General features: G+C 44.4%; 2 protein-coding genes across 10 annotated transcripts; one reads left to right on the top strand and one right to left on the bottom strand.

Moving 5' to 3' along the window:
- Positions 1-47,477: 47,477 nt before the first annotated feature.
- On the bottom strand, positions 47,478-55,300 carry Tmem176b (transmembrane protein 176B). Of its 9 annotated transcripts, none has more exons than XM_032906563.1 (8): positions 55,212-55,229; positions 54,242-54,307; positions 51,491-51,684; positions 49,841-49,951; positions 49,494-49,550; positions 49,057-49,287; positions 48,165-48,284; positions 47,478-47,808 (listed from the first exon to the last, which is right to left on the bottom strand). In XM_032906563.1, exons 3-8 carry the CDS (start codon positions 51,674-51,676, stop codon positions 47,722-47,724), a joined length of 792 nt encoding a protein of 263 aa, XP_032762454.1. In that variant the 5' UTR covers positions 51,677-51,684; positions 54,242-54,307; positions 55,212-55,229; the 3' UTR covers positions 47,478-47,721. The 9 variants fall into 9 exon arrangements, with proteins under 9 accessions (XP_032762454.1, XP_032762456.1, XP_032762453.1 ...); XM_032906565.1 differs by lacking the exon at positions 55,212-55,229 and adding an exon at positions 54,846-54,906 and having other exon boundaries at positions 51,491-51,681; XM_032906562.1 differs by lacking the exon at positions 55,212-55,229 and adding an exon at positions 54,846-54,885.
- Positions 55,301-55,341: 41 nt separating this feature from the next.
- Positions 55,342-59,110, top strand: Tmem176a (transmembrane protein 176A). Its single transcript, XM_032906570.1, has 7 exons — positions 55,342-55,442; positions 56,042-56,239; positions 56,450-56,560; positions 57,582-57,638; positions 57,749-57,967; positions 58,415-58,525; positions 58,852-59,110. The coding sequence occupies exons 2-7, from the start codon at positions 56,045-56,047 to the stop codon at positions 58,888-58,890; spliced, it is 732 nt and encodes a 243-aa protein (XP_032762461.1). The 5' UTR covers positions 55,342-55,442; positions 56,042-56,044; the 3' UTR covers positions 58,891-59,110.
- The last annotated feature ends 12,755 nt before the right edge of the window (positions 59,111-71,865 follow it).

Genomic DNA, 71,865 nt, shown 5'->3' with positions numbered 1-71,865 from the left:
GGCTGGAAACTACAAGGAGCAGTCTTTTTTTTCCCTGTACATTTAAAAATGTTTATATTACATGCTTTAGAAATTAAATCCTTTGTAAATGGTCTTGGTGAAAAAGTTAGACTTAAAAATTACTTTAGTGGATAAGCCAAAGCTGTGGAGAGCAGTGCTTTGGAGAAACACACATCCACATCAGGGTGTTTTCAGGAGACCTGTGACAGGAGGATGCAGGAAAACAGCCCGAATATTCACCAACAGTGGAGGGAATACACAAGCCGTTAGCCAGTCTGTCCAGTGCAGGGACACACAACCATAAACACAAGCAAGCTGCTCAGATAAGGGTAAAGCCCATGCACATCGAGTAAGCCAGAGAACAGACATACTCTTCCCAAAAGAGGACAGAGGCCCATCTCATTTTCTCCAAGGCTAATCATGGGAAAAGTTTAAATTTTTCTATTGTAGAAAGGAACAGCTATGGCGCTAAAACTATAGAAAAATAAGACGTAGTGACTACAAAGGACAGACAGTGATTCCAGTCTGGGGGGCTGGGAGGAGGGCGTGGCAAGCAAGCAGGACATTGTGGCAAACATGTATCCCTGTTGAAAACATGAAACAAAATGTGTTTAAACTGGAAACATAGCCTTGTTTTTGGTAGACGCTCTCTCTATGATAACAATGCTCATTATTTCAAAACCGATGTATCACATACACTTCAACAGCGGTTTGTGGTTTCTGTGTATGAAATCTCATAGACTGGGTTTGTTCATTGTCTTAGTTAGGGTTCCTAATGCTGTGGTAAAATACCATGACCCAAGCAACTTAGGGAGGAAAGGGTTTATTCTGATAATGCTTCTACATCAACATCAACAGCTCATCATCAAAGGAAATCAGGGTAGGAACTCAAGCTGGGCAGGAACCTGAAGGCAGGAGCTGATGCAGAGTCCATGGAGGGGTGTTGTTTACATATTAGCTCCCCATGACTTGCCCATCTTGCTTTCTTATAGAACCCAGGACCACCATCCCAGGGATGGCACCACCCACAATATGCTTATCTCTCCATCTCAACCATTAATTAAGAAATGCCCTACAGGAGTGTTATTCGTGTTGGGGTTCAGCTGTGGTTCCCTGCCCTCTGTTTCCTCCCTCGGGGTGTCTAGACACTGCTGCTACACAGCAGGCTGGAAGGATGGAGTGAAGGGGATTGAGGCAGGCTGGTCCCAAGGTTCTGAGTTCTCTCAAGTAATTGTTCACAGTCAGTTACAGATTGAACTCCTGCTCTATACTCCCCCACCCCATGTTTCACAAATGTACCTGACTAGAGATAAAGACAAAGCCCACCTGTCCCAGAAGTCCCTTGATGTGCTTTTAATTGGGCCTGTGAGCTTACTTAAGGGTCTATCTTGGTAATGGGAGACCCCAGCATGCTGGACTTCTGCAGAATAAAACACTCTGCGTTTACATACTTTTTGAGTCCAGATATCATTCTTTGGTGAGTCATGAACCTTTACAGAGGCAGAGTCAGAATAGATGGGTCTGCAGAATCCCTGTTTGGCTAGGAGTGAGTGCCGGGGGGAGGGGGAATTGTGTGTGTTGCGGGGAAGGAGCAGAGAAGGCCTTCTCCAATAATTTTAATGAAACAGCTCTCTTAGAGGATCTTAGCTTGTGTGTATAACTCTGTTCTGGGTGGACTTGTACACGTATATTTTATTGGGTGGGAAAGGACTGTATATGAACTTTGGCAAGTGGGAAGGAGTGATTGTAAAATCACTGGCTAGAATTTTTTAAAGTACTGTGAATGTCTCATTTGTATGGAGAGGCATTCCAGAAACCCCAGGTATTTGCTGGGTAGATTTTTATCAGGAAAGAGATCTTTGATCTTTTGCCAAGGACTATGTGACATTCCTCAGGTGGAAGATTGGGGGTCAGGCTTCCCAGATCAGGCAGAGAAAAGGAAGCCCTGCTAAGAAAAGGGAGTCCTCTATTTTGCCCCGAGCTCAGAGGAGCTATCTGGACATGGTAAAATTTGACCTTAAGTATGGAGGTGCAACATATAGGCTTGCCTACAGCCTGGTTTCATGAAAGCATTTTCTCAGTTGAGGCTCCATGTTCTCTGATGGCTCTGACTTGACTTGTGTCATGCTAACACAAAACTAGCCGACACACTGACCTTTCTTTTTTACGATGTTAGGGAATCATACCCAGATCCTTGCACATGACAGACAGGTGCTCTGATGCTGAGCTATGTTTCCTGAACTGGGTAACACTGCAATAACTTTAGATAACTAGATAGTGTTAGTTCTACTTTAATAAGCATTAAATTCATTCCAGAGGAACACACACACACACACTTTCGGTATAAAAGTGGAAGATATTCCAGATGAAGAGAATTCTGCAAGATTCAAAACAACACCTAAGTAAAAGTTGAAACAATTATTGCACACAGAAGATAAGCTTCAATAATTTTAAAGCTCTTTAGGGATATATTTATTAACCAAAAAAAGAGTTCAAACAAAAGATATTGTTGATAAAATGGGCAGAAAGATATGTAATGTCAAGTGTTTTAGAAAACAAATGGTATGAAAAAAATTCTAAACCATGGTAGGTGAGAGGGAAAAGAGACTTGGCTTTTCCCAAGGAAGATTTGAGTGATAACCTTTGTTAGCATTCTGTCTAAGTTCCACCCCGCAGTTACCTGGCAATAGCCAGGTGTGCCTGACTCACTATGAAAGGGGCTGCCTGCCCCCTCCTCACTCTCTTGTTCTCTCTTGCTCTTGTTCTTGCCTTCCCTTCCCCCCTTTCTCCCCATTCCCTTACCCCCCCTCTCTCCATGTGCTTATGACAGGCCTCTACTTCTCTACTCCTCTCTCTCCTCTCCTCTCTCTCTCTCTCTCTCTCTCTCTCTCTCTCTCTCTCTCTCTCTCTCTCTACTACCCTCTTGAATCCCCTCCCCATGCCCTGAATAAACTCTATTCTATCCTGTACCATCATGTGGCTGACCCCTGCGGGGGGGTAGTGGAGTGGGGGCTCAGCATGGGTCCCCTGAGGTACTCCCTTCTCCATACCTCACCACACCTCCATCAAACATATCCCCTCCTCTCTTTATCTTTTTATAAACACATCAACCTTGGTTAATGATAGTAGTTGCTTTGTGATGAATACATCTGTCATAGTTGAAAATGATTTGTGGCTCTCCTTTTCTCCTTGGAGGGTGTTGGCCATCAGCCTAAGAGGACAAAGGGGAGCAGAGGTGGGGAGCAAGATTCCAATGGCTGTGAGTATGGTGGAATGCCCTCTGGAGACCACTGCAGTTAGATAAGTTATTGTTTCAGGAACAGGGTATATAAAGGACTTTTTAAGGGGAACGTGTGGAAAGGATTAATTGGTCAGCATCAAAAGACTGGGAAGAGCTGATTGGTTATAATACAGTACCTAATTATCCTGTGGGTAGGAAGCCAGAGCGGGATGTGTGTGCTGAGTCATGCAGCCTTGCAGATAGCTCTGTACAAGGTCCCTTTTCAGACAAGGCAGCCAAGGCCAGCCATCTGTGTTCAGGGACACTTTCCAGACAAAGACAAGCAGGGACAGAGAAGCTCCATTGACAAAGGGTGAGATGCAGGCAGACACAGTGCTTAAGAAAGTGCTGAAAGTTCTATATCTAGATCAGCAGACATTAGTTAGGGAGAGTAACACTGGACCTGGTTTCAGCATCTGAAACATCAAAGCTCACCCAGATTCACACTTCCTCCCAAAGGCCACACCTACTCCAACAAGGTCACACCACCAATAATGCCAGTCCCTATGAGTCTACAGGGCATGACTTCATGAAACAAGGAGGGCTGTGTGTGGCCCTAGGAGAAGCCTGTTGTTTGTATCCCAACCAATCAGTCATAACTAAGGAAACCCTAGCTATGGTAAGAAATAATCTTAAAACCAAATATTTAGACCAGCAAAAAAAGAAATAATTGTTATCAATCCTATTCAACAGGAGCCCCTGGCTTGTCTACTCTTGTTTCAGATGCTCCAGTCCCCTAATACTCCTCCTGATATCACTTACAATTGGGCCATAAATCTGATGTGCTACATATTTTGTCTCTTAGCAAATAGAGCTAAGATACTTGTCCTCCACCAGCATGACCATCACATAGACAGACAGAAATGACTGTTCCCAACAAGGATCTGAAAAGGCCACATTAGACAATGGATAAAGGATGGACCAGCATGACTCCACTTTTAAGAACAGAAGCCATCTTGTTACAAGGTCAAATAAGTTCCTTTCTGTTTACTGTGAATTTTAAGTTTCTGTTTCCAGGAATTTGACTTGTTCCACATCCTGACCATGCTTTGACCTCCACCATCTACAAAACAAAGAGATGTTCTGTCAAGTAATCTTAAACTGCGTCTGTATTTCGCTTGCCAAGTTCTTTTGGATATCTCCCAAGCCTTGGAGATCCCCAGCATTGTGGTTTTGAATTATAAACCCTTACTTCCCCTGTGGGCTTGTTCTCTGGAATCCCACCTTAGGGAGAGACAGCAGCAGTACCGGCTTTGCTGTGCACAGAAGTAAAACTTGCATTAATTCAATAATAAGGGTCACTGGTCTTTGCTTTCATTTGGTGGGATCAACAGTTGCCCTGTCATGTTGGTCATTTCGTGATTGACAAGCATGACAGTTGGTCATTTTGTGATTGATAGGCATGACAGTTGGTCATTTTGTGATTGATAGGCACGACAGTTGATTGTTTCCTTCACTTGGTAGCTTGTATAAACCTGCCAGGATTTAGTGTCACAAATTCTCTGAGTCTCAAGTCCAAAGTACTTGGTATTTTTAGCAATAGAACATTATTCTAGATGTTAGGAATGGTGCCAGGCATGGTAGTCCTTGATCTCATCAACTGAGACAAGAGACAAGAGAAGTTATTCGAGTTCAATGTTAGTCCAGCAGTGCCTATGTAGCAAAACCTGGCCTGTGAAATCCAAACAAACTAAATATTAGAAATGGACAAAATAATTATTGTTTGGATAGTGAAAACCACATTTTTAAGAAGTCTCCTTTAATTTGGGCTCAGAATAAGGTCTGTGGTTTTCACAATGTGAAATAAAAGACATTCTTTGAGTGTCTCATTCCACTGGTTTTCCACAGTGAATCAAATCTCAAAAGGCTTGTGCTTAACGTGGATCAACTAACATGTCCTAATCACCATTACCAGTGCTGTGATGAAACTCTATGACCAAAGCAAATCTCGGCAGAAATTTGGCTTTTACTATTCCACTGTTCATCATGGAGGGATAATAGACTCAAGTAGGGAAGGAACTTAGAGCCTATTCACAGATCATGGAAGAATGATGCAAACTGGCTTGCTCCTCATGGTTTGCTCATCCTTCTTTCTTATAGAACCCAGGACCACCAGCCCAGATGCAGCACCACCCACAATGGGCTGGATCCTTCCCCATCAATCATCAATCAAGAAAATTCCCTACAGGCTTGTCTATAGCCCAGCCTTATAGAAGCATTTTCTCAACTGAGGATTCTTCCTCTTTGATGACTTTAGTTGTGTCAAGATGACATAGAACTATCTAGCACTTCATATGCTTTGCATAAAGGGGAAATTAGTTTAATATATATATGGATAGCCCCAAAGCATTTGAAGTTCATTTGCAGGGTGTAAAAACAGTGGAATGCCATATCTGAATCAACTCTCCTTGGGTCATTGAAATAGGAAAATTAAAAAATGTTTTTAGGGTAATTCTTGGCTTTTTGGAGTCTGGCAGTATCAATCTGTTTTAGTATCAATCTGAAACAAAAGACAGACAAGGGTTCTGTTGATCCAGTAAGAAGTTGAGCATGCTGCAGTCTTTTCTCCTGTGCTGCCTTCCTTGCAGATGAAGGCAGCATCACAGGGATGGATTTTAATATAGAGATGGAGCTTGGAGAAATGTATGGGTGGTACCAAGGACCAGCCTTGGCTTGGAGAGGTGGTTCTGAGGAAGGGGTGTTCAGGAGCAGTTAACGACTCAAAGCCAAATTGTGGGGTACAAGCTGACAGCCTGTGTTCTGCTTGAGACATTTCTCTCTGGAGATCTCCAGATACTTCATCCAGATAGCTCAGCTCTTGAAGACCAAAGCCCAGTCTTTTATCTATATATCAGTTCAATAATTCCCATTTGAGTATCAGTATTTTATGAACCTAGCCCCTTGACTCCTAGAAAAAGACTTCAAGAACATTTTTTTAACGTTGCAAAGGAATTCACATATCTACCTGCCTTTGTAAGCACAGACACTAAGTTTAGCTGGGTGGAATCCCATCCTGAAATTACCATTTCTACCATGTCTGGACCTGGACCTAAACTCACTCTGTCCCAGGCTGACCTTGAACTCAGGAATCTGCCTACCTTTGTAAGCACAAACAATAAGCCTAGGTGGGTGGGATCTTGCCCTCTGATCACCACTTCCTAAATCTCTTAATCTCCTTCTGTGGTATTTTTCTGACAAGCTCACTCATAGTGCAGCTGCCTTTGTTCTTTTAGGTCCATGAAGCTCCTTATTCATATCACATCGCATCTTTATGTATTTTGCATAGTTGAGAAATTATATAATTCTGAATTCGTGTTTTCAGAGTTCTTTCCCACAACCTTTTTTTTTTTTTTTTTTTTTTTTTTTTTTGGAGCTGAGGACCTAACCAAGAGCTTGGTGCTTGCTAGGCAAGTGCTCTACTACTGAGCTAAATCCCCAACCCCCTTTCCCACAACCTTAAGGGCTGTTCTGAAGGTCTCAGCATTTAGCATTTTTTTTTTTTTTGCTAAGAACATAGACACATTCTTGTCTCCCTGACTCATGGTATCTCTGATTATCATGGAGTCATTAACCTAGGCAGAGAGGATATTCCTGGATAACTTTGACAGGGAAAATATTTCCTGAAGGAGGAACATGAACATATATATATATATATATATATATATATATATATATGTGTGTGTGTCGTGGATATATATATATGTATATATATATATATATATTAAAATAAAGTATCATACCCAGCAACCTCGTGGAGGCCACGCCCTGTGGAGGCCACGCCCTGCTGACTCTGCTCAGGGGCGGGAAACCACTGCACGCAGTTCCTTCTGCATGTCCACACAAGACTCAGCAGGGTGGCATGGGCTGTAGGAGAGGATAGAGCAGTATACTCTGGGATGTCAGTTGGTTCAAAGGTTCAAAGTAGCTCTCCCTGTCACCACAGAACCTGTGTGATGCCCCACTGTCCTAGAATGCCTTGAGCCTGTACCAGCAGCCTGCTATCTGCCACACCCTGGCCTTGAGGACTAATCCTCAATTTACCAATCCCTTCTTTATTATCCCCTGAACATCTCTCTACGCATGGGTTTATGCTTCAAAAGGAGGCTGCTCACACCTTTTCAGGGTCCTGTCATCAGCTCTGAGCCTGACTGCAACCCTCACTGGTTAGAAGCATTTTCCTATGGTGAATGGAGTTGCTTTTGGTTTATTTCTAACCTCAGTGGTTCTTTCCTCGTTATTTGCTCATCCTGTGACCCCAACAGTTGCTTATAGCTCTTCGTCTCAGGGTGAGCCCCCATGATGCTTTGCCTACTCACACTGCAATGTCCAATGGCATTGTCTTTGCTTAGGTCTCCTGTAGGTAGTCATATTGCTGCGGCTATGTGAGTGCAGCCGCCATGTCATTTCTCAAAGACACCCACCCTGCGGTTATTAGGATAAATATGGAGAATGTAGTAGTCAGGAATCACAGTGGTTTGGTAAAGTGTCAGTAGTAGTTCTGCCATAAAAAATCCATGTCCTCAGTAGCCATGAGTAATTTGTAGGGTCCCAGTAACAGGTAGAATTTCCTTCCTGTTGTGCAAGCCACTATTTAAGTCCAATTTGAGAGAACAGTTGTACTTCCTGATAGAAGTGTCACTATTAAACCCTTCTGGACACACACCCTACCATGTTGGTCACTTGGTGGTTAGCAGGCATTACGATTGATTGCTTCCCTCTGTTGGCACCTGCCAGGATTATGAAAGCTAGTCTTCATGGAGGTTGTCGTACGTCACACAGCCCAAATTTTCTAAGTCTCATGTGCCAGTGGGCGCCCAGCCTCGACACAGGATCGGAGTTCTCAACTGGAAGCAAGGATATCTGGAAGGCGCATAATAAATATACACAGACTACTCTTTGGGTACAAACTGACAGGCAATTTCAAGGCTTAAAGTTTCTCTCTCTCTCTCTCTCTCTCTCTCTCTCTCTCTCTCTCTCTCAGCTTGGGGCTGCACACACTCTGCATTCTCTTGTGCGCTCTGCTTTTTTTTTTTTTTGTGTTTTTCTTTTCTCAAACTCCCACACTCACGTACACCTCTGTTCATTACCCTTTCATTCTCACACACACTCTTCATACACACCTCACACATATCTCACACACACCACATGCACTCTCCTTTCACACACACACACCTCACAATCTTCATACACACCTCACATTCTCTCTTCACATGCTCTTTACATTCTTTTCTCATGCTCTCACTCGCTCTCACATTTTCTCCCTCATGCGCTCTCTCATTCACTCCCTCATGCGCTCTCTCATTCACTCTTCACATTCTCTCTAGCCATTCTCTTGCCCCAGTCTTTTATTGATAATCCAAAAGCAGGTAGAAAAAAAGACATTGCATAATCATTGCCAAATCAAATTCAAAAGAATAACCACATCCCACAAAGAACTAAGAATTACAATTGTTCCCCAAAGTTTCAAACTTCCTCTATTCCCAGGCCTGTGGCCAAAATAATTGTAAACTTATCATTATATAAACTTTAACTTTTGACTTTTTATACTTCAGAGCTCAAAGCTCCAAGGTCAGCTACTTGCAATTTCCTGTGAACTCTAATGATGAATGACATAGGCAAAGCTGCCAGGCAGTGGCCAGAAAGAATCAAGTTAACCCTTAACTCAGTGGTTCCGCTAGTCTTCTGTTCCTTGTACACAATGACTCACATAAGAGTCCCAGTATTTAGACTTAGTTTACTAGTATATAATTTTTTACATTCTATACTTCCTTATCCAAGAACCACTCTCAAATGTTACATAAAACTTAATTCCTAATTTCAATAGCTTTTTCCTTTCTTAGGGTCCCAATGTTGGCTCTAATTCATTTTCTAATTTCTTTAAAGTTGTTTTGCAAGTCAAACATTAATCTGAAACTACTATTGTGCAGTTATTACATTGTTTCCAAGATGAGAACACACAGCCTGCACCTGGGCCATTAGGGCTGTGCTGTGCTGTGCCCCTATGCCTCAGTTTCCAAGTGTTTAAGAATTATAACATCAACGAACATCTAGTTTCACAGAATTCACCAGAGCAGAAGGAGAAAGAAGAGGAAAGTCAGATATAATAGAATAATTATGCACACCAAGGCCAACTGAAAGGCAGTCACGCGCAAATGAAATCTGTACAGCCGTTGTCCAGAGTAAGGTTAGGAGAAATGGGAACAACCAGTTTTTACAAAGAGCTGCTGCAGGCTACTGAGACGTCTCCATCCCGGCCTACTGCAGGCAGCCTCTTATGTCAGATGGCGGGTCTCCTGGAGGGATGTGTCTCCTGCTTCTCAGGGTCCCAGATGCCACCCTACTTTACAAGGAGCTGCTGAGGGCTTCTGAGATGTCTCCATCCCGGCCTACTGCTGGCAGTCCCTGTCATCGTATGTTGTCCCCAGCACTCATGTCCCAAGTACTTGGTATTTTCAGCAATAGGACCTTGCCTTTGATTCCTGGGAAGTGACCAAGGGAAGCAACATTAGTCTATACTGTTTGGGAGTCTCTTGGATCCCCATAGCCAGAACCTCAGAAGGAGGGTTCTCATGCTAGGGTTATTGTGTATAGGGTTTGGCTTGGGAACCTTTGGTTTCAGGTTATGTCCTGTCTTCTTTGGGAACTTGGTTTGTTCCAGGTTATGAAAGGACAGGGTTTATTCCCTGACTCCTGAGGCTTGGGGTGTGTCCGTGTCTGCTCTGGTTCATGTTCTGACTGGGCTACTTTCTTATCAGGCTTTATCCTAGTGTTCCATCATTTGGTTTCACCAGGATTCTTTGATTTCAGGGTTTGGCTAAAGCTACTTTTGTCTTAGGTTTGAGCCCACGCTCAAAAATCCACATATTTATTGGTAGGACCTCTATGTTTATTCACCAAGGCTCACTTGTGGGTTTCTCACTGGTTTTGAATCCCCAAATCAATCTCTCAACAGGCAAATGAACAAGGAATGCAATAAAAGCTTTGGTTAAGATGATCCAGTTATCATTAGAAATCCTGTCCCATCCCTGGAAAGTCTGCCTTATCTAAGTCGCTGATGTCTGTGAACGGCAAACACCCTTTCCTCTGATGCTGGCTCATGTGCATTCTGTTCAGAGTCTGCAAGCTCCTGTCCAAGAGTAGGAGCAGAGTAAATAAAATCTAGATGGAAAGGAGGAGCCATGTGACCATGCATGTCTAAATGTAAGGACGTCTAAATGATTCATAAGACCATGTTTTTCTTCAGAGGCCCATGTCACTGGGAGGATTGTCCATTAGCAAAGACTAGGGTAATGGGAGGCAGAGATGTGTGTAGCTGGATAATGAACATAAGTCTGTCACCTACATGTCCAGGATAATCAGGACAGGGACATCAGCCTTTATTTCCTCTATTTCAAGGAACACAGCACATTTTACTCCTTTGCTATGACCCTGTACCTGACTATGTTGTGGAACCATGCATGGAATATCACTGGGAGTGCATTTTCCTCCTGGGGAGTCTCACTGGAGAATGCTTTCCAGATGCCTGGTGTCCTGTGGCCCACACTGAATCTACTACCTTCTCTGCCCTCCAGCCCTTCCTCAGAAATTCTCTAAAAATTGGTGCCTGTCTCATTCTGGCACTGGAAGGGGCTGGTTACTGTCCCTACCATTTAGAAGTTTTATCCCCATGATTTTGGGACTAGATAAAGGCTCCTGCCTCCTTGGCCCTTTTTTCTTGGAAGACTCCAACTAGAGGCAAATATATAAACCATGGACAGAGGTGCACTCATCCTCAGGATGAGGTGAGAGCCTAAGATGTGTGCCCTGCACATGGAGATAGCAGGTGAGAGAGAGATGAGCTAGTGCTAGACCCCACACTTGCTGTCTGTAACCATCACGACCTGTTTTAAGAAATTCAATTGAGGTTTGAAAACCATTATTCAGAAATACAAGAGCCAAAGTATACAATTCAGGAAAAGACATAATAGCAGATGAACATTATATTTATTAAAATCTATATGCACAATGCTAGGGCATAAAATGCCCAACCAATAATAATGTAAGACTACAAGGCCTCCGCACTGTATTGTGTGTAGAAATGAAGGTAGAGGTCTACAGAAATCCGGGACTAAGTCTGGCTTCTTCTTGGGAGGCTCTGCTGAGACTTCGTTGTAGGCAGCTATGTCTCCACGGTTACCACAGAGGGCGACCCTAGGGTTTCCATTGCACAGGTTTCCTTTGAGATCTGTTTATGGGCTTGCACCTGTGTTAATAACCAGGTCATCATCAAGATCTGCTTCCTGGAGATAAAATGTGTCCAGATTTCAGTTAATTGGAACAAGATCAGTTTTGGGTTAGTCCAAGACTCTTGGTGAACAGGTGTAACCTGAGTTTCATTCTTAAAGAAACCAGTTGAAAGCAAGTTAAGATTTTGTCTGAAGAGGGTACAGGTGCAGCCTGATACCCTTCTTGGTTTGTAAGTCTATACTGACAGGTTATTCGGGTGCCGTTGGCATGTTATGGTGATGGTGTCATCCTTGCTCACATGGGTTCAGGATGTGGTCTGGATTGAAGGAAGTATGTATGTGTGATCTACACAGCTGGTACTTTGGATGCAGCTTATGGAGTAGTATAGGTGAATCCAAGATGATGGACGAACAATCTGGGATGAGTCTGCATTGATGCCTTGGTTGGTTGTAAAATAAAAATAGAAATTAAGTCTTGAGATCAGAGCACCTCATGGTACACACTCTAACCACAATGTCATTCGACTTTATTGTTTTGTCCCAAAACACTTCCTTGTTTGGGTACAAAGCTCTTTGTGTGAGGGCGAATCTAGGCTAATTTCACTTTAGTTTTTGTGTCTGGATGTCCTCAGTGTCAGGATTTGACCTGAATTCACTCCTTTTCTTGGTTTAGTCCAGGCCTCTTTCATTTAAGGAATCGGCCCACGCTCACATATATTCTTTTCAAGTCCAGATGCCTTCAGAGTCAGGGATTGGCCCAATTCATATTATTTCTTTGTTTTTGGTCATTTTGCTTTTTCTTCCTTTGGACCTTTCAGATTTTAGGAGGCCCTGGCCCACATTTTGGGGCTGGGGAGTTTGCCCAGGGGTGGACCCCCACATCTTTCTTTAGGCTTTGGACATGGATGGACCTCTTCAGAGTTTTGGCCCAGGCTCTCATCTTTTCTTGCTTTGACTCTAGGCCACTTTAGGGTCAGGGCTGGCCCATACCAACCTCTCTTCTATGCCTGGGACTTGTCAGGGTTAGGGATGGCAGGCACACATCTCTTGTTTTGGCCTGAGCCACTTCAGGGTCAAGGATTGAGCCAGGCCCACATCTCTCCTTGCTTTGGGCCCAGGATTTTTCAGGTTCAGCGATGTACCCAGACACACATTTCCTTCTTTCTTTAGGCCCAGGATTCTTCACAATTAGGGATTGGCCCAGGCCCACATCTCTCCTTGCTTTTGGCCTGGGCCTCTTCAGGGTCAGTTAAGTGGAAATTTCTGGTTTCTTTGGAGACTCAGTTGTGTCATACAGTGTTTTATTTGTTTGTCTGTTTTTTTCTTAAAAACTGTTTTATGTGAGGATGTTTTGCTGAGGCTGATATGTAGGAATCTCCTTGTTTTGTTGAGACAGACATCTGGTGTTTTCTGCAAGCCCAGGCGGCTGTTTTGCATCTCTTCATTGGTTTTGCCACTTTTGCTGGCTCTAGGCCATGCTGGTCTTCACTGGGCTGTGGTCATCATCATTTGTTGCTGTGCCCAGAATCATACCTCTCTTCTAGTTTTTGGCACTTCCAAGGGGCTGATTGGAAGAGACTCGAGGTTTCTTTTGGATTGAACTGCCATTGCTGATTTGTGAATGGTGTTTGTGAGTGGATCTAGCTACTGCTGCTGATTCTGGTGAACTGAGCTGTTGATATCCTGACAATGAAGACTGAAATCACTCAAATGAACTATTTCTCCTGCTCTTTTTTTTATGCGTATGAATACACTGTAGCTGTCTTCAGACACAACAGAAGAGGACATCAGGTCAGAGATGGTTTTCTGAGGCACCATGTGGTTGCTGGGAATTGAACTCAGGTCCTCTAGAAGAGCCAGCAGTTCTCTTAATCACTGAGCATCTCTCTGGCCCCAAAAGAACTATTTCTAAACAGGTTCACATCTCCCTCTGCTCTATTAATCTTTCCCTTCTACTACCTCTTGTTGGTTGTAGGCTAGAAGGGAGGTTAGAGTTTAAGAGCTGTTATCAAAGTAGGTTTTGAAGAATCTAAGCCTATAGGTCAAGGATGGCACACATTTGCCCATATCCTTCTTTCTTTCTTCTCAAGGATCCCAGGGGACACATTCTTCTGGTTTTGGTCTGACCTTCTTCAGGATTAGATTTGGCCTAGGCCAGTATACCTTTTGCTTTGGGCCTGGGCTTCGGGATTGGCCCAGGCCCACATCTCTATTTGCTTTAAGCCCAGGCCTTTTCAAAGAGTCATGCTTTTGACGTAGCATCTTCCAATTCTGGAATTTGACAGGAACATATCTTCTCTTTTGGGGTATCAGCATCTTCAGGGGCTGAGTATTTGGCTCTTTCTAGGGTTGAGGTAATAGATCCTTTTGAGTTCATGTTTGGTAAAAGCTATTCTGACATTAGCTTTGGTCTGTGGTCAGCATTTCTAGAAAAAGGAGGAGTTATTACTAGTGGAAAATATTTGGTGTTGTCTCTAGCATCTCAAATGTACTCAGCACATCACTGACCTCTTCTCAGGGTAACATGCACACTTACTCATATAGCCAATGGTTCTGGTGAACAAATTATACATTATATAAATCAAAAGATGGACTATGTAGGAAAGAAAGCTGGTTGGGAAAATCCTTCCTGTTGCTTAGCTAATTGTGTGTCTGTGATAGAGAAGGCCCATGAGCTCATATGGAAAGAATGTTGCTTCATAGTTGAGAGACCCAAAGGGAGTCCTGGCTCAGTCCATGGATGGTGACTGTAGCTGTCTGTCTAATATAGAGGGCAGCTGGTATGTGGCAATATATGAACACACAGTGCCCAAATACTCATTATAGTGAGAAATTGTCCTCTCTGCCCAAAGCATCTCCCTCTTTTGTAGATTAAAGAACAAATTATTTAATCAAACTTGATTAGAATCCTCAGATTAGAGCGCGAAGTAGAGTTAATTTTAAAGTCATATGCATTAGCATCAAAGGTCACAATGGTGTGTTAATTCTATGGTGAAACTCACACATGTGGTTTGGGTTAAGTGATACCCATGAGTTCACTTCACAGTTGTATTTCTGCATATGTGAAGGGCATCCTGGGACTCAGAAGCCCAGGAAGCACACAGCTCTGAGGTGGGGCAGTGTCCCAGTGGAAGGGCATCCCCTTAGCCCTGCTTCTTCACTTCATTTTTTCACTTCTTCACTTCCCTTTATTGCTTCTTTTCTTCTTGGCTTCTTTTGATGAATGAGTTACCCCAGGCAGAAAATCACAAGAAAGAGATTTATTGGAGGGTCCAGGCTGAGGAGGGATGAATCCAGGGCCAGCTGCCCTCTGCTCCTGGGAGCAGACAGTGGGGAATTAGACAAAGGGGCAGCGTGTATAGGACTTCTGAGGGGGGCGGAGCTTCTTCAGGCAGAGGTTTCCAGAGTGAGGATTGTGGGATTTTAAATCACGAGCTTTTGAGGGGGAGGAGCGGGTATTGGGGATTGGTTTTCCTCTTCAGGGATTGGTGTATTTTTGTGGGAAGCTGAGGGATTGGTGGCTTTTTTAACCCCCTTTACCCTGCATCAGGCCCAGGGGTTAGGGTGGGAAGCCCTTCCAGGTGGCAGTCGTTTTTTGCTGAGGCGCCTTCTCTGTGGGGCTGCTGGGAAGTGGGGGAGGCTGGAGATGAGGTGCTGACACTGTGGACAGCTCTTATAGAGCAGCTTCTACTGTGGTGGTTCACAAAGCTGGAGGCTGAGGCAGGAAAGAAGGTATTGCCACCGTGGACAGCTCCTCACAGGCTGAGTCAGTGAAGGTGTGCCACTGTGGACAGCTCCTGCAGTTCCTGTGCAGGCTGCAGGCTGAGATGTCGTAGAAGCAGCCATTTTGGACAGCTCCTGTGGGACGTTTCACTGAGGTGGGCCTTAGGTTGGGGTGGGAAGGGGGGGTGGTGCTGCTGCCGCTTTGACGACTTTTGTAGCAGATCGGCTTTTGTGGTGCACCCGCTCAGGGTCTAAAACCGTGAGTCTAGCTGCCTGTGGATCCTTGGTGGTACTCAGATCGTCCACTGCCCTTCCCATTCTCATTCAGAAGTTGTTGAAAGCAAGTACTGCGTCTAGGCTTGTAACTGAGGGTTGACATGGCTGGGGAGTTTCCCACTGGGTCGCTGCTCCACATCCCTCTCATTCACCTGCACACAGGCACTTGGTGGTCCCCACGTCTTGGCTATTGTGGATGGAACTGCTGTGAGCACGTGAGCCAACCTCGGACACATTGTGTCCTTTGGATCTGTACTCAGGAGAGTGATTGCTGGATCTCATGGAGACTATGCCTTTGATTCATGAAGAGCTTCCATAGCATTTTCTATAATAGCAGGATATTCATGTGTATAGATTTTGTTACATGTTACTGCCAGTGAAAATTAATTAACTAAAAACAAGTTCTGTAAATCTGGCCATGAGCTTATGGTTGTTCATGGTTGGGGAGCTGAAAGGCTCCAGGTATGAACCTAGTACTGTTATATAAAGTGGACAGAGTATCAAACTGTCTCAACTTTGTACCTTAAACTCACAGATCCATGCAGCTCTTAGACCAGAGGAGGGAGTTTCTTTGTGTGGTAGAGGGTGGCTATAGAGAACCAATCAGGGGAGTCAGAATACAGGGAATAAATGCCTTGGATTGCTCAGCCACAAAGGGCTCTGATCTTCATCACCACACTTACCCAAGATCAGGGACCACCATGAACGTGGAGGTAGAAAAATCGTAAGAGCCAGAGGTCAGAGAGGACCAGAGTGGGGCAGCGTCTTCTGCACATGAGCAGACTCAGGAGCTCACAGCATCTTGGCCACCTATGCCAGGCCTGTACAAGATGAAGCCTGTCAGCACTCCATCATCGATGGTGGAGGGGCTCGTGTGCCCTAATCATACCCAAGGGGCTGTGGACAGTTGATGGTTTCTGCTGAGGAAGTGAGTTTTCCTTAAGTGATGTGTGTAGCTCTGGTAAGTTCACTATTGTCCCGTGGCTGACCTCAATCCAGCAGTGTACAGAGAGCTCCAATCAGGGTTGGTGTTTGTTTCTTTTTGTTTTTAAAAAGAGGACAGATAGCTGGGAGTCAGAAAGCAAGGGTGGATCTTGAAGAGGTTAGGAGTAGGAGTGGGGGGAAATATAATCAGAACACATCATATCAAATTCTCAAAGAACTAATTAAAAGCACTTAAAAAATCAATTTAACTAAACAGAAAATCAAAATAGAGACACGTTCAGATTTGTTACTATTGCTAGGCTGCCGTTATTTCTGCATCCACAGACTTTAGGTGTGAACTGCGGCCTAATCATCCCGAGGCTGAGAGAAGCCACTAGGACCTGTGGTGATCATCTGGCTGGACTCCAGCTAGCCAGGCTGCGGCCCCAGTGACTAGCGAGCCTGCTTCCAGCTCTCACTTCCCTTTCCATCCCAGCTGCTGCTCCTGCTCACTGCTGGCCAGGTGGACCTGCTCTGAAGTCTGCCCAACTTGTGAGCATTGCTCAGACTGCTAAGTTTAAATTGTTGGTCGTTTTACCGGTGCTGGCACTCTCACAGTGCTCTGTGAAGTTCTCTCAGCCTACATGGTCATCTTGGCTTTGGTTCTAGTGAGTCCTGGGTCCTTGTTTTGACCATCTGGAAGGTACGGAGTTCTGGAATGTGAGAGCTCTAGCAATTCATACAACTACCCTCACTACATAGGCACAAACCCTCCACACTGAGTAAAACTATCAATTACACCCAGCAACTCTTGCTTTGTCCTCGGGGATTTTGTCTAATCTACCAAAACCTCTGTGGGCTGATGGTCAACCTCCATATCTATACACACAAATGTGTTCCAGGGAGCACTTGTGAAGATGGGTCTAAAACTACCCCTCAGATCCTTCATGCTCTCCTGAGTTGACATGAGACAAAGAGACAGGCAAATTTGAGGAGACTTGGAGTATGTTATATGTAGTGTCTCCCTTGTGTACCTTCCAGTGTGGGTGGTTGGCAACAACAGCTCCCTTCACGTCTCTGAGGTCTGAGGAGGCCCACCTTTGCTCTCCATCTAGAAAGGTGTAAAATATTCCATTACTGACAACTTGCTGTTTCTTGGAGTCGTAGCTAAGCAAAAGGGCCCGCTCTGTTTGAAAACTGGTGGGGCCTCAAATTCACATGCTGTGATTTTTAACTCCAGAGATGATGCAGAGGGGCATTTGAGAAATAATTGCATCATGAGAGTAGCACACTCTTGAACCACTGTGAAAGTTCGATGCACGAGTCAGGAAGTAGCCCTCAGCAGACACGGAAACTGCCAGGACCTTGAACTTGGATTCCCAGTCTTCAAAATTGTGAGGAAAAGGTTCTGTTTATGAGAATCCACTAACCTGGCTTATCTTGTTATAGTAGCCCACATGGATTAGGTAATCCTGGGAGGGAAAGAACACTGAAGGAAATCACCACATCAGAGGCTGTCAAGCAAAGGGCACCAGGCCTCTGGCCACTTTAGTAAGCCACACTCACCATGGGGCTGGGGGTGATGGTCAGCAGGCTTCAGTCCCTTCAGGAACAACTGATACTGAAAACACAGGAGTCAGGAAGCCACGTAGCAAACCTTCATGTTGTTGAAGTAGCTTATAGGTCCATGTGTGTGTTTCACTGTGTGGTCCTGGCCTCCATGTATTCACAATTAAGCAGATGTGTTAGTCATTTCATCACCAGGGCAGTAGCACTGAGAGGTGAACATCGGAGAGATGTTCATGCTCTCAGCCTCGCGCAGGACTGATGTCATTACAGTAAGGGCCTGTTCGAGTGAGTGAATTGCCCCATTCTGCTATGGTGTTTATAGTTCACTTTTGTTCTGTAATTCACCATGTGAGAGGGCAGCGGAGGGTCTCTGAGAAACCAGATTCCGGATGCTGCCAGCTTGCTCTTTATCTTTCCACCCTCTCTGGGCATTTTCTTAGTTTATGATACTCTGCTGAAACTGACTTGGGTTAGAGGCAAGAAAATAGTTTCCGCCTTTGTCTCTAACTTCTTTTAACTTGAAGCTTCTTCATTTTCCTAGATAAGCTGATATTAAATTAGACACTACCTGCTTATAATTTTAGTACTGTAGCTATTGACTTTAAATCTTCCATTGTTAAAGACAGCCTTAGGGTTTTGTTTTTGTTTTTGTTTGTTTGTTTACTTTTGTGTGTGTGTGTGTGTGTGTGTGTGTGTGTGTGTGTGTTTTTGTTTTGTTCTGAGAGGTAACTCTTATAAAGAAAAACATTTCATTGGGGCTGGCTAGAGTTCAGAGGTTTAGTCCGTTATCACCATGGCTGGAAGCGAGGCTGCACAGGCAGATATGACACTGGGAAGTAGCTGAGAGTTCTACATCCAGATCCACAGGCAGCAGAAAGACTGTGAGACACTGGGCTTGGCTTGGGCCTCTGAAACCACAAACCCACTCCAAGTGACACATTTCCTCTGACAAAGCCACACCTACTCCAACAAATTCATACCTCCCATAGTGACATTCCCTGTGAGCCTCTGGGGACCATTTTCATTCAAACCACCACATTAAGCTCCTTGACCCCATAGGCTTGCAGCCATATCATAATGCATAAAGCATTCAATTCCACCTCAAAACTCCCCATACCTATCAGTTAAAATCCAAAATTCAAAGTAGCTCCTGAGACTCATAACAATCTCTTAACTGTAATCCCCTATATAATCAAATAAAGATCATACTTCCAACAGACATTGGCACAGGAGACACATTGGCATTGTAATAAAAGCATGAGCATGGTGGGCAGGGTCCAAACTCTGCATTTCCAGGTCTGATGTCACAGTGCTCTTCAGATCTCAGCACTTTTCGTCTTTGCTGACTGTAACATGCTTCTGTCTTTTAGGCTGGCTCCCCTACCTATTAGAAGCTTTCCCTGGCAGGTTTCCCATGACTGTGGCATTGCCAACATGTTGGGGTCTCCAAGGCAATCTAGGCTTCATCTTCAGAGCTTCACCTAATGGCCTCTCTGGACCTTGGATGCCATACCTGCACCTCTGCATTGAAACAGGTATTTCTTATAATCCTCAAGGTCCTCATAGAAAGAGCACATAGATGCCAACCAACCAGAGCTTCCAGGGACTAAGCCACTACCCAAAGACTATACATGGACTGACCCTGGGCTCCAACCTCATAGCAATGAATATCCTAGTAAGGTCACCAGTGGAAGGGGAAGCCCTTGGTCCTGCCAAGACTGAACCCCCAGTGGACGTGATTGTTGGGGGAGGGCGGTAATGGGGGGAGGATGGGGAGGGGAAGCCCAGATAGAAGGAGAGGGAGAGGAGTTAGGGGGATGTTGGCCCGGAAACCGGGAAGGGGAATAACAATCGAAATGTAAATAAGAAATACTCAAGTTAATAAATATTAAAAAAAAGAGTACACACACACACACACACGCACATACACACACAAGAAAGAGCACATAAAATGTTAAAACAATAATTATTGAAAAATAAAAAAGGTCAAGCACCAAGAGATAATCTTTTTTTAAAAGATTTATTTATTTATTTTATGTATATCAGTACACTGTAGCTGTCTTCAGACACATCAGAAGAGGGCATCAGATCTCATTACAGATGGTCGTGAGCCACCATGTGGTTGCTGGGATTTGAACTCAGGACCTCTGGAAGAGCAGTCAGTGCTCTTAACCACTCAGTCATCTCTCCAGCCCCACAAGAAATAATCTTGCACTTTCCTTTTTTATTCTTAATTTTCAAAGTTTGCCTCCAGGTGATACATTGTTCAAGAGCTCAAAAACATTTCTTGCCTAGTCATGGTGGCTCATGCCTTTAAACCCAGCACTTGGGAGGCAAAAGCAGGTAAATCTCTGTGAGTTTAAGTCTAGCCTGGTCTACAGAGTGAGTTCCAGAACAGCCAGGGCTACACAGTAAAACCCTGTCTTGAAAAACAAAACAAACAAATAAAAACAAATAGAACAAAAAAAATCCCAAACATTTCTCTACAGGACATTGAACTGCCTTTAGATAGACCTGTGTCTGAGACTTGGGAGCCTGGTTGGCTGAGGGGGGTGGGAAGGAGATATGTATTTGCCATTGCAGTTGCATCCACTGAGGTATCGTGAACTTCTCTCTGATGCCTGTGGCCCCAGACCATCAAGGACAAAGGTAGGGGGTGAGGATTGGGTTGAAGTCAGCAGAAAGATAGAAAATCTCCAGCTGAAGGGCAGACGGTGGTAGTGACCATCAAAGTCAAGTCTGCCCACCTGGGACCAAGTTAAGGCCACGTGCATTAAGGGAGAAGAAATTCTATGAAACACAGAGTCCTGTGTCACCTAAAAGTGATGATAGCTACTTTGAGCTGTGCACCTGCCATAGGGACCTCTGAGCAGGTCTATGTTCCCCATCCTCCTTTACTTCAGCTCATAGATCAAATGGATCCAGCTCCTGTTAACTTTACTAACGACTCTGTTTGTCTGGACCTTGGCACTGTAGTAGACTCATTCATCCACCTTAGGAAGAGACTGCACTTTTGCATAGGGCATTGTAACATGTATGTTCCTATTAGAAGGCCAAGGTGGGCTTAGGGTTTACCAGACACCAGAACTACTAATCATATGAATCTGTCTTCAGGCTATTTTCTGGACATTTTTGGTCGATCTTATAATGTAGCCAATTATACTGGACATAGTTTAGATCCTGCTTATACTAATCTTTCCTATGAAAGTTCTATATTTATTCCTGTTCTTCAGTCCAGATGTCGATGTCAAAGTGAAAAGAAAAAAGTATTCAGCATGATAATTATATGTTAATTAATTGGAATCCTCATGGAAATATGTTTCTACCTGTTCCACAGATGATAGTTAATGGTGTAATTATGATCATTTGCTTCTATGGCATGTTCACAAATACACTCTTTTCTACTGTGAACCCACAGTGTTAATGGCTTGGAATACTTGAGGCTTAGCTCCCCCTAAGCCTAGGATTTACTTTAATAATAGACTGGAACTTGAACAATGACATATATAGAAAATTCCTATAGCATTAAATTCTATATATGCACCCATCCCAATAATTATACATTTAGTTTAATAAATCCTTTTACATTACTTGTGTAAATTTGCCCTATGATTACCCTGTAGATGACCTTAACATTAATCTTACTTTAAATAGTGATGATTATTTTGAGTGCAAATTATACACATGATCAATAATACTATTCCTTTCAATAAGTCACTACATTCTATTATTTTATTAAAGTCTAGCATAGGATTATGGTTACCTGTAATCTGACCAGGCTATGGGAAGAAGGGCTAGTTTAGCATTTTATACATCAATAATGATTTTGTAACTGTTGAGGCCTGCCCTCCTAGCATAGCTCCAGGCATTTTGTTCATGCCTGCCAACTATTTCATATTGTTGCTGCAATCTGCCTGCCAGTCACTGGCACAGAAAAAGAGCTTGACTCAGAGCAGGGTCATGCTGACCACGTACCTCATTATGTTCTGTATGTTATAAGGTTTGTTAATCTTACAAAATCTCACAGCTATAAGCTTCACATAGGACCCATCAAATTAAAGGTCATTATGAACCACCATTTCTAAAATGGCTTGAGTCAGGACCAACCACCAGGAAGCACTTCCAGGACCTGTGTATGAGCTTATTGTGTTTTTGCAGTTCTAGCCTTTATAAGCTGACCCTGAGAGCTGTCCAGCACACAGCTTTCAGCTTTCAAGTCTGAAGCTGTTGCCCTGGTCAATCAGTCTTTAGGTGTGTGTTCAGTGAACCATCTCTGTTTAACTGAGATCAGGGTTCCTGTGGTTTGTGGGGTGACTCCTAGACCTAACAGTAACAAAAAGGCAACAGGATCCCCATAACTTACGAGTAAGACAGATAAACATTGATGAGCAGACATAATAAGAGGTAAGAGTTACAACAGACAAGGCTAAGTGACTGAGGGATCAATCATAAATGTGCAAAAGCAAGTGTCTATGAGGTGTGATTGGAATCCCACTTTCTTTTGCCTTACTCCTATGAATTTTAATCAACAAACTCATACATGAGAATACCATATACAAGATTTTTGAGGGAATCTACATTTTGATGTCAAACAGTAATGACAAGAACTTTTTGATACAGTTTTACATCACTTACCAGGTATTTAGGGCACAGCTGACGGAATAGTTAAAGCATTAGAGAAAAGGATCTCTGTCCCCGGTGGCAGAATAGCACACTATGCTTTCACACTGTTCCCTGTGTTTATGACCTGCTTGCTTTTAGGACACTTGTGCATCAACAACAGTTAGACTACGTCTACCATGTCTCAAATTAAAAATCACTCTGGACATTGTGTGTTTAAAAAAATAAAATGGGGTGGGAGAGATATTGGGACATAGTCCCAGAACAGAGCTGTAGGGGAATTCTGAGATCTTGTGAGAAAACTCTAAGAAAACAAGCCAAAAGTCTTGTGCCCTCCATTCCTTCTAAACATGGATTTGTCCTTGTGTGTGTTTTAATGAAATGAATTTACTTCAGATTACCCATTATCTTACTTTTGTTATTCACAAATGTTAATAGACACAGCCTGTCCTTGAGGTTGTATACAGCTAGAAGTCATGTGAACTTTGCTCATGTGACCTTGCTTAATCCTTAGTATACAAATTGTCTGTTGCTCTAAATAAAGTTGGCTGTGGGGTGAGGCTTTAGTCTGTCTCAGTTTTAGGTTCCATTCTCCCATGCTGACACTGCCAGCTCGAGCGGTGGTAAGGAAGTTTGCCCAGATTTGGAGATGATATGGCTGGAGACTAAAAGAACTTTATACGAAATACCAAATTCTAGTTGGTAAATTGGTTCTCACAAACGTAAAAAAAATCACATCCTAGGGGCTCAACAAATAAGATAGCATATTTCAGAAGATAAATTTGGGCTTCTCCTTGCCAGAGAACAAGTTACACAGAGGCAAAGGGCTAACACTAGAGCAAATTCTGATATCGGACTGGAGCACATATGTCAACATTTTCTCATGGGGAATTTCTTTCTTGTAGAGAAACAAACACAGATATGTTTTGATTGTCAGCTTGATTGGGTCAAGAGACACCTAGAAAACTAGTTAAGCCCCTTGTCTAGGCATGTCTGTGAAGGTGTTCCAGAGGGAGATGGGCAGGTAGACCAGCAAACTTAAGGTGAGCAGAGCCATGCAGCAGGATGGAATGAAAAAGCAGAAGCAGGAAGCTGGCATAGACCCACATGCGGCCCTTGGAGAGGAGTGTCCACCGCTACTGCTGTGACCCTTGGATGTCAGACTCCAGACTCCTAGCCTTTGGCTGTGGCCTTGCACCAGCATCTCCCTGGAGGTCTCAGGCTGGACTGAATACTTGGTCCCAGTTGTTCTGGCTTCATCTATCTTTAGCCTGCAAGCAGATGCTATGGGATCATTCATCTTCTGCTCAATCTAATAAACCCACTCTTTTGATTATATTATCTGGGTTCTGTTGCTCTGGAAAGGAAGTAATACAGTGTTTGTATGTGTGGTAATACATATCAGAGCTATCTCCTTGCATTTCCTGTTTGTTTAGTGTCTTCAGATTAAAGTAATTATCATTTGGGGTAGTATGCTCTGAGAGAGCCTCCAAAAGCAGAAGCTTTTTTTTGTACTTGTAGGTAATTTGGTAAAATTGTAACAATATCATGTTATAATTCCCAAGACATTATCCTCAATTACATCTAGACATCATTAGAATAGAAAAACACCCATATACCTTCAGAAGAAAGGGCACACAGTGTAAATCAGCTAGGACACTGTGGGCCCTGAGTGATAATCTGACTAAGTATATGATGGTCAGTTTTCGCTGTCGACTTGGCTGTGTTTAGAATGGCCTAGGAGACATAGACAGGTCAACGAGGGTGTTTACAGAGAGTTCAAGGGAGGAGGAGACTCCATCTTGAATGTGAACACCACCATTCCATGGGCCACAATCACTGAATAAAAACAGGAGAAAAATGAGAAAGTCACCTGAATTCCAGTTTCCTGAATGCGTGTGATCAGCCACAGCACGTTACTGATGCTACACCTCCTCTACACGGAATGCACTGCCTCCAGTGTAAACCTCCCTTCCTTCAGTTGCTATCTGTTAGATGTTTCATCACGGAGATGAACCAAATGAGTAATACAAAGTGTTTACTACGTTTTCAATTGATAATAACAAAAGAAGAGATTCCACGCTTTTGGAAATAGGTGAAGAAATGATTATAATATCTAAAACTGCCTTTTAAATTATCAGAATGGATAGGATTTAGATGAAACAAGATGCCGACACATGGCAACTGTTGACATCTAGCAATGTGTGACTCAAATTCAGTTCAGTTCATCATTATTTCTTCTTCTTCTTCTTCTTCTTCTTCTTCTTCTTCTTCTTCTTCTTCTTCTTCTTCTTCTTCTTCTTCCTCCTCCTCCTCCTCCTCCTCCTCCTCCTCCTGTTCTTCCTCCTCCTCCTGTTCTTCCTCCTCCTGTTCTTCCTCCTCCTCCTCCTCCTCCCCCTCCTCTTCTTCCTCCTCCTCCTGTTCTTCCTCCTCCTGTTCTTCCTCCTCCTCCTCCTCCTCCTCCTCCTCCTCCTCCTCTTCTTCTTCTTTCTCCTCCTGGTCTTCCTCCTCCTCTTCCTCCTCCCCCTCCTGCTCTTTCTCCTCCCCTCTTCCTCCTCTTCCTTCTCTTCCTTCTACTTGGTATGGACATCTTGCCACTTAAAAAGCTGTCTGAACCAGTTTTATTTCTGCTGCTTGATAAACACCAGGACCAAAAGCAACGTGGTGAGGAAAGGGTTTATTTGGCATCTCTTTCCAGAAAATAGTCCATTTCTGAGGTAACTCAAGGCAGAAACCTGGAGACAAGAACTGAAGGAGAGGCCATGGAGGTACATTGCTTGTTGGCTTGCTTCCTGGATTCTGCTCTGCTAGCTTTCTTATACAGCCCAGGCTCACCTGCCTATGGACGACGCCTCCCACAGTGGGCTGGATGTTTCCTCCCGGCCCCCATCCTTAGTAATGTAGAGGATTGCCACACAGATATGCCCACAGGCCATCTGATCAAAGTCATTCTTCGATTGAGGGTCCTTCTTCCCAGGGGACATTTGCTTGTATCAGATTGACAATGAAAACAAAACAATACATTTTCTAAATAGATTCATGGCAGCTACTAAACTACTAAAATTCATAACATTTCAACATTCCCAAACATTTTAGATTGATTAGTTTATCAGAATTCTTCTCAAGTCAGAGATAGAATTTATAGTCATTTGATAAGTCTTGGTAAAGGTTTTTGGTATATGTCCCAGATACTGATGGACAGGCAGGTTCTAATGACCAACTAGAGACTCCTTTGCAAGCCAAGCCATTTCCACCATCTTGTTTTTAACAAAAAGGAAGACAGATGTGTCAATTGGGCCATTAAAAATTATTGATAGACCTGCCTACTGCCTGGGGCATTTATCTTAAAGGAGTGAAAAGAACTGACTGGCATCACTATAGCAAGATTGTTTGCATTCTTGTTGATTTGTTTATGTGGAAAAGATTGCTCAGTGCCCGCACTGGTCAAAACGAGGGGAAAAAAAAGCAGGAATTACATTACTGATAGTGTCTTGTTCTAGAACAGTATGAAATGGTGTGTGTGTGTGTGTGTGTGTGTGTGTGTGTGTGTGTGTGTGTGTGTTAAAAACGACTTCTTTAGTTATTGGAAGGTGCATTCTTCAAACTTGAAAGTTACTGACAAATAATTTTACAAATGTTTTCATATATTTTTGTCATTGTGAAAGTGAGTACTAATTAATAATGTGAAGAAAATGTCACAGTAAAATACTTTTGATCATAGAAAATATTTTAATGTTAATGTCTTATTTAGGGCGAGGAGACACCATTTAATTGGGGCTGGCTTACAGTGTCAGAGGTTTAGTTCATTATTTCCTGGCAGGAAGCAAGGCAGCTTACAGGCAGACATGGTGCTGGAGAAGGTCTGAGAGTCCTACATCCAGGTCAGCAGGATGCAGGAAGAGAATGCCACAGTAGACCTGGCTTGGGCTTCTGAAACCTCCGAGCCCACTCCCTAGTGACACACCTCCTCTAACAACTCCATACCTCCTCCAACAAGGACACACTGGCTAATAGTGCCTCTCTATGAGCCTTTGGGGGCCATTGTCTTTCAAACCACCACAGTTAATATTTTTTTAATTATAGAAATGGGTAGTAATATAATCATACCTTCAAATATAAAAACCCATCACAACCGGATAAAATTCTGTGAGGAACTAAGTAGACATTCAAAGAAAAGGGGGGAGGGGCTATTCAATTGTCTTTACTGGCAGTGGGGGAGGGATAAAAAGGAGAGGGGAGATGGGATGGAGAGAAAGAGAGAACAGTAAAATCCTACAAGCAAGAGCCATGCTCATGTATTTTCTAAATAGCTGGCAGTAGGGTTTCCAACTGCATGCATTTGTATTTTGTCTTTTTTTTCCAGAGCTAAGGATCGAACCCAGGGCCTTGCACTTGCTAGGCAAGCGCTCCACCACTGAGCTAAATCCCCAACCCCTGCACGCATTTGTATTATCTAAGAAACACGTTTTAGGAGATGTAGCCGTTTCTTTTTCCTTTAAAATGTTAATTTCTACAGCACGCTTTAGAAATTATTTCCTTTGCAAATGCTCTTAGTGAAAAAATTAGATTTAACAATTATTTGGCAAATAAACAAAGCTGTTAGAGTACTTTGCAGAAACTCCCATGAGTCTGCATCTGAGCATTTTTACTAGAAGACTCATGGCAATGGAGTGCAAGAAAACTACTGGATATTCACCAGCAGTCGAGGGAACACACAAGTTGTCAGTGTGCCTGTCCAGCACAGTGCCACACAACCACAAACGTGACCAAGCTGCACAGATGTGGGTAAACCCCATGCACGCCAGTAAGCCAAAGAACAGACATATTCTTCCCATCTCATGCTCTCCAAGGTTATCATGGGGACAGGTTAAAATTTCTATTGTAGAGAGGAACAGCTATGGCGCTAAAACCATAAAGAACTGTAAGGGCATGGTTGACTACAAAGGACATAGTGATTCCACCCTGGTGGGCCAGGACGGAGGGCATGGCAAACCATCAGGAGGGTGTGGTGGACCAGTAAAAAATGAGGCAACCGAAGAGGCAACCTGGACAGGACACAGACACTCTGGTAATTAGTTATAAAAATGCAGCCCTGTTGGAAAACATGAAATAAAATCTGTTTAAACTGGAAACATACCATGCCCCTGTGTAGAAGCACTCCTCATGATAGCCATATTTATTTTTTAAAAACTGACACACACACACATAGACTTCCAACTGCAATTTTTGGTTTCTGTGTATGAAATTTGATAGTGTGGGTTCAGTGATCTTTCCTTTTTCAGAGCTGGGAAATCATTCACAGGTCCTCATACATGCTAGACACATCCTCTGTTGCCTAGCTGTGTCCCAGCAATTGATAACACCTTTAAAAATGGTATCTCTATTCAAAATACTTAACCACATAAGCAATAAAGTGGGAGATATTCCAGTTAGTGAGAACCCTACATAATTCAAGAGATCAGCTAAGTAAAAATTAAAATGATTATTGCACAGGAGAAAGAGATGATTTCAAAGCTCCCTGGGAATGTATTTATTAATCAAAAGAGTTCTGTTTTATACTTCTTGTAGTAATATTGTTGGTAAAGGGGCCACAAAGAAATGCAATGTCAAGTGTTTTAGTAAACAAAGGGCATAAAACAAAATTCTAAAGCATACCAGTTAAGAGGGAAAGGAGGCTTGGCTTTATAAGTAGTTACAAGCTATGCCAAAAAAGTTTTGTGCAACAACCTTGGATAATGACAATAGTTACTTTATAATAAATACAGTGGTCATAGTTGGAAATGAGCTTCAAAAATGGTGAACTGCTGGGGCCTGTGCTAGTTTTATGTCAACTTGACAGAAGTTAGAGTCATCAGATAGGAGGAAACCTCAATTGAGAAAATGTCTCCATAGGAGTTGGCAGTAGGAAACCCTGTTGGCCATTTTCTTCATTAGTGTTTGATGGGATAGGGCCCAGCCCAATGTGAGTGGTGCCCCTCCTGGGCTGGTGGTCCTGGGGTCTATAAGAAAGCAGGCTGAGCAAGCTAAGGAAACCAGTAAACAGCACCCCTCCGTGGCCTTGCATGGCAAGGTCCTGCCTAAAAGTTCCTGCCCTCACTGCTCTTGATGATGAGCTGTTATATGAATCTGAGAGTGAAATCAACTCCTACCTCCCCAAGTTGCTTTTGGTCATGTGATTATCACAGCAATAGTAGCCCTAACTTAGACAGGACTAGAGAGATGGTTCAGTGGCTAAGACCATTAGCTCTTGGGGATCCAAGTTCAGTTCTCAGCACCCACATCAGGCAGCTCACATCTTTAACTCCAGCTCCATGGAAATCCTGTGCCCTCTACTGGCCTCCATGAACTGTGGAAATGAACAGGAAGAAACCCCAGGCCTGAGAAACTTGGCTTTCTCTTGGGGTCTGTTCTGTGTACCTGTCCTTGCCACTGTCTTGGCTTTGGGTTCACCATGGCCTGGAGGCCAGCAGTTCAAATCCTTCACCCCCTGATCACTGCTTACTAGCAAATCAGGATCTGAGTGTTTCAGATGCCTTGAGGTAGACTCATCTGAATCCTCCTCTCTCTGAGAAGGGCCCAGGTGCTCCTTGGATATGCTCAACAGCAGACCAGCCTCTCTTCTCCACAACACTTTTCAAAGATGCCGCTGGAAAGTGAAATTCTAACATAACCAGTCTGACATTGGCTCAGTTGGTCCCAAGAAATTCTGGGACCTAATCTAAAGGTGAGGACAGAGGGACTATTGAATCAATGGTGTGACCCCATTCCAACAGATGAAGACGAAGCTGGGAGATTACCTCACACCGTGTGAAACTCCAAGAAGCTGCTATTCCAGGACATGAGAGGCTGGAGCAGGAGGATCCTAAACTTCCAGTCTGAGTTACTGAGGAAGAGCCTATAGGAAGGAGAGCAAAAGCAAGCAAGCAAACAACAAACAGAAGGTCCTCAGTCCAACAGGAAGGATTTAAATTCAGATCTATATAGAGTGAATTAGGTAATGAAAATCTTAAGACAAAATACAGCAGACTATATCTAGGATCCAAGAATCAGGCATATTTTCTTCATCAAGACATGAGTCTATAAACTGTTTTTTTTTTAAAGGTTTTTACAAGGTTTTCATGTGCCAAAGACATCAACGAAGTTGAAAACAAAAGAAAATAAAAAATATCTATATAAAAAATCTCACAACTTAACATGCAAAGCCTGTGTGGACTGTTGTCAGAGGCACCGTAAATGGCCAATCCCAATTCTAAAGCATCAAATGACGGCCAGTAATTCTTTGAAGGTTATCACATCTACTGCTGGCATGAATGAGTGCTGAGTGGGTAAGGAAGGGAAGGGCCCCTTAACGCAGGCTCCGCTGAGACCATCATCCCTTGGTGGGCTTTGGCGAGGGCTCTCTGATCAAACTCACCCTGGGTTTAAATATTTACATCCTTCAATGCAGTCATATTACAGTGAGTCTGAGATGGACCCTTCACTGATATTTTATTTTAAAAGCCAAGAGATTTCCCCTATGTTCATTCTACATCAATGAGGAGTTGGCAGTGTCTTTTCTTTGCACTTCAGACTTATTTACTTGGAGCCCTTTGTCCCAGCCATTAGCACCTCTGGCTTCTTTGTTTGTGGTCCTGTTACTAAAGAAATAAAATAATCAAAGCGTGTAATGGGACAGTCAAATGGGTGCTGTTAAGAGATACCAGGGAAGGCCAAAGGGACACATTCCCTTATCTTAACTTTTTCTTTAGTGCTTTAAGTTACCATTAAGCTAAGGAGTAGTTAGCTTGTGTGTTTCTTTCCAAACTAGTCTATGCATGTATGAACAAATAAATAAAATGTTTATAATGTGGGGAATTGTACAGATTACAAAAAAATGCAAACTGTTGCTCTGTAACATGTCTTAATATAGCAAATTAATTTACAAAGGTTTGGTCAATAAAAGGAACGGTGGAATTCAGAAATCACATTGGTACACAGATTTAATTTTCCCCATTAATTTTTATCCGGAAAGGCCACAAACCAGAGCGCGCTCTTCCATTTTCACCAGTAGGTGGCGCGCTCGTACCACTTGTGTTGCCCACGTCCTCGGTTCTCTTTTGTGGCTTTTCTGTTTTGAAAGGGTTCCACCGAGGTTTCTCTAATCTGTTGTGCTTTTGGCTCCATAATTTAGTAGATTGCACGATTCCTTATAAGTTCCACTTTCTATCAAGTTGAATTTATTTTTCTTCCAAAAAGTAAAAGCTATGATGCTGAGGGTGGTTAGAACTGGTCCTCATCCCACTTCCACCTCCCGGGTGCTGAGATTACAAGCCGGCGCCATCGCACTGAGTTTGTGTGATGATGGGAATTGGGTACGTGTGCTAAGCAAGCACTCTATCAACTTAGATACCTGCCTCCGCAGCCCTGAGGTTTTATTACACTGTATCTTTCCTGTTTATACGGAACTAATTTATCACTTTCATTATCAAGTGATGTTTGGGTTTTGTTTTGGTTTTTGCTTTGAACTCTGTGTTCAGTGGCACAAATTCTCAACAAGACATGCTCATCTTGACATGACGTTTGCAGGGCGGTAAGGGTCTTCAACAGCGCAGATCTTTGTCAGGAGTTACCACACACACACACACACACACACACACACACACACACACACACACACCAGCTTTAACAAATAACATGTTACACACATTGCTCTGTGTCTGACTCTCATTTGTAAACACTAAGTACAAAGATGCTTGTACAGGTCAGATTTCAGACTTGATTCTGCTTCTCTTGAACTGCCGTTCAGTGAGACATTTGAGTCCTCAAGCAATAGTTCCCACATGGATATTGTCTAAGGAGTGGACTCCCCAGAGGTAGAATATATGATACCGAGTTTTTAAGAAAAGTGGCCGATATAAACACTGGGTTAAGTAGGAGCCCTAATGCCAACAAAGCCATGCTAGAAGCCAAGCAAGGAGGCTGTGTGGAGCTCAGCGAAGACTCTGAAGCCTGGGTGTGATTCGCCAACCTTGAAATCACATGTACCTTGAAATCAGTGAAGAGGGGGTTTGAGTTCACACCGTGGTCATAGGTGAACAGGACTGAGAAAGCCAGCATCAATCAACCGGCTCTCACGGAGCTGTGCTCTCCAGGGAATCCAGGTCCTTCCCTGGAATAAGAAAGGCAGCAGGAGGGGAGCACTCGAAGTTATCCTCAGGAAAGGCGCTGTTCGTTTACTGCTGATTTACTGACCTGGAGATGCAGCGGGAATCGCAGTGGCTGGCTTCCTGTTAATGACTACGCTGGCAATAAATCTGAGGATTACTTGAAAGCAGACATCAGGTGCCTGAAACAGGGCTCTCTGCCTGTCGCTTATACTTCATTGCTCCTTCAGGACATGGGTTTCAGCCATTGGATATTGGGTTTATGGAGAGTTTATGTGAAAAAAATGAGTATCTTACAGTTGCTATAGAAGATGCTAGAGGGACACCAGTGGTTTAAGAAACAGATAATGAGACAAATCCATGGACATAAAATGAGCATACATGGGTTTTCAGGAACAACTGGTAAAGAGAGAAGTAAGGTGTTTCGAAGACAAAGGTCAGCCTCTCCCTGCTGCGCATGCTCTTTGGTAAAGGAAGTTACTGGGAGTAGGGTCAGAGAGGGAGGCTGTGCCTTAGGGTGTGGCTAGGGTTGAAAACAGTGAACACTGAGTTTACAGTTCTTGGAAGTAATATGTAAGAACACACAGGCAGGGCTTGAAGGGTTTCTAATGCACATTGAGAGGATCACAGAGGCAGACAGCAATCAGCTCTAACTTGAGTGGAGTGCATAGCAACAGAAGCGAGAGCCATTTAGGAAGAATGCTGTGGTGCAGACAGAAGAAGGAAGGTGGGATGGTGCCACGGAGATGCAAATGGAGACGACGGAGCAGGCGTTTGAGATGAAAGTCCAAGGGCTGCAGGACCTGAAACAGCTTCGGCTTTGTCCTGAATGGATGGGGGAGGAATTCGAAATTGCAGCACAGAGAATTAGAGAGGAAACATTGTCAGTTTGAGGAAGAGAAAGCTAACTGAGAAGTTCGACAATGTATTTTTAGAACGGACCTCTTGAGAAGAGCATGGCAAAAGAGAAGAGAGGCTAGATGCTTATTTACGATTTATTTATTTGCGACAGTCTCTCTATGTAGCCCTGACTGGCTTGGAATTCACTCTGTAGACCAGGCTGGGCTTGAATTCAGACATCCTCCTGCCTCTGCCTCCAAATGCAGGGACTAAAGACATTATACCTCCCCATGCCTCACTACAAGATCTTTTAAACTTTATTGACTATGTACTAGCTGCCAAGATGCCAGTTTGGACATCAGTGTTTGTTGGATCCATTTGACCAGTTTGCACCAGTTTTATCCATAATGGTGGATTTAACATTGTGAAAAACATTTTTGTTATTATTGGTCTTGATGGGGATGAACTTTCTATGGTTCAGGATTACTTAAAAATTAACAGCCATAAGCACACATTCATATTCTCTTTCCCTTATTTAATAAAAAAGATGTATTCAGACCTACTTACTTACAAACATGTTATAGTGGTTTGACTGTTTACAGAATATCTTCCCCCCTCCGAAAAAATAAAAAGGACGCTGGAAGGTTTCACTGAGGATAAGTTGCCAGAACATGATGCAAAACATGCTTCTCTGTGATAATTATAAACAAAGCTTCCACCCAATGCCAATTTATAATAATGTACGCAGCCTAACACAGAAAACCCTTTGTGGAACAATTCTATTGTCTAAAAGAACATGTGGGAAACAAAACTTACATGCTTATGGTGCATGCGAAGTTTTTTTTAATAGTCTTTGTTTTGGAATATATATACACACATACACACATACATACACACATACACACATATACACACATACACATACATACACATACACACACACATACACACATACACATACACACACATACACATGTACATACACATACATACACATACACACACATTCATATACTCTCATTTAGTGCTCTGCTCTTTTAGCTGGAATCTTGCTGCTGCTTCATTTTTAATAGCATTGAGCTGAAATATGCTCCATATTCTGTCCCTGCTAAAATGAAATCTAGCATCTTCCATTTGGTAGAGTCACCAGGGAACATGCCTTTACCTCCCTCTTTGCACTCTGCAGCAAAGGAGATGCTTTTCTAGACAAACTGTGAAGCTAAAGGTCAACCGGTGTCTGCGGAGACCCAGTCTCTCCGTCTTACTAGACATGGGAATCAAGGCCTTTTGAAAAGGAAAAAGGATCATTCAATAACCAGTCGTTCATGAATCACATACCTTTTTGCTTATACTGTAAAAGAATCCACATAATAAACAGTGATGTGGTATAACACACATGTACATTTATATCTATATTAAATATAATTTTATAACTGCATTTACAGAGTCTGAGGTTATGTACAGCTTCCTAAGGAAAACAACCTTGACCAACAAGAGTTGCTTCCACATATGTGAATTCCTTCCACTTGTCTGTCCTCAGGAACATGGCATCTCTTCAGAGCTCACTTGGAGTACTCTTGGGGTCTCCCCAAAAACAGCATCATTACTCAGGAGGCTTTGGAGTGCTGCCCCATAGGGTCATGACCTAGAGATTCAGAGGGAACCATTTAGACATCAGTTACTGTACCCTAGTACGTCTAGCATTTTGTGTAGGAAGCAGGACTCATTCAATAGCAGGGGAATTCAAGCATGGCTAAACTCAGCACTCAGGGAACAATTGCAGGAGAAACTTTCCCCATCTCTGGGGTCTGACTTTAGCACATGGTCTTCATCTCTAAGCTCCAGGTGATCTTTGGCAGCTCCAGGAAGGGGTGGGGTGGGAAGGGTGGGGGTAGCAAACAGCAGCCATAGACCCTACGTTGCAGCCCCAGGCTTCAAGTGCAGTCTTTTCCGGAAGTGTGACCCAGAAGTCGTGGATGTGCTGACATGACTAACTCAGGCTGTATGCCCATGCCAGAAACCACATGCTAGAGCATATGATCTCAGTATAGGTAAGCATGAGCCACATGCTTTATTCCTGGACCTGAAAACAGTGTCCCATCAGGACATTTAGCCTGTCAGAAATGAAAAAGGTCTCCGCTGAATCTAGGGCTGCTAATAGAATGTGGGAGTGGCTACTCAGGACATCTGTTTTGAAATTCTGTACTCAGCAGTTCAAAAAGTTTCCCCCGTTTTAAGTCTCAACCAAAAACCAGTGGGAGAGTTTGAGGAAACCCCAAGGTGCTTCTCCGTCTCTATGGTGATGTTTTTCCAATAGATGCTAACCACCTCCAGGGGACTCAACACCTCTGGGCTCTGCAGACACACATAACGTTCATGCATGCACACACAGACACACACAGACACACACACACACACACACACACAGAGAGAGAGAGAGAGAGAGAGAGAGAGAGAGATTAACATACTTAAAAACAATAGACTATTCCTTCCATAGTCATCTACAACTTGGCAATGGACAGCATTTTGAGGCAAAACCTGGTAGTCAGTTTTCCTCTTCTCTTCAACCTACATTCAAGCAACTAGGAAATTTATACTCTGCCCTGGAGATTTATTTCTTTTTTCTAACTTTGTTAGTTCTTTGAGAATTTTATATAGTATGTTTTGATCACATTCAGCCCACTCCTCCATCTCCCAGATTCATCCCCTTCCATAGCCACCCAAATTTATGTTCTTTCTCATTTTTTTCATATAATATATTTTTAATCATATTCTTTCTCCCCTTCAACTCCTCCCCAATTCTCCTCACTTCCATACCCACTCAACTTCATGTTCTTTGAAAAGCCCATCAAATAAAGTGTTTGCTGTCCAAGCACTGCTCTAATCACTTCCCTTTCACCACAATTAAGGTTCAAAGTCCCACCAGTGTTTGCCTACATTGCCACAGGGATCCTTGTTTATTGCCCTTTTGCTCTGGCTCACTGCTCCCCATGAACCCCTCACCCCACCCCCAGTTCCGTACAGTCCTGCTGACCCCAAGTCTAAAAGGAACAGAAACTAGAGACATACACCCAGAAGTGTTTTTCATAAGAAGAAAAAAATCCTCAATGGCTAAAGCTTTATTTGGCCACATGCCCTTGCATTTGACTCTGGAGTCATGCCCCCGACACAAGACACACTGGCAAAAGGAGGGCATTGGGCTCCATGGATACCCCAGTTTTCCTATCTCACTCACGCTCTTCTCTGCTCCATCTTCCCATTACAGTCTCCCACACACCACCCTCCACACTCCCCTCCTTTACTTCTGTACTATGCGTGCATTCTCTTTTCAGCTTTAGGACTGGATGTACAGATCAGACCCAACTTGCCAGGAGCACTCTCCCTCCTAAGTCCTCAGCCCACAGGTGAGACCCCAGTATTTCCCCATTGACTGTTCAAGGAGAGACCCACCAGGAGTGCACAGGGCTCAGGAGCCACAGGATGCCTAGAATGAGCCCCTTCTAGTCTCCATCTGTGCTCAAAGCAGGGGCTGTCTCACAGCTCTCTGAAACCTGCCACCCAAAACCTGCCTACAGAAAGTTGGTCTGCCAGGAACACTCTCAGTCCAAAGATCGCAGGGTCACAGGCCCACAGGAGAGACAAGTTTCAGTCAGAGACAGCAATACCAACTAACATTAGAGATAACCAGATAGCGAGAGACAAGTGCAGGAACCTAAGAAACAGAAGACTACTTGGCCAACACACCAGAAAAGCCAGATTTAGATTTAAAATCACATTTCATGATGATGATAGAGGACTTTGAGAAGGACATAAATAACTTCCTTAAAGAAATACAGGACAACGCAGGCAAACAAGTAGAAGTCCTTAAAGAGGAAACATAAAAATCCCTTAAAGAATTACAGAAAAACACAACCAAACAGTGAAGGAATTGAACAAAACCATCCAGCATCTAAAAATGGAAATAGAAATAATAAAGAAATCACATAGGGAGACAACCCTGGAAATAGAAAACCTAGGAAAAAGATCAGAAGTCATAGACCAACAGAATACAAGAGATTGAAGAGAGAATTTCAGGGGCAGAAGATCCCATAGAAAGCATTGACACAATAGTCAAAGACGATGCAAAAAGCAAAAAGCTCCTAACCCAAAGCATCCAGGAAATCAAGGCACAATGAGAAGACCAAAACTAAGAATAATAGGTATAGAAGAGAAAGAAGATTCCCAACTTAAAGAGCCAGTAAATATATTTTTAAAAAATTATGGAAGAAAATTCCCCTAACCTAAAGAAAGAGATGCCCATGAACACACAAGAAGCCTATAGCAGTCCAAACAGATTGGACCAGAAAAGAAATTTCTCCTGTCACATAATAGTCAAAGCACCAAATGCACAAAACAAAGAAAGAATATTAAAAGAAGTAAGGGAAAAAGGTCAAGTAACATATAAAGGCAGACCTATCAGAATTACACTAGACTTCACAACAGAAACTATGAAAGCCAGAAGATCCCAGACAGATGTCATACAGACTCTAAGAGAACATATATGTCAGTCCAGGCTACTATATCCAGCAAAACTCTCAATTAACATAGATGGAAAAACCAAAATATTCCATGACAAAACCAAATTTACACAATATCTTTCCACATATTCAGTACTACAAAGGATAATAGATAAAAAACTCCAACACAAGGAGGGAAACTATACCCTAGAAAAGCAAGAAAGTTTGTTGGGTTTGCAACAAACCCAAAAGAAGATAGCCACACAAACATAATTCCACCTCTAACAACAAAAATAACAGGAAGCAACAATCACTATCCCTTAATATCTCTTAACATCAATGGACTCAATTCCCAAATAAAAAGACATAGACTAAGAGACTGGCTATGTAAACAGGACCCAGCATTTTGCTGCATACAGGAAACACACCTCAGTGACAAAGACAGACACTACCTAAGAGTAAAAGGCTGGGAAATAAATTTCCAAGCAAATAGTCCCAAGAAATGAGCTGGAGTAGCCATTCTAATATCAAATAAAATTGACCAAAAGTTATCAAAAAAGATAAGGAGGGACACTTTATACTCATCAAAGGAAAAAATCTACCAAGATGAACTCTCAATTCTGAACATCTATGCTCCAAATACAAGGGCACCTACATTCATAAAAGAAACTTTACTAAAGCTCAAAGCATACACTTCACCACATACAATAATAGTAGGAGACTTAAACACACCACTCTTATCAATGGACAGATAATGGAAACAGAACCAAATGGAGACACAGTGAAACTAACAGAAATCATGAACCAAATGGATTTAACAGATATCTATAGAACATTTCATCCTAAAACAAAAGAATATACCTTCTTCTCAGCACCTCATGGTACCTTCTCAAAAATTGACCATATAATTGGTCACAAAACAGGCCTCAATAGATGCAAAGAAATTGAAATTGAAATAAGCCCATGCATTCTATCAGATCGCATGGACAGACTGGTCTTCAATAACAACAAAAACATCAGAAAGCCTACATACACATGGAAGTTGAACAATTTCTACTCAATGACAACTTGGTTAAGGAAGAACTAAAGAAAGAAATTAAAGACTTTTTTAGAATTTAATGAAAATGAAGGCACAACATACCCAAACTTACGGGATAAAATGAAAGCTGTGCTAAGAGGAAAACTCATAGCTCTGAGTGCCTGCAGAAAGAAACAGGAGAGAGCATATATCAGCAACTTGACAGCACACCTAATAGCTCTAGAACAAAAAGAAGCAAATTTACTCAAGAGGAGTAGATGGCAGGAAATAATCAAACTCAGAGCTGAAATCAACCAAGTAGAAAAAAAAATCAACAAAATAGATAAACCCTTAGCCAGACTAACCACAGGGCAGAGAGACAGTATCCAAATCAACAAAATCAGAAATGAAAAGGGAGACATAACATAAACTGAGGAAATTCAAAAAATAATCAGATCCTACTACAAAAGACTATAGTCAACAAAACTGGAAAATCTGAAGGAAATGGACAATTTTCTAGATAGATACCAGGTACCAAAGTTAAATCAGGATTAGACTATCCATCTAAACAGCCCCATAACTCCTAAAGAAATCGAAGCAGTCATTAAAAGTCTCCCAAAAAAAAAAAAAGCCCAGGACCAGATGGGTTTAGTGAAGAATTCTATGAGATCTCCAAAGAAGACCTAATACCAATATTCTTCAAACTATTCCACAAAATAGAAACAGAAGGAACACTACCCAATTCGTTCTTTCAAGCCACAATTGTGCTTATACCTAAACCACACAAAGACCCTACAAAAAAAGAGAACTTCAGACCAATTTCCCTCATGAATATTATTGCAAAAATACTCAATAAAATTCTCACAAACCAAATCCAAGAACACATCAAAATGATCATTCACCATGGTCCAGTAGGCTTCATCTCAGGGATACAAGGATGATTCAATATACAGAAATCCATCAACATAATCTACTATATAAACAAACTCAAGGAAAACCACACAATCATTTCATTAGATGCTGAGAAAGCATTTGACAAAATTCAACACCCCTTCATGGTAAAAGTTTTAGAAAGATCAGGAATTCAAGGCTCATACCTAAACATAGTAAAAGCAATATAGCCAATATCAAACTTAATGGAGAGAAAACTTGAAGCAATTCCACTAAAATCAAGGACTAGACAGGGCTGCTCACTCTCTCCCTACTTATTCCATATAGTATTTGAAGTCCTAGACAGAGCAATTAGACAACAAAAAGGTCAAAGGGATACAAATTGGAAAGGAAGAAATCAAAATATCACTGTTCATAGATGATATGATAGTATATTTAAACGACCCCCAAAATTCCATCAGAGAACCCCTACATCTGATAAACAACTTCAGCAAACTGGCTATATATAAAATTAACTCAAACAAATCAGTACCCTTCCTCTACTCAAAGGATAAACAGTTTGAGAAACAAATTAGGGAAATGACACCCTTCACAATAGCCACAAATAATATAAAATACTTTGGTGTAACTCTAATCAAGCAAGTGAAAGATCTGTATGACAAGAACTTCAAGCCTCTGAAGAAAGAAATCGAAGAAGATCTCAGAAGATGGAAAAATCTCTTATGCTCATGGATTGGCAGGATTAATATAGTAAAAATGACCATCTTGCCGAAAGCAATACAATCCCCATCAAAATTCCAACTCAATTCTTCATAGAATTAAAAAGAACAATTTGCAGAATCATTTGGAAAACAAAAAACCTAGGATAGGTTTTCTCAACAATAAACTATTCTCAACAATAATCGAACTTCTGGGAGAACCATCACTGACCTCAAGCTCTATTACAGAGCAATCATGATAAAAACTGCATGGTATTGGTACAGAGACAGGGAGATAGATCAATGGAATAGGATTGAAGACCCAGAAAGAACCCACATACCTATGGTCACTTGAATTTTGGCAAAGGAGCTAAAACTATCCAGTGGAAAACAAGACAGCATTTTTAACAAATGATGCTGATTGAACTGGAGGTCAGCATGTAGAAGAATGCAAATTGACCCATTCTTATCTCCTTGTACAAAACTCAAGTACAAGTGGATCAAAGACCGCCACATAAAACCAGATACACTGAAACTAATAGAAGACAAAGTGGGGGAGGAGCCTGGAACACATAGGCACTGGGGAAAATTTCCTGAACAAAACACCAATGGCTTATGTTCTAAGATCAAGAATCCACAAACGGGACCTCATAAAACTGCAAAGCTTCTGTAAGGCAAAGAAAACTGTCAATAGGACAAAAGGTCAACCAACAGATTGGGAAAAGGTTTTTACTAATTCTACATCTGATAGAGGGTTGATATCTAATATATACAAAGAACTTAAGAAGTTAGACTCCAGAGATTCAAATAATCCTATTTAAAAAGGGGGTATTATCAATGGAGAAATTCCGAAAGGCTGAGAAGCACCTAAAGAAATGTTCAACATCCTTAGTCATCAGGGAAATGCAAATCAAAACAACCCTGAGATACCACCTCACACCAGTCAGCATGGCTAAGGTCAAACTCAGGTGACAGCATATTCTGGGGAGGATGTGGAGAAAGAGGAACACTCTTCCATTGTTGGTGGAATTGCAAGATGGTACAACCACTCTGGAAATCAGCCTGGCGGTTCCTCAGAAAATTAGACATAGTACTACCTAAGGACCCAGTTATACCATCCTGGGCATATACCCAAAAAATGTTCCAACATATAACAAAGACACATGCTCCACTATGTTCATAGCAGCCTTATTTATAATAGCCAGAAACTGGAAAGAACCCTGATGTCCCTCAACAGAGGAATGGATACAGAAATTATGGTACATCTACACAGTGGAGTACTACTCAGCTCTTAAAAACAATGACTACATGAAATTCTTAGGCAAATGGATGGATCTATAAAATATCATCCTTTGTGAGGTAATCCAGTCACAGAAGAACACACATGGAATGCCCTCACTGATAAGTGGATATTAGCCCAAAAGCTTGGAATACCTAAGAAAAAATTCACAGATCATATGAAGCTCAAGAAGAAGGAAGACCAAATTGTGGATGCTTCGTTCCTTCTTAGAAGGAAGAACAAAATACTCATGGAAGGAAGTATAGGGACAAAGAACGGAGCAGGGACTAAAGAAAAGGTCATTCAGAGACTGTTCCACCTGGGGTCCATCCCATATGCAGCCAACAAACCCAGTCACTATTGACTATGCTAAGGAGTGCTTGCTGGCAGGACCCTGATGTGGATGTCTCCTGAGAGGCTCTGCCAGAGCTGTACTGATACAGATGAGGATGGTTGCAGCTAACCATTGGACTGAACTAGGGAGGAGTTAGAGAAAAGACTGAAGGAGCATAAGGGGTTTGCAACACCATAGGAAGAAGAACAGTATCAACCAACCAAACCCCTCCAGAGCTCCCAGGGACTAAACCACCAATCAATGAGTAAACATGGAGGGACCCATGGCTCCAGCCACATATGTGGCAGAGGATGGCATCAATGGGAGGAAAAGCCCTTAGTCCTGTGAAGGCTCGTTTCCCCAATGCTAGTGTGTTGAGGTTGGAGTGGGTGGGTGGGAACAGGAGCATCCTCATAGAAGCAGGGGGAGGGGAGGGGGTAGTGGGAGGGGGTGAAAGGGGATAGCATTTGAAATGTAAACAAATAAAATATTCAAGACAAATAAAATTATTTTTTAAAAGAATAGTTCAGAGGGCCTAGAAATAAGCCCCACAGCTAAAGACACCTAAGTGAAGGACAAGTAAGAAAAAGTAATGGACAAGGAGAGTAATGAAGGAAAAGGATTAATACCACATGCATTCTCTTGTATGGAGGATCTAGATCTTATATCTTTGTTTTTATGTATGTATATAGAAATACATGTATATATATTTGACATAGTCACCAAACCCAGTCACTGTTGGGGATGCCAAGAAGTGCATGCTGACAAGTTCCTGATAGAGCTGTCTCCTGCCAGGCTCTGCCAGAGCATGACAAATACAAATGCTCACAGCCAACCATTGAACTGAGAATGGGTCCCCATTGGAGGAGTTAGAGAAAGGACTGAAGGAGCTTGCAACCCCATAAGAACAGTAATGACAACTAACTAGAGCTCCCAGGGACTAAAACACCATCCAAAGCGTACACATGGATAGACCCATGGCTCCAGCTGCATATGTAGCAGAGGATGGCCTTGTTGGGCACCAATGAGAGAAGTCCTTGGTTCTGTCAAGGCTCAACCCCCCAATATAAGGGAATGTCAGGGCTGAGGGCAGGAAGGAGTGGGTGGATGGGTGGGGGAACACCCTCATAGAAGAAGGGGGAGGGGGAGGGGAAAGGGGAGTTATGGACAGGAAACCGGGAAAGGGGATAACATTTGAATTGGATAAAAAAAATATCCAATAAATATTAGGGGGAAGGAGGAGGAGGAAGAGGAGGAGGAGGAAGAGGAGGAGGAGCTGGAGGAAGAAGTAGGAAGAGAACCGTAATCAGTGGGAAAGTGAGGAGTAGAGAATGAACTGGATGGTAAATGCTGAAGATATTCCAAGTGGAGACAAGGGATTTTAAAGTCTTATTCCAGTTATGGAAGAAATGTAGCGGCTTCACCTCTTGGTGCCAGCAGAGCTGATGAGTGTAAGCAGACACAAGAGCAGAAAGAGGTTTGTTTTTGTGCAGCAAGTAAGGGCAGGCTTAGAAGTAATTCCCAAAGCAGCTTTCCTAACAAAGCCAGCTGCCTTGACTGGGGACTCACAGGGGTTTGGATAGGAAAGCCTCATTCACCGTGGTGGTGGGGATGGGGGCGGGCACACACTCTGTTCTCAGTTCAAGTTCCTATGGCGCACATTGTCAAATAAGCAAACAAACGGTATGGCTGCAAACACCTCTGGGAGAATTTTGCATTAAAACGAGTAAAGATTATTCTGGATCACCTCAAAGAAATATGTAAGAATGACTCAGAGCTTTTGGCTGGTCCTTGGATATTTCTCTGAAAGGTTCAGGTTCAAGGCAAATCAGAACAGAGCGCATCCCTAAAGGCACTTTGAGGAACATTTAAAGGGCAGCAGCCTTTACCTAAGTATAGCGAGTTGCTCCTGTAAGTGGCTCCCTAGAGACTATCTTCCTACTTCAGACGGGATTTGTGTTTGTTGGCAAAACTAAAACTTTCTTGCTTCTTTTTTTGTTTTCAGTCTCTTCTTCCGGTATGAAAGTCTGGAACCTTCTCGGCAGAGTTGGAGGCAAAGAGTTTTATCAGAGATACCCAGAGGCATGCCGGGGGTGGGGGTGGGGGTGGGTGGGGGTGGGGGTGGGGGGGTGGTGTTAGGATAATCTTGCCACAAGGGAGTGGCTTCCTGCCTTCAGCTCAGATTTCTCTCCTTTAAATGTGGCTTTCCAGGCAGTTAGAAAAACCCACACAGCTAATGCAGTGGAGTGCAGGGAAATTCCGCAGTACTCCCCAGAGTGAGCAGTAATAGTACATGTGCCCATCACCACTGCTTATAAACCAAAGCCAAAAACATTCTTCGGTTGAAGGAAAATTGGGGCAGGAACTCACAGAAGAGGCCGAAAATGAAGCAGGGGTCACAGAGGGTGCTGCTTACTGGTTTGTTCCCTATAGTTTGCCCAGGCTGCTATCTTATACAACCGGGACTACCTGCCCATGGGTGGCACTGCCAGCAGTAGGTGTCATCCTCCCACATCAATCATTAATCAAGAAAATGTCCCATAGACTGCCTACAGGCCCCTCCAATGGGGGCATTTTCTCAATTGAGCTTCCCTTTTGCCAAACGACCTTGATTTTGTGTCAAGTTAACAAAAACACCAACCAGCACACCCTTTAACAGCCAGTCTGTGAAAGCCGGAATCTGATCCTGAGGTTAGAGAACCCGAGAGCCAGTGGAATAAACAGAAGGAAAATCAGGGAGGGGAGAGGGAGAGGAATCCTTTCCTGTTTATGCCCTGTGGATTTAAATGTGCCATTAAAAGCATTGTATACAAACAGGCTGGAGATCATCTCAGGACTCCTTCAGAGACCCTGCGTCATTCCCATTTGTATAAACAATTTTACCAGCAAGGCAAAGCTTTCTGAAGAGAGATGGATGCTGGCTTTTTCAACTAAACAAAAGTAGAAGGAGAGGGGGCATGTGATAGTCTACAGAGAAGAACATATCCAAAGAAGATTCTATGTTATTCTCTGGGTGGAAGTGGAGCCCCACAGTAAGACAGGCACAGAGGATGGGGGAAGAGAAACCAGATAGGCAGGAAATCAGCCTCCCCCGAAGTGGGACAAAAGGTTGCTAAAGTCTGACACAGACCGTTTCGTGCAAAAACCACCAAAACAACAGGCAAACAAACGGATGTTTGTTTTCCAGAATGGAAGAATAAGGACAATTTCTCCAATCTTGACTGCGTAAGACTGGGGTAGAATTACTGAAAGAGAAATTAATACCACTGGAGCAAAGGACGGACATAATGCCTTCTTTGATTTTGACGTTGACTCACATTTGCCTGTGTGTACGAGACTCTATTCCAAAATCCCGTGCTGAATGAAAAAGAGGTGAAAATTTCCTCTTTTCAGGCTCAGTGGTTAAGAATGTTTACTGCTTTCTCAGAGGACCAGAGTTTGTCTCCCAACACCTACATGGTAGGTCACAACTACCTGTAATTCCAGCTTCCAGGGAATCCCATGCCCTCTTTTGACCTCTTGTCTGCAGACACTGGCACTCACACATGCATGCCCACACAAAGGATTAATTTTTAAAAAGATAACAACAACAACAACAATAACAACAACAACAAAACGGAGTCAAATAGGAAATTCAAGTGGCCCTGTCACATATGTGAATTCCTCCCATGAGGCCATTTATGTGACATCTGCATGCTGTTTGGTTACATGTCCTCTAATCAAAAGTCACTGCAACCAACCACCAACCCTTGCTAGCTACAGAAAGCTGCCACGGCCTTGGCATTCTCCCAGAGAGTTGAGTCTTCTCCCTCCCTGTTGCTGCCAAGAGCCATCCCAGCAGCTCCTGATGACCAGGCCTAAGACAAGTCATATGTAAAAGTCCTTATGACTCTTGGCTTGGAGGCTAAGTCACATGGTATGATAGTCAATCTCCATCTCTGAAAACCTCTAAGTACGAGAAACTCCCTTTGTCATATGGAATGGAAAGGTTTGTTTCGTCCTTCTGGACCCTCTATATAATTATAAGATGATGTTATAAGCTTCCTACTGGTTGGAACCAAAAGGAGTTGAGGTTATTTCCTTCCAGATCCCCATCATGCTATACATGACAACTCTCCTAACACTTTTCTCTCCCTGACAGGAGTTTTTCCTTCCTCTGCCTCATTATGTACAGAGCTGCCCCAGGTAGCACATATACCAAACTAGAGATTGGGGCATGTAACAGTGGCATGACAGTTACAGAGAAAATTCCTCTTAATTGGAACATTTCATTCTGAAGGGGGTAGCTCATTAAGACCCAAAATGCACTAAAGGAAGACTTGCTAAGAATAGAGAAATAAACATCTCAAAAGTCTCAGACGTTCCAGAAACTTACAAGGCCCTACTCTCCCTAAAATTATATAAGCAGGGAAGATTACTGAGGAGACTTAGGCCAGCCAAACTGCTTAGAGAAAAGTCTTCCAACTCATCATGCTAGGGTGGGTTTTAGATGATGGTGGCACTTTTGAGCCATCTATATTCCTGCAAGTAACACACTCCTATAAGTAACCTCAGTAAACTCTTTGGATCATGAAAGTTGGACTTCGGAGATATTCTTAGTTTGGTCTGTTGTTACTTCCCCATCTACACTGAGAAGACATATGTTCGTGTCTCCTCAAGAATAGTAGTACCACAGACAGATAGGCTTGCTGACTGAGACATTATCAGTTCCTTTTTCTATCATATTCTTCTTCCTTTTTTTTTTTTTTTTGATTTAATAAAAATATGCCTGGGATCAAGGTACTACCAATTTTCCCTTGGGGTTTTTTGGTTCAAAAAAGGCTGTCTTTGCCCTCTATCTTCACAATGTCCTCTTTCTATAAGAAGACCAGTCATGTTGGATTTGGACCCACCCTGATAACTGTATTTCAGCCTTCTAAGACTTCTACGAAAAGACTTTCTCTCCAAACACGGTCACATTCTGAGCCACTGGGGATTGCACATTCAACATAGATTTTGAGAGGAACACAGTAATTATAACACATAATGCCCGTGACCTCCAACTCCACCTCAGAAGTTGATGAAATTGTGCCCTCTCTTGACTTCTGAGGCATCCTGGACTGCCCCTGCTGTACTATGGGCTGGAATCTTTGCAGGTGGAATTCTGGGCACCTATGAATGACAACTAAGAAGTACTCCTGCATAAGTAAGCCATAGTTTTGTGAGATTTAGCTAACAGCCAGGTAACTGGGTACTACCAAATGTGCCAGGGCACACTAAGACAGGGGAATGCTCATCACTTTGCACTGCCCCAAGTAGTCAAGCACCAATAGCAATCGGAGTCTCTCCTCTGAGTGTCATCTTTATAACTTCCTGTGTTCCTCACCTCTGATGGAAACTCAACAAATACTGCACACTACTTTCTTGCCATCACACTCTTTGTGGTGTGATGCCTCACCTTCTTTTTTTTTTTTTTTTTTTTTTGGAGCTGAGGACTGAGCCCAGGGCCTTGTGAAAGCGCTCTACCACTGAGCTAAATCCCCAACCCAGATGCCTCACCTTCTAAACAAATTATTTTTAATTCCATGAGACCCAAATCTATAGGCCTGACTGTGGCAGGTGACTCCTGAACATGCAGTGGGCTAGGTTCTGGGAGAATCAACTTGACAGTATGTAGGATCACCTGAAAGATGGGCTTCTCTGTATACATATGGGGGGTGAGGGGATAATTTGATTATGTTAATTGGGGGAGAGATCCATCTACTATGGAGCCACCATTCCCTAGGTATGAAATCCTGAACTAAGAGCAGAGAAAGAGAGCTAAGCACTAGTGTGCACACATTTATGATCCTCTGCTTCTGATTATGGAGGTGATATGACCAGCTGCTTCAGGCTTCTGCTGCTTTGACCCTCCACCATGATGGACAGCATACTAAGATAAACCCTTTCTCCCACAAGTTGTTTTTGCCAGAGTATTTATCACCGAGTCAGGAAGAGAAACTAAATAATGGCGTAGAAGGTTCCAGGCACTTGGGTTATGTTCACTTTACATAGTAGAAGGGAGGCAAACCCTGGAGAAGGGTGTGATAGACATCAGAGGCATACAACTGCCACCAGGCTCCATCACCACTCAAGGAACAGCCTTCCCCGTTCATCATCTGCATCAATGAAGAACCCACACCTTTCTGTGAGAGGGTATTTTTTTCTGGTTGTTTCTGCTTTATCAGCATTGGAGAAAATGACATAATATCTGTTCATGGAAGAAAGGACATTGGTGTGAGGACAGCGGGGAGAGAGGAAGAGAAAAAGGGCTGGACAGTGGCTACATCAGAAGTAAGCATGTGCTGCGGGGCCAGAAGAGGCCTTAGGATCAGTGGCGTTCTCCCTGGATTACTCTGGACAGGGACACATGTGGGTTTGGGCAGCTCATGGGGTAACAGGGATCTTCTCTTTGGTCGGGGAGGCCGGTGCCGAATCCCCCCCAAGAAGCTTCTTCTCTGTCTCTTCATCACTCTGCAAAGAAAACAGGAGGAAGACCTTAATGAATGGAGAGAAAGCACAAGGAGGCGGATGGCTTCTGCACTTGAAACCAGGAGAAGAAAGGAGGGTCAGGGAACAGCAGCAAGGAGGGGGATCTCCTCAGGGAAGATGAGGGGTGGAGTAACTTCGACAGACAGAGGGTGGAATTAGCATGAAGGCAGCCCCAGGGAGGCATGAGGTAACAGAAGCAAGCCAGACGCGAGATGGATTTACACTCCACAGACAATGAGGGGTGAGTGAGGATTAGGGACTTCCAAACCCATGTGCCCCTCTCCCGTTTTCACTGCCCAGACCCATACTGTCCAGCAAGCCCCTTCCTGAACACTCACCAAGACCTGGGAGTTCCGGCCACACATACTCCGGAGACTTAGTCCCAGGGAAGCCACAGACACAACAATCTTCAGGATACAGATAACCGTGAACAGGATGCAGAATGCCAGGAACAAGTTCTAGAGGCGAAGGAGGTACAGACTGAGCCAAGTGTCGGTTCCTCTGATTCACATCGCCACCTTACCCAAGCCACACTCGGTGCAGACACTTTCCAGCAAGGCAGGTGGCATCTTCTAGTGACCGGTGCCCACCATTTCTAACCCGCTTGCTTGACTGGTGGGAATGACACCATGCCATCAATCCCTTCACTGACCTGACAGTTCTAATTCCTGCCTCTTGAAAAGCCCACCAGACTCCTGAGACCCGATGGATATACAGGGAGGCCGGAGGCACATGAAGGAGCTGCTATAGGTTCTCAGGATGACAGCCCAGCGGGGCTCCCAGCCAAGAGCCACATCATCTGCTGACCACACGAGTGCCTCAGTGTCAACACCCAGCCATGGTGAGCCCTTGGATGACCACACCCACTATTTCTCTAGGAAAACCCAGGTGTGAACTGTCTCAACCCAGCCACCCCAGAGAACTGTGAACACTTGAATAAAGTGGCGTTTAATCTATCATATCAGGAGGTGATATCTGATGCATCAATAAGTAGGTAAGTGGAATAGCTATTCAATAAAAGGACAGAGGGGTGGCCTACAGTCTGTCCCCCTATAACTTTAATTCAGGGATCTTCTTATATAAAGGTCTGAGAAACGCCCCCAGCTTCAATGGCAGCTTTCTAACCAAAGGCCTTGGGGGCAGGAAGGCCAAGTTCACAGAGCTTGTTTCTTCCTGCCCTCCAGGGCTCCAGTCCCTGAGAGCAAGGGTGGGTATGTGATCTGTTCTCACCATCATCATTCTCAGGTACTCTCTGCATCTCTCTGTCCTCCAGCCTGAGTCGTCAGTGAATCGCACTGGCCCAAACCTATCGACAATTCTTGGTTGTAAGGAGTCACATGTGGAACTGATCTCGAAGTAGTAGGAAGCACTGGTTTGCCAGATGAGGCTTTTCACACCCATAACGGTAGCAGCTGCAGCTGTAGCAGAGCAAGCCAGGAGGAGCAGCCGTGATATGTGGCCCTTGAAGAGAGAGGTCTTCAGTGGCAGAGTCACAGAACCACAGCCTCAAACCTGCCCAACTTCCCCTGCTGCTGTGTCTGGAAGCCCCTTCTAACGCCCCAGGAAAGACCCATTTTATTGGAAACTAAAGGATAAAAGGTAGAAAAGTGCAGGAACGGTAGCCATTTCGGGGGAACAGGGTTAATAAAGAGGAAGTCGAGACTCACGGACAGTTTTCCCTGCCCCTTCTCATGGATGACGATACCCACTCCAGCCAAAATTGCCTGGAAAGACAAGACACCAGAAAAAAAAATGGCCTCCAGTTTACTGTTTTTGGGCTAGGTTTCCCATCATGCTTCCACCAACAGCTCCTAGAACAGCCTGACTAAAGCAGGGTTCAAAAGTTAAGCAAGCTCTCCCCTCCCCAAAAGGCAGCATAGGAGCAGACACTTGTCACTTGTGTCCTGCCCTTTCTAAACTTGCCCAGAAAAAAGTGCATCAGAAGGTTTTCTCCAGCCCCAAGGCAACTGTTCCCTTTTGCCTCCACTGAGCTCTCTGCTAGTTTATTACTCACCACAGACCCTGACCAGAAGGCACAACCAGAGGCACACAGCTCTGTCCAAGGCCCGAAGTAGAGACACACTCCAAGAACACAGCTCACAAGCCCCAGCAATATCTGGGTCACCTGCAAGACAGGAGGGGAAAAAGAAAAACAACTCCCTTCACATTCCAGGGATAACTGCACGCTCCAACCCAGGGTCCGGGCTTCCTCTTTTTCTCTGCTTTGGCCTCCTTGTAGCTCAGATTCTGGAAGGATCTGTCCTAACATTCATTGAGTCACACTAGTCTGCGCTGCTCTGTGTTTGTCTATCTTTCATTGCTGTTCCCTGACTCCATTGCTTTCTGCTGATTCTTACTATTCCCATCTCTTTCTCCCTCCTGAATGTCATCCTGCCAAATCCAGCACCTACCTTCAGCATCCGACCCCAACCTAAGTCCTCATATCCAAACACAATGTGGAGGCTCTGTATAGGCAGGATGTAGTGCTGAGGGGCAGGGGATGAACATGTGGAGACATACATGAGCCCTTGGATTCAATCCCCAGGGCCAGATAAGCCTTGATGAGGTTACCCATGCCTGTAAGCCCAGCATTGGGAAAGTGGAGGCAGGGAATTCAGAAGTTCAAGGCCATCCTGATACATGACTAATTTGAGGCCAGCATAGACCATATAAGGTCTTGTCTGAGGAAAAAAAGAAATACCAGAGAAAAAGCTGTGGCTGCAGACAGCCTACCTTGAGGGACATGTCCCAGTCAAGCTCAAGGCAGGCTCTTTAAGGAGTCATCCCAGGCAGTGATTAACAAGATGACATTTAAAAGGCCATTTCCTTGAACTATGAGCTTTTCGGGGGCTATCCTACTGCGTGATGCTCTCCACTGCTCCACCCCATCCTGATCTTCTCACCTCATGGGAGCAGTCCCAGTAAACCACAGACAGCCCTAACTCTGATGAGTGTTCTAGAAAACCCATCTGTCACTGACTCCTGTACCCCATCTGCATGTCCTTTTACCACCTTGGATTCATCCATTAGACTGTGCCAAGCCCGACACCCCAAGAATGGTCTCTCCTGTCTTCCAAGGTTCTTATCATCTTCTCTAAGCTTCTGCATGTCCTGGCCTTATTTCTTCCTTTACATCCCAAACCCACCCCATCCCAAATTAGAGGGGTTCATTAAAAAGATCTGGATTCCTGTTTCTACTCATTATAACTGCTCTGACACACCAGCACGAAACCTGGATCCTTCTTACCTGGGCTCCTCCTGGTTCTGAGGCAGCCTGAGCCCAGTCTGCGCTCAAAGCTCATGCACAGAAACTGGTCCTGAGCTCCTCCCTATGTCACTGAAGCAAAATGGCTCCTTATCAGCCATGAGCCCCTGTTCTGCCAGTCTTTACCTTCATAGCATTGGCTGAACTCACAGCCCTGAAAAATCTTCTCCTGTCACCCAGTCTCTGTCAGACACAGCCCTCTCTGCACCAAAGAAGTTAGTTATGCCTTTCCATCCCAATCCCTGCACAGAAAAATTCCAAATCCTTGCCCCAAATGCAAGAGGACCCTTGAGCTTGTGCACTTCTCTGAGGATCCAGCACACTTCCTTTGCAGCCTATCCACAAGGAGAGACCCCACCCTCTGTGCCACCTCAGTAACCCATGACCACTCGCTCTCACCCCTAGAGACAGCTGCCCATAGTGGATTCTGGCCTGAGGGTAGGAGAGAAACTTCTTCAGGGAGCCCATAGCTCCCAGCAGCTGCTCCAAGGCTGATTTGTGGTGGATGTGGATGCTGATCTGGGCAGACTGAGGGCGTGTGGAAGTCACTTTGAATCCATCTACAGTCACTGTGGCTTGGGCCATTTTTCCTGCTGGGGAAAACAACAGAGACAGATGAAGTGCAGGGATCAGGAAAGGTAAGGGGGAGGTGGAGTGGATCAAAGGCTCAAGGTGAGGAGGATCTTCCAAGCAGTGCGGATACCATTGTCACAGTGGTCCTGATTTGAGATTCAAATCACTTCTAGAGCCTTCACCAGGCACAGCCCTGGGCCCCTTCCCCAAAGGATTAACGGAATGTTATTGTTTAAATGTTTGATGCGCTATGCGATGCTCCTCACAGGCCCACAGGGCTTGCTTGGCTGGCTTGGCTTGTGGGGAGGGTGGGGATTATGGAGATTTAGGAAGTGGAGACTGGTTGGAAGATGTATGTCAATAGGGCACGCCTTAGAAGAGCATCTAATCCCCCTCATATTCATTTCTCTCCCCTCTCTCCCCTTTATCCTCTCTCTTTCCTTCCTGACCTCCTCGAGGCAAGCAGCCTCTAGGACTCATTCCTTCTGCCCTTATATTTGCCTTGCCTGGGGCCCAGAGCAATGGCCTGACCTCAGCTCAAAATGCTAAAAGCAGTAATCTATGCAAACAAACCTATAAATCTCCCCTCCTTTGACTTGTTTTATTCACAGTAACATGAGGCTGCCTAACACTAACATAGCTTGGCTTGGATCTCAGTGGGACAAAAAGGAACCCACATTTATACACACGCACACACGCACACACGCACACACGCACACACGCACACCCACGATATTTTTACTAGTTAAAACATTGAAAACAAGGGCCAAGGAGACGGCTCAGTGAATAAGAAGTCACCGTAGAGGTCCAAAGGACCAGGCTTCAGATCCCAGAATCCAAGTTAATGCCAAGCAGGCATGATGGTTTCCTGTGATCCCAACGGGGCGGGGATGGGGGGGGTAGAGACACGATCCCCAGGGCAAGCTGGCTAGCTAAGTAAGCCCTGTGTTTAGCTGAGAGAATGCACCTCAATTAAATAGATAGTAATCAAGGAAGACATGCAATGCCAACTTTAGGCTTCCACAGGCATGCTCACACACATCACATACACGTGCGCCTACACATACACATATGTGGCATGTGTACCCATATACATATCAACACACAGGCGCTTTATACACATATACATCAAAGTACAAAAGATTAAGGAGAGTATAACTTAAAAACCTTCCTTTGTCTCTTCTCCCAGTTGCCTTGTTGCCTTTCATATGGGAACTAACATGACCAGTTTCTTGCAGAGCCTCCAATGGCATGTTTGGTACACAGAGTATGTAAACATATTCCTTCTCACCCTTCCTCACAAATGGCCACCTAGTTCTGTACAACAAGGCATTGATGTGGCCATATGTTTTAGAATCATCCTACACCAGTCTATCCAAAACTTCCATTTGTATGACTGCGTTATACCCCTATCTATGCACGTGTATGTCTGTCACAATATTGGAACAGTGTCCTATTGACAGACACTCAGGTTATTTCCAACCCCTTTGTATCACAAGCAGGGTGGAAGGAATAATGCATTTTTAGTAGCCATTGTTAGTCCCCCCCCCCGCCCCGTGGATGTTGTAGCAATGACCATATAGGAGTGTTTTGAAGAATGGAGCCACCCTCCCCACTCACTGAGTGGCCAGCATCTTCTGCTTTCTTCCATTTTACCTAAGAGATATCGCATTCTATTATAGGTTTTCATTTAATGCAAAAACTTGCTCCATTTTCAATGCTTATCTTGAAGTCTGACGAATGTCTGTCTTCATCCAAACACAGCTACAATCAAGGCATAGAAATGTGTGCACTGCAAAAAGTTCCCTCCAGGTATGGTGGCACACAACTTTAATCCCAGCGCTCTGGAGGCAGAGGCTGGTGGCTTTCTGTGAGTTGGAGGATAGCCTGGTCTACATGGCAAGTTCTGGGCTGGCCAGGTATACACAATGAGATCCTGTCTAAAACATAAAAGTAACAATTCCCCAATACTCTCTCCAAGTAAAGCCTCCTTCCAGCTTGGCTCTGTCATTGTTTCACCAAGCCTTTCATCACCCAGAGATCTGGCTGTCCGTTTTTCAAAGGCATTTTTTTTTAGTTTATTGTTTTGTTGTAATTTTTTTTAGTTTATTGTTTTGTAAGTTCCTCCTTCACACACTTCCTGATTTTTTTCATTGAAGTTCTTTTATATTTGAAAATTACGATCAGCAGTATGTACTCATTTGTATACCCATATGAACAGGTGCGTTTAAATTACAAACACAGTAATTTAAAAAGAGAAGTTGATCTTTGAACTGTGTCATAATTTGGTAGATACAGAGGCAAGGACCCATGGTATGGTCCAGGTATTGTTTCCTGAAAAACAGTTTCTACTGTGGTATACACCACCTTTCTCCCACTACCTTGAGTTTCCACAGGGCCTCGGGCTCACAAGGCCTTCATATTCTGCCTGTTACTGGTTTAGAACAGCCATTTTAGCCCCTCTATCCAAAACAAGTTCTGCACAGTGTCTCTCTTGGGCAGTCTAGTTACTGACAACCACTCTGGTCTCACCCCCTTTCCCATCCCTTGTATTCTTCCCACACCTCTTTGACTCACCTCTCTTCAGGAGGGACGGAGAGACTTCACAGAAATGCAAATGAAGGCCTCAGGTTCTCCCCTTCCCTTGAGGTTCCAGGAATAAAGCCTTAGTTGTGTGCTGCCCGCCTCCAGACCCCTAGTGCTACCACTGCCCTGGCCACTCAGAATCCTGTTGCTTCCTCTACAGAGCAGGAACTAAACCCTTAGGCACCAAGAACCCTCTCACCACTGCGGCCAGGACTCCAGATAGCAGCCCTCTTTGACACCCCTCCTCCCAGCGCCCAGAAACGGAGAAAAGAAACACCCTGTGTCTTCACTCCAAAGCCATCCCACCTCTGTGTGGTCTCAGACTCTGCTCTCAGAACACAGATGTGAGGCACTGGTAATCATAAGGCAAAGCCCGAATCTGGCTTCTCCAGCCTCAGCCCTGTTTCTAGAGTCACATCCTCTGACCAACATGTCCCTCCCTCCCCAGAGTCCTACAGAAAAGCAGAGAGAGACCAAAGAAGAAACATCCTGAGCCAGGATGAAGCTTGAGGAGTAGGCTTGGAGACTCCTCCAGAGAAAGGTCCCTGTACTCCAAAAAGGGGCTACCCTGGGGCCATGAAGGGTCCTGCCTCACCTGCTGTCCTCAGAGATGGGTGGGGCTGGAACTGAGAAGTCTGGGAGGAGCTGACTTAAAGCTGACCCCAGAGGGAGGAGAGCAAGAAGGGGCGGAGGGATAGGGGCCTGACCTAGCGTTTCTTATTTTTCCAGCAAGTAGCTGATAGGAAAGGGCCCCACTGGAGGGGGGTCTGTCAGGAGTAGATGACCAGGCCTGTATCAGGGATGCAGGTGACACAGGGCCACTCATACACCCGAGGTGGTACAGGCCTGCACTTGCTCAGAAAGCTCCAACCCTGACGGGACTGGGAGAGAAAGCACTGTGGAATCAAAGGATTCCACAGGATCGATCACTGCCAACCCAACTCAGTCCTACCTCACCCACCTTCTCCACCTCTCCAGTGCCCAGGGAGGAACTGGCTGCTGGAAAGCCCCTGAAGGGGCCCTCAGTCCCAGCTGCCTGCCAGGAAGTGCTGAAGGCTACCCATCCTCCCTCCCCTTCTGGCTCCCACCCAAGTTCTTCCTCCTGCCAGGGCTGAAGTTCTCAACTACTGCCAGCTCCTCTGTGCGCTTTGGCCTTCCCTGCTGCACACTCCCCCGGTCCCAGAGGAACCAGGTAAGGCAGCCCACCATCACTTCAGCGTAGCCCACTCTAGTTTACCCAGATCCTTCCAGTCTGGCTCTGAGAGCTTACTAGGGGAATGGGCACATTGAGGTGGGCCTCCAGGAACAGGTGTGGCCTCCATCTCCACCACTCAGTTCTGTGGAGACAGGATCAGTCAGTGCTAGGCGTTTATCCAAGGCGATGGGGGCTTCTGGGTGAGGTGGTCCCTGGGACCCAGACAGGGAGGAGATAATTGCAACAGGCAGCAGCTGGAGGGGTCACTGTTTAAGGGGCTTGGGCTCTGATCTGGACTCAGAGAACTCCGGGGAGAAGAGACCCAGTCAGGATGGGGTGGAGAGGTTAAGTCATGTGGATTCTGCTTGATCTAGACATCAGACCCCTGAAGACCATGGCAGTGGGGCACAAAGCAAATGTGGGGTGAAGAGGGTGCTCCAGCATCAGGTTCCCTGACAGACAACCCTCCAAAGGAGCCAAGGATACAGATCACAGCCAGGGACAGCCTTTCTGTGTCTCTGTTCCTGTCCAAGTCCAAGAAGCCTCTGTAAAATCTGCCGAGTACTTCTTCCCGCTGTTCCTTTTCTCCCTCACAGACAATGTCCACAGACATGGGGACTGCAGATGTCGGCGAGGTGGACCCTGAAGCCCCACAACCCACCAACATTGAAGTGCACATCCATCAGGAGTCTGTCCTGGCCAAACTCCTGCTGGCCGGATGCTCGTTTCTAAGGGTCCCAGCATCTGCCTCCACCCAGAGCCAGGGCAGCAGCAGAGTGCTGGTGGCCTCCTGGGTGAGTGTAGCTATGTGCTTGATGGGCCAGGGGAGGGACCCTCACTCAGGCTAAGGAGTTTCCTTCTCTTGCTTGCAATACTTCCCTCTGGCCTCCTCTATGCCTAAGACATTGAGTTGGCTTTGTTTTCTCGTTAGTCCAAGCCGTGTGTGCAGACAGTTGCTGGGCCTGCTGCTGGAGAGCTGGGTTTTCAAGTCCTCTCTCTTCCAGGTGGTGCAGATCGTGCTGGGGATCCTGAGTGTGGTTCTGGGTGGAATTCTCTACATCTGCCACTATTTAGCCATGAATACCCAGGGTGCCCCCTTCTGGACCGGGATCGTGGTGAGTGTGGCTGTGGCTGTGTGAAGGTCCAAGGCTGTCCAAAGGGATAGCGGTCCCTCTGCTTCCCTCCCACCACCGCCATTGACATAGCATCCCAGAGTGTATAGCCAAACAGGACCTGAATGACATAAGCCAGTTTGGTGCTTGTGTACATTTGTCTCTTGTCCCATGCTTCTCCCAGCAGGCTGGCAGAGGATCCTTGCCATCAGTAGGATCAAGGGTTAAGGTCCTCAGGGCTTACCACCTCTAATGTCTGCCCCGAGATAGGGGAAGTGGAGCACTCAGGCAGGAAACACGATCTTCTGACTCTCTTACTTCCTTATGCTCATCCTATGGGGATCCAGGAATGAGCTCTGTCAGAAGAGTGCTTGCTATCGTATTTAATGGCACCTGGTTGAGCTGGTCGTGGGTATAAAGAACTTTCCGATAGACCCACGCTTTCAGCAAAGCATATGTATTTATTGATAGGAGACATTAAAAATAACTACGCTAATCCACCCAGTGGCAGGAATATATGGTTAGTTACAGCATAATCAACTAGGATCAGGACCCATATGTCCACTGACCTGATCAGACTTCCTGCTCTTCTCTCCTAGTCAGGTGGACCCAACAGCTGCTAAGACAAGTGTCTGGATCTGAGGTTGCCTAAAGTCACATTCTGCATTCCCAACTTTTTCCAAATACATGGATCCTTTCCTGGTCCCTGGAACATTCATCAAGGATTTAGTGTGACTTTAAAAAACGGTTGAAGGGATGGATAGGAAGGAGCCCACCTGGCTTAACCATGTGCAACTTCGGTGTCAATAAAACAGTGTCCTACAGCCTCACAGCTGTGCTCCAGCTCATTGCCCCACACAGTGACTCCACCATAGGCAGCAAAGCGTAGCAAAACATCTGGGATGTAGAGGAAATGCTATAGGCCAGGTAGCTGGCACTGTAGACGGCGAGCACAGGGGAAATGAGGCAGGAGATTAACAGGCATTTATCCTATACTGATTCTTTTGGTTCAATCTCTCCTTAGGCTATGCTGGCTGGAGCTGTCGCCTTCCTTCAAAAGAAACGGGGTGGTACCTGCTGGGTGAGTTTAGGACCAGGCAAGACCCAGGCTCTGCCTCAAGGCTGTGCTAGACACACAGGCTGGCTAAAACTGAATCTTTGAGGTTTCCTGCTATTTTTGGCTCTACCTAGGCCCTGATGAGGATCCTTCTTGTGCTGACGAGTTTCTGCACAGCTGTGGCTGCCATTGTTATTGGGTCCAGGGAGTTCAATAATTACTGGTACTATCTCAGAGATGATATCTGTAAAAGCGACACTTCATATCGCTGGTCCACCATGCCCAGCATCACCCCAGTTCCCGAAGAAGCTAATAGGATAGGACTGTGCATATACTACAAAAGCATGCTAAAGGTAAGTGTGGACAGAGACTAAGGTGGCACTCCATCAGCAGTAGGTACTCCTCCTCCTGGTCTTGGCGACTGTTCTTAAAGATGCAGGCATGAGTGAGCAAATCAGAAACTGTTCCCACTGCTGTGGGAATCACATACTGTTAGGAAAGAAACACGACCAGCCACAAACCATGCATAACCCAGGATTGCAAGCACAGCAAGGGTCACCAACATGGTGAATGTGTGTCCTTCCTGAAGCAATCACTCAGGTCACAGCTCAGGCTGCTGAGGAGAGTGGAAAAGGTTTCTGGTGAGCTCTACCCTCTATATCCATGATTCCCTCCCCATTCCGGAAGCTGTAGACGTGGAAGTGATGGTTAGAAAGTGACCCTGGTCAGGAGAGAGAATGGAGAGGGGCAGGAGTGTGGCCATCACTCTAGCATGCTTGTCTTTTGCCCTGTGTTCCCAGACCCTGCTCATAAGCCTCCGGGCAATGCTCTTGGGTGTCTGGGTGCTGCTGCTCCTGGCTTCTCTCATCCCTGTATGTGTCTACCTCTGGAAAAGATTCTTCACAAAGGCGGTGAGTCCCTGTGTTGGTATGTTTGGGGCAGTGGTGCTGTACAGATGAGACATGATGCTTGGGGAAGAAGGAAGTCCATTTTGTGGGTTTCAGAAAGAATCATGCCTTTCTGTCCTATCCAGTACAGTTCCTCTTTCCAACCAATGTCCCTATCCAAAGAAGCCAGAGAAGGCCACATCTATCCTAGGCCCATGGAGGTTTTAGTCACAGGTCCTGTGTTGCTGAGACTGGCTCTCGCTGGCTCCAGAACTACCTGGCCTAGAGCACAGAACCTTGTTTTCCTTTCTCTTCCTGTCACTAACATCTCGCCCTGGCTTCTTCCTTAGGAAACAGAGAAGAAACTGCTGGGTGCAGCTGTGATCTAGCCCCAACTTTCCTCTTGCTCTGGGCGTCCCCCTTCTGAAGCCTGAAAGAAGCGTCAGGCAGGAAGAAGACCCTACCCCACTACCAGGGCCATCGCCATGGCCTGGCCCCACCCAACACCACAGCAGCTCACAAGAGCACTTGCTCAGTTCTCCTCTGCCTTCACCACCCTGCATCCCTTCTCAGGCAGCAACTTGATAATAAACTCCCGTGCTACCGCTGGCGGATTCTTGCTTTGTCACTCCAGAGAACTCTCACTGGCTGGGAGGCAGGGCAGTGTGAGGACAGCAAGCCTTGATGCTCCCCACATAGCTCCGACCTCCTAGCCAGGCCTAGAATCATGCAACCTGTAAACACCTGACTGGGTGTGCAGGGTGAGGGGGTAGGGACTGTCTCCCGAGTTCTGATTTAAGAAGATGGATGTCTGGTAGTTGGAATGAATAGGTTTTTATTTCTGCTGTTGAGCAAAATCAAGACGTAACACCAAGATACAATCATTTCAGAAGTCTTGTTGATTTATTTTGGGGTTGTTGAAGGTGGAGACTTGCTACGTAGCACAATCTAAACTTGAACTCATGATCCTTCTGCCTCAGCCTCCTGAGTATTAGGATTACAGATGTGTTTCACCATCCTGGTTCTGAAAACCTATTTTTTCTCCCAAGTTAACTATCCATTGATATGGTGAGAAAAACTCCAGATTGTCTTATAAAAATACCTAAAATTTTAGGACAGCTTATGATTTGTATATTTAAAAATCCCCAATATCTATATGATCAGGAATAGAAGAGCAATCTTAAAGGCTATAATGAAAGCAGGAGGATGACTCCATAGAGCTGAGTCTTGAGTTGGCCTATATCAGGGTTCCTCGAGCACCTGCACAATAGGATTCCTCCTGACGGATCCAGAAGGCTCAGCATGTGCCTGTATCCATGGATAACCTATAACATCAAAAAGATACACCCCAGACTTGAGAGGCAGAAAGACATTCTAGGCGGACTCTAGAGAAACACAGTGTGACCTCTTACATTCCCCTCTGGTAAGAGACCACACAGGAGGAACTGTTCTAAGGTTCTGAGACTGAAATTTTACAGAAGGCTGGACAAAAGGACCCCCCCCACTCTCTCCACTTGATCATATTGTGCTATTCAAGGCTCCCAGAGGGGGGAAGTAAGCATTCTCTTAAAATGCCACTACTTGCATAAGCTAGACAATCACACACTGCAGAGTTTCGTGCCTGTGCATACAAACCCACCCAGTCAACACGAGTATTCCTAACAGCCCAAATCCGAGAACACAATCAAAGCTGCCCACCATGATGAAGAGGGTGGTGTGTAGCAAAGGAGCAGAGACTGCTGTGGGCAAAGACGGCTCTGTAGATGGGAACGATGCTGACGGCGGAAGCAGAAGATCCATTAGAGTGGACAGCTGGCAAAGCACACAGTTAGACTTCAAAACCAAGACCCCTGTGACCTCTTCACCTCTACTTCCCATCTCTGAATCTAAATGTGGTCACCAAATATGAAAATTAACCAGCTCACTTAACGCTCACCACCTGAAAGCTCTACCACTCCCACAGCACCACCACACGAGCCTGCCGCAGGGGGGGAAAGAAAAGAACCAAAATTTCCAAGGTCCTGCTTTTTATTTTTTTAAATTACTTTCAAAGGGGAAGCAGGTATGTCTCATTCTATCTCGTGTGCTGGTACGTGTTGCTAGAGGCCATGACGCAGGTGACCTAAGCAGTTCTCAGAATGTTCTCTGGTTCCCTGACCATCTTTACTGTCTTTGTCTGCAGTGTGACCATGTCTGTTATACTTTCAAAGAAGGAAAATAAAATCTTACTTAAAAAATAAAAAAGCCCTGCAGACTGGAGAGATGGCTTGGTGGTGAAGGGTGTGTGTCGCTCTTGCTGAGGGTCTGAGTTCCTTGGGATCACCCATGTCAAGCAGCCCACAGTTACTCCAGCTCCAGGGGATCTAACACTGCTACTTCCTGTGGGCACTGCGCCCCTGTGCAAATACCCACACAAACACACAGACATGATTTTTAAAATACCACTTTTCTCTCCTTTCTGTCTACGGAGAGGTGAGGAGCATTTCCACCAAACTCCTGCTGCCATGACATTCTGTCCCAGCGCCAAGCAACAGTGAAGCTATGGGTCCAAACCTTTACCTCCTTAAGAAACAAAAAGTAAAGCGATGGCAAAACTAGTCTTATTCTGAGCATTCTAAGAACCTTCTCCTTACTTCAAGGGAACTTGAGCAGAGTCCCCTAGGGAAAGTATAACCTCCCTTCAAGTTTCTACAACAGGAATTCAGCAAGCCTATGTCGTGGTCAGCAGGACTGACCTGGGCAGAAGGTGTGTCTTCAGTGCACAGGGACGGCAAGCGGTGAGCTGCTGGCAGAGGCTGGTGATGTTCCCTCACCTTCATCTTCTCTCCTTTACTTGTAATAGGTGCCCTGGATATGGATTGTACACATTGCTTCCCAGGACAAAGACTGTGCTCACCAACTTCCTTTGATGAGCTGATTTTAATACGCAGATTAGGAATTGGTCGTAAGTGTGCCTCCTGTGAAGCACGCAGAGGAGGTATCCTGTGCTCTTCTTTCTGTCCCTGGAGCAGCCACACAGGTGATTTTGCAATGGAGAGAGAAAGCATAGTCCACACAGCACATGGATTGTGGGATGCCATCTACACAGCTAGAAGTCTGTGTGAAAGAGAAACCTATGTTAGTTTGCATATTCTGTCTTCAAAGTCAGAAACCATTCTAACCAATGCATTGTCATCTGACCGAGTGGCAGCTAAGCTCACCCAGCCATCATTGTCGACAAAAATCCATCATTAAAAAAAAACAAACGACCATTGGGGCTGGAGAGATGGCTCAGTGTTAAGAACACTTGCTGGACTTTTAGAGGACTCAGGTTCAATTTTCAGTACCTACACGTGTAGAGAGATTTTAATCCAGCAATGTAGAAGTAGGGCCTGGCACTTCCTCCAAGCCTCATGCTCCCAGAAATAAGACGCAGACTCAAAAAATGTTTACCAATACCTTGGCCATCTAGCTGGGCTCTTCTCTGACTGGATCATAACTTAACACGTTTATTTTAATCTACCACATGGCTGGCTACTTGTGTTCAGGTTCCTATCCCCTCACATCTTCCCCAGGTGATTTGTCCACCCCTGGCTTACCCCAGAATTCCTTTTGCCTCCTGGGTGTCCCTTCTATTCTACCTTATAGGCCATATGTTTTTTTAATTGACAGGTGATGCATCCATACAATACACAAGATACACTTGGCTACTCAGGCTAGAATACAGACGCATCCTTAGCTCACACCTTTTTAATCCCTCTGGCTGGAACACAGACTCACCCTTAGTACACACTTTTGATCCCAAACAATGAAGGTAAAGTTAGTTTTTAGAAGGAAACACCCATGTTTGAAAGTGATGTCTAATTGGGGCAGATAAAGTGACAAATCAGAGAAAGATCTGACAGAATAGGATGTGCTCAACTCTCACAAGAACAGAGAGGGAAGAAAGGCAGCATAAGAAGGAGCAGTGGAGAGAGAGAGAGAGAGAGAGAGAGAGAGAGAGAGAGAGAGAGAGAGAGAGAGAAACTAGACATAAGTGAAGACAGAACTAGCCAGAGAATGAGGAACCAGAAGATTAGAACATATTGCCAAAGTTAGTATGAGACCAAGCAGAGCAATTCGGTCAGAGGCCAAGAGAGAAACCAGAATGAATCAGTCAGTTTGGAAAAAGAGTTTGAGCCAGAATAGCTGAGTTGAACCAGCCAACAGAGTTCAGAAGAACTAGAAAGGGTGAGCATATACAGCAAACAATAAGTCTCAGAGGCTGAAAACATTCTAGGTCTAGAATAGATTGTATGGACTAGGCCTAGGTTAGCAGACAGGGGCAGAAAACCTCAAAGATGACAATTATGTCAGGAGAATAAAAATTACATTTATACTTTGGGTGACTTACAATTCTAAAGGACACTTTTTGTCTCTTATAGTCACCAGGCATGCACTTGGTGAACATATATACACATAGGCAAATACTCATATATAAAAATAAATAAGTAAAATAAAACATTAAAAATTTAGTGTCTTCCTAAGAAGGATCCACAAAACATGTTGGACCACAGCTCACTGCAACTGGGTATGGACCTTAGCAAAAGCTGATGAAAAAGGCACTACTTGGTGAACCATGGAATAAACAGCTCAGAGGAAGACATGTGACTCTTACTTCACTTTACTGGTCTCCATCACATGCATGATCCTCCTTATTACCACCTGCATGCACTGAGGGCATTCATATTGCCCCACAGAAATGTCCTTCAGTCTCTCCTAGTGTGACAAAAGAGAGATCAGCCATGTGCTTAATGGCCACACACCCTCTAGTCCCTAATGCAGTGTCGACAGCCAACTTCAAGTGTGAGGTCTTAGCTCCCTAGGCTAGCACTTAACCTTGTACTGCTCTGTCTCCTGGGAGAAGCTGAAACAAAGCTCTGATCTTTGCTTAAGAACAGTGACCTTTCTAGAATCTCTCAGCTGTGAGTTCTTTCTCACTGCTTCAAAATCGAAGAATGTGCTGCTTTTACCTAAGTCACAGGCAAAAGGAAAGTGCAGAGGGATATATACCATGAAAGTCAGCATAGTAAGTCCCTTGTTGCAGGGGTAGGTGAACGAATGGGAAAGGGAAGATTGGCCTATGGAATCACACAGGGGTATACAGTGATGGTTTCCCACCCAGGAGATGTGTATGTGTTACTAACAAAATGTATACATGTTTATACCCTCTTCTGCGTGAATATTATAACTGAGGCACAAACTATACACTACAATGTCCTGTGCCAAGTTAACACCAAAACTGTAGAAGCCAGGATTTGTGTGCAAGTTTCTCATTGTGACAGCTAACATACACCTGCTCAGCAGCGTCTCATTGAACATTCTGCATCACAGGAAGAACATTTCACAGTAATGCCTGGTCACTGCCAGCCATAGAACTTCTGATAAGAGAGTTTCTGACAATGGTTCCCAAACATACAAATCACCACAGTGTTTATAGTCAGCTTGACTATCATCAGCTACAAAAGAAGGAGAAAATACTGTGTGCACCCTTGGAATTAGTGTTTTAATTCTAATGAAACATGACTTAAAAATACAGATATCTTTATGAAGACTTAAAAACACAGATATTCAAACATACCCACAGAGTCATAGGAAATACTAAGTTGACTAGAATAGCAAACAATCAAGTGAAGATTTAGCAAATGGAACATCACAATGCCAGGAGTTAGTATACAGCCTTTTCACCAATGACCCTGAGTATCAATGACCTCCGTTTTCTGGCAAAGGGCAAAGACTAGCAGATGGAATTTAAAATAATGACTGATCTAGTCATAACCTGCAAGAAACACACCTCACCATCAAAGGTAAGCATAGCTTTAGGGGAAAAGGCTAGGAACTGACATTCTGGGAAAATCAAACTAGAAAACAGGCTGGTACAGCCATACTAAAATCTAGCTAATTAGGCTTCAAAGCAAAATTAGTCAGAAGAAGAAAAACATCATGAGGAAATTACAATTCTAAATATAGATGTATTCAAAATGAGTTAACACCAGCTAACACTATATAAGTGAACAATCTGCCTGTAAAGTCACAGATTGGCCTCAGCACTACAATAATACATATAACTTCCCATCCTTCTTGTACCAATAAACTGATCATCCGGAGCCATAAAAACAAAACAAGCAAGGAGAACACAAAACACACGGGTTGATCAATGGAATAGATTAATTGATCCTGATATAAACCCATGCAGCAACAGCTTCCTGTTTTTTGAGAGAATTAAAAAAAACATAATGGAGAAAATACATTTTTAAACAAATGGTTCTGGAAAACTCAATATCCTCACACAGAAGAACAAGCAAACTTCCTGGATCACATCCTTGTACAAAAATCAGCTGAAGGGGTAAAGACCTTAATGGAGGATCTGGAATGCTGAACCTACTAGGGCAAAACACTTCAAAGTATAGGTTCAGGGGGTTCCAATAGCTTGGAACAACACTCAATGCTCTTGCAGAAAACCGGAATTTGGTTCCCAGCACCCACACCCATCCTTGGGTTTACAACCATCCCTAATTCCAGCTCCAGCTCGTCATGCTCCCTCTTCCGGCCACTTACATACATGCAGGCAAAGCACTGATGACACACATAAAGTAAGATAAACCTTTTAAAAACTGCACTGAGGTTCTATCTTAACCCAGTCATAGTGGCTGTCATTGAGACAAAGAGTACCAAGGACCGTGACCAGGATGTGTGTGGAAAGGAGGACATTTATTTGCCACCGGTGTGGATGTAAATTAGCTCAGCCACTATGGAAATCAGTGTGAAGGTTTCTGAGATATCTGAAAATAGATCTGCCATAGGACCCAGCTGCCACACCCTGTGTATTTACCTAAATACACAGCACATCACAGAGACATTTGCACAGCCATGATATAGCTAGCTGATACAGCAGATGACAGAGGCCAGCCAGCTGGAGATGATTTTGAAATGAAGGATCTCATAAGATAAATACTTAGGTCACCCCAGCAATCAGACAGGAAGTCCTTGGACATGAATTCCCAAAGACAACACCTCTAAAAACGGGACCCGTAGGGAAGCTAAAGACCAGTGGGCAACAGTCCTGGCAAGGCCATCGGAAGACACTCAGAACTATTATGTACATCTCCCCTCTGTGTGTAGACATAATGGTTGAAAACCCCAACTGCAGTAAAAGACACAAGGCCACGAAGGTGCTCAGTATACTTCAGATGAGACAAAGTAAAAAATAAATATAAGTCAGCATTCGATTACACGATACCATCAAAGGCTCAGCCAGCGGAAAGTGGCCGGCCACTGATGGGAAGAGTGATCCCAGTGCTTGGCAGAGCCAGGAAGCGGGGGGTGGGGGAGATGACAAAACACTCAAGTGCTGAAAGAAGGGAGGTGCCAGCCCAGAGGCAAAGTCCAGTGGGACAGTCCCAGTGCCACTGGGGAGGGCATGAGGCGGAGGCCTGTGGATTTTCACATGCTCTTGTGTTCTTCAAGATACACTTGCAGAAAGCAAGTGAGAAAGGGTATGAGGTACTTTCCATGAATGGAGATGTCAGGTACACAACAGATAGAACGTACATGGGACAGGGCACAGGACAGCGTACTGCTAATGTCTCTACCTTCTACTAAAGACGTCAAAATTGATTTTAAGCAGACTATAAAATGTTAAGTATACACATTGAAATCCCTACACAAACAGCTAAGGACACCCCCAGCATAGTAGAATATAAATATGTTCTACAAATTCAAATGGGAGCTAAAAATGTTCACGTGTCCTGAAAGAGAGCTGGGGGTAAGAGATGTGGGGGGAAAAAGCAACAACAATGAACAATTAAACAGCAGTAAGCAAAATATCCAAAAAATGACATACAGAACTAACACAAACCCATCTATGTATACAGTCTAGTCACGCTTAGAAGATGGACTGTCCACAATGACTTTCTTAAGTGGCTCCACTTAAACCATATCCAAGAAAGTCACTTAAAATATAACAGCATAGATTGTTAGGTGCAGAGGTGTGGAAAAGAGAGACCGCACAAACATTAAGAGGAAGTAGGAGTGGGTGTTTTCGAAACTACACAAAGTACGCATCAAATCAAAGAAAATGTCCAGGGTTGAGCTGGGTCGTAGTATGATAATGAGCTGTGGGCTGGAGATATTGCTCCGTGGTTAAAAGCTTTTACTATTCTTCCAGAAATTCAGACCTCAGCCTATGTTAGGCAGTTCATAATCCACTGACATCCTTGCTAACCTCCATGAGCATCTGTACACACACACACACACACACACACACACACACACACACACACACACACACACACACACAGAGGAATAAATCTTGGGATGGAGAGATGGCTCAGAGGCTAAGAGCCCTGACTGCTCTTCTACAGGACTTAAGTTCAATTCCCAGAACTCACATCGTTGATAACAACTGTTGGTAATTCCAGTTCTAGGAGATCAGATGCCTTCTCTTAGCCTCCACAAACACTAAGCATGCATGTGGCACACAGACATATATGCAGGCAAAACACCCATAGACACAAAAAATAAAATAAATTTAAAAACAAATCTTTCTTAAAGGTTAGGCTCTAAAAGACAGAAATACTGAGTTAAATAGAAGTGTACCCAAAAACAGAGCTTCAAAACACAGGAAGCAATGATGAATACAACTGAAAGGAGGAATCCATCATTAGGGTAGGAACCTGCAGCACTCCCCTCTCAGTGACAGACAGAATAAGTAGAAGTGAGTGTATAACTCACTGAAGTGCTTGCCTAGGAGCTCTAGTACCAAACACTCCAAAAGCAATTATAGATAAATGAATGAGTTTCCAGAAATGCAGGACATAGAGGAACTGAGTCACATCATTAATAACTGGCTGCTACTACACTCACAGAATACTTAACAACCAGAGTCTGCATTCATTGAAAATTACCGAGACAGGTCTGCAAGATGGCTCTGTGGGTAAAGGCACTTGCAGACAAGCGTCAAGACTTGAGCTCAACGCTTGGGTTTCACTGTGGAAGTGAAGAGCTGACTCTCAGAAGTTATCTTCTGACCTCCATAGACAGACCATGGCATACCCAACCCCCAGTGTATATATCGCAGGAGATCCTACCTCAACAGGATGGAAGGGCAAGACCCCCTCTCAAAAGTTGTTCTCTGATCTCTGCACGAAAGCTGCTTCTGCTACTCCAAGCTGGCTATCCCTAGAGCATCCAGACCATGTCCCTGTACTTCATGGGACCTCATTAATGGGGTGCTGGAATTATAGATGTGAGTGAGCCATTGAATCCAGTTTCTTGTGGATTCTGGGGAATCAAACTCCAAAATCTCACATCTCCCCCCCCCCCAATGCACAATTTGCTTTTGATTTATTTGTTTATTTTAAAATGTAAGGCAAGTGTCGGGAGCCATTTTGCCTGCTTCTGTGAAAGCCTATAAGTCAGACAGTGTCAAGTCAGGCCAGGGTCTCCTGGCAGATTTCCTGGCCTGCTGACATATGGAATCATAAACGGGGATAGACTTGAAGCTCGAGGCAAGCGACTAAATGTTCTGTTAATTTTGAAGGAAGGTACAGGGAGGAATAGGGAGGCTTCCGGATGAGTACAGATACCGAATGTACATCAGCCATTGTCTCTGCTGGTTTGTGACTTTGTTTCCCACGATACTGTAAAGTATATAAAGCCTACGAGAATTAAACTCGGGGCTACCGCAGTACTCACTGAACAGCCCTCCTGATTTCTAACCTTTGTTCCTGAGGGTTTTTTTCTGTCTTTCCTATAATCAGTCTCACTCCCCCACTCAGAAGACTGTTCGACTTTGTAGCAGCTGGACTGGTACAGGCAAAAATGGCAGGAAGAACAGCGAAGATCTGGGATTTTCTGAGGTTGCAGAGAAGGTGGAGGGCAGTGATGGGACTGAAGCTGAGGAGCAGGCAGGGCGGGGCCCGGGATGGAAGGCCGGGCCGCAGATGGAAGGCGGGGCCGGAGATGGAAGGCAGGATGGGCTTCTTATCTGCAGCTCCCCAAGTCTGGGAGCCTCCAGAGGCGGTAAACAAAGCAACTTGCCAAACCCTTCCAGTAAAAGGCTATTTCCTAGCAGAACAATTTGATTTACTGAATGTTTACAGTCCGGTCACAAAAAGACAGATCCAGAAATGCTTTGGAAGCTAAGTCCACACCATCTTTAAAAGCTTAAAAAGGAGATGCTACAACGGGTCTTGTCTCAGCCTCCCTGTGTAATGCTCATCACATAAATATGTGTTTAAAAGTCTGTGACTGATGAGTTAAAGGACGGTTGAATTTAAATACAGATGCCTAGTGCCCTCCATAGCCATAGTCCTTCTTTGAGCCTTTGCGGCAGGCATCCGGTTATACCTATTCTGCCACCTAGTGGCTATTTAAAAAAAAAACAACAAAATAAAACCTGCTGCTCTTGCTGCTGCTGCTGGTAATTGAAAAACTTTAGATGCAGCTCTTTCCAAAGTACTCATTCCCGGACTGAGCAATTATATTCTAGCATTTCCTGTGTGGAAAGGTCCTGTCAGTCTCGGAGATTCAAGGAGGCTGTGCTGGTCCCTCTGGATGCTGAGGACTAATGGCCTCCACCGTCCTAGTACATTTGCCCAGACATCTATTCTATCCCAAATTTAGAGATCGACGAAGAGTTTTCCTACAGCTCCACTATCTTCCACCCACTTCTTCCGTAATCCACTCCACTCTCCTTGGAATATACAGAAAGCAGGCTCTCTAATTCTAAGTGGGAGTCACCCCATCACATCTCCCCCTTCCCCACCATTCAGCCCAGTCCTGACCTGGACCATTAAGAGGACCCTCTTCCCCCAAAAGGAGGAGATGTAAGTGATCTGCATGATCTTTTTGTAAACACAGTTGCCTCCCGCCTGCCATACAGAAACCGGGGACACTGTGCCCACACCTTGGGAAACAGTAGGAGCAAAAGGCCAAGACCAGAATTTCTTGAGAACAGAGTCATGAATCCCCTGTACTACCTGGTCACATTCAGCCTCAAGACACAGATTTCCTAAACAGGACACAAACCAGGACACAAAACAAGGGGCTGGCAAAAGCTCATTGCACTGGAAACAGAAATGTCTGATTCCTCAAAAATGAACTAAGGAAGTGAAAAAGATACTCTGTTCAATGTCAGAGGCTATCTGTCCTCCAGCCTGTGATCAACAAGGAGCAGGGATTCAGAAGCTTTCGAGTTGAGCGGTGCGAACTCCCGTTCGTTTGTAGTAGGACCAAGATGGCAAACGAGCCATCGCGTATGAAGAGTTCATGTAATTCATTACAGCAGATAATGCAACAAAAAAGTAGCCAAAACTCTGAATTCTAGACATCGGAAAAAATCCGAATGGCCAATAAACACTGCAAGCGTATTCAATATTGACACGCACATGGAGTCAAATTGCACCCACAGTAAGATAACAAAAACCAAATCTACCACATTTGACAAAAGAAAAAGTCCTGTCTGGTAATTCCAAATGATGGTCAGGATGCTGCAATGGGAACGGTCTCGTCCCTGGCAGGCACTGGCGCAGTCACACTGAAAAGTGACTACACACGAGGATAACAGTTGCAGTCTACCTCTGATGACTCTACCAACACACTTGGGACAGATTCACCAGCCCACGTACACCAACATGGTCATAGATACATGGTTTGTAATATTCCCCAATCCAAAACAAACCATCAGTAAAATGGATATGTCGGGGCTTGTTTTTTTTTTTTTTTTTTTGTTTGTTTGTGTTGTTGTTGTTGTTGTGCGGAAGACAAAAGCTGGTCCAGAGCAGAGGAAAGAGGAAATGCACTCAGGCCACGTGCATCAGCCGTGGACGGAGGGGAAAAGACCCGGCATCCTAGGAACAAAGAGCCTTTTCATGACCTTCTCTGTGTCTGTCCACAGAACCTCATGTCAGTGTGGTTTTCATTTACATCATTTCTTTATTAAAAAGATAATGAAAACAAAATCTCTTCCGGGTCAAAGGTCTCTGGACACGCCCTGAAGACAAAAGGATAGAGATTCCACTGGAGTGATGTAGTCTGCCAGTTGGTAGTAACAGATTGTACTCTGAATTGAACATTAGAGAAAAGCCGGAAGTGGAAGTTACTTGGAAGACTGAGGCAGAAGCTTGACTAGACTGCATATTTGAGTTCCAGGCTAACTTAGGGAGTGTAGTGAAACACTGCCTCAGCTCTGTTTCCTGGCCCCTGATGCGTGAACAACCAGAGGCATTTAGGAAAGAGGTGATGATCCAGTGAGCTTAACAAACACCCAGCCTGCACACAGTAGGGCTTTAAGTCTCTTTCAGGAATCCCAAACCCAACAGCAAGGTTGCCAAATTCCTTGAAGCTTCACCGCTTGGACACAAGGCGGCGCTGTGCTCCCTCACACAACCAAGGTGGGTTTTACGGCGACTAAGTGCTCCTATGTCTTTATTGGCTGTTACAGAATGAGTGGCAGGCAGATTGGTTACGAAAATTTGGCCTCCGACAATGAGGGACGAGATCTCAGGAACCTAGACTCTGCAGAGCCTCTACCGGTGCCCCGCCTCTCTCTGCATTGCTCCGGCTGGATAAGGAACCTACATCTCCACCCGAGATGCCTAAAGAGGAGGCGCAGAGCGGAGAAATCGCTCGCTGTGTGCTATGGCTACTTCTACCCGGGAGCAGTAGGCACTGTGTTTCTGCGTTTTCCCGACTGGCAGCGCAGTCCTGATGGAGAGCCGCCTAACCTCGCTGAGTACTTGCAAAGCAGTAAACACCAATAGCTTGCAAGGCTCCCACCTCCCCTCTGCTTTGCTTACCTCAGGTTGTTGTTCCCACCTGAGTTGTCCTAGCTGGTGGCTGTCCTCCCAACATTACCCTGACTAACTTTCATGCTCAGCAGGCTCCCTTAGGCCATTCTAGAATACAAACAGCTTCCACCACTCTCCATTGCCCTAGAGAAGGCATTGCTGGATCGCAGCACCAGAGTACAGAATTCCTTCTGGACTCAGTTCTTTCTTCAGGGGTGGTTGGGAGGATGTTGTCATTGTTAGTGGTGGTTATGGTTGTTGTTGGAGTTTTTGGGTTGCAGTTGCCTCAGATTCACAGTTAACTTCCACCCTCGGCCTCCAAAGTGCTGTATTACAAGTTGAGCCACGACACCAGACCTCAGGGTACTCTTGCCTATGATTTAGGCCCAGGCTTTCTGCCACAAGGCATAGTACATTCAGTTCATGGTCCCGAGAACCAGTCAGGCTGTACACTAGAGACTTGGTGCATGAACCCTCTTAGAAAGACAGAAGTTTGGAGTTTGAAGATGATGGACTCATTTGAGACTCCTTGGCCAATAAGTCACTAGTTTCGGT

The sequence above is a fragment of the Rattus rattus genome, chromosome 6 (assembly GCF_011064425.1).
Source record: "Rattus rattus isolate New Zealand chromosome 6, Rrattus_CSIRO_v1, whole genome shotgun sequence".
NCBI classification, from domain to species: Eukaryota; Metazoa; Chordata; class Mammalia; order Rodentia; family Muridae; genus Rattus; species Rattus rattus.
This window is presented reverse-complemented; position numbering and strand designations above follow the sequence as displayed.

Coding starts and splice junctions, on each gene's coding strand:
- Tmem176b (XM_032906568.1), bottom strand. CDS start 51,676: ATGGCCCAAGCCACAGTGACTGTAGATGGATTCAAAGTGACTTCCACA. Junction 49,288..49,493: donor AGGGGCAGGGAAAACTGTCC/GTGAGTCTCGAC, acceptor TCTCTCTTCAAG/GGCCACATATCACGGCTGCT. Junction 47,809..48,164: donor GCCGGAACTCCCAGGTCTTG/GTGAGTGTTCAG, acceptor TTTTCTTTGCAG/AGTGATGAAGAGACAGAGAA.
- Tmem176a (XM_032906570.1), top strand. CDS start 56,045: ATGTCCACAGACATGGGGACTGCAGATGTCGGCGAGGTGGACCCTGAA. Junction 57,639..57,748: donor AACGGGGTGGTACCTGCTGG/GTGAGTTTAGGA, acceptor GGCTCTACCTAG/GCCCTGATGAGGATCCTTCT. Junction 58,526..58,851: donor AAAGATTCTTCACAAAGGCG/GTGAGTCCCTGT, acceptor CTTCTTCCTTAG/GAAACAGAGAAGAAACTGCT.